Source organism: Muscardinus avellanarius (assembly GCF_963383645.1).
Source record: "Muscardinus avellanarius genome assembly, chromosome: 11".
Taxonomy (NCBI): Eukaryota; Metazoa; Chordata; class Mammalia; order Rodentia; family Gliridae; genus Muscardinus; species Muscardinus avellanarius.
In genome coordinates, this window is record NC_137797.1 from 19,055,168 (window position 1) to 19,127,256 (window position 72,089).

A 72,089-nucleotide genomic window follows, 5' to 3' on the forward strand; every position below is an offset into this window, starting at 1 on the left:
GAGGCTGAGAGAGGAGAATCTGGGTTCGCGGACAGCCTCAGCTACTACTTAGTGAGGCCCTTTGCAACTCAGTGAGACCCTTTTTCAAAATAAAGAATAAAAAATAGGGCTGGGGGTATAGCTTGGAGGTAGAATGCTTCTGGGTTCCATCCCCAATACCACCAAAAAAACAAATCTTGAGCCAGCTCATTCCTGTAATCCCAATACTTGAGAGGCTGAGACAGGAGGATCTCAGGTTTGAGATCAGCTTCATCATTAGGGAGCCTCTCAGCAACCTAGCGAGACTGTTTCAAAATTAAAAATGAAAAGGGATAGGGGTGTAGCTAGGAGATGGAACGTCTGTGGCTCACCCCTCCCCCCCAAACCCACACACTCACAAACACATATCCTGGTATTTAAAAAAACCCGATTTTTTATACAGTTATAGATATTAACATGCAGCTCAACTGCTAAGATTTTAAAAGTAGTTTTGTCTTAGGTAGAATGCTCCTGGGTTCCATCCCGGTACCACAAAAAAGTAAAATAAATAAATAAAAGTAAATAAACGAGTTCAGTGTTTGAATGTTAATTATCTATATTGGGTTAACTAAAAAATTCATTTCACTTGTTTTTCTTTCTCTTTTTATTGTGGCTACTAGAAAACTTAGAACTAACACACTTGGGTTGGGTGTGGTGGTACACTCCTGTAATCCCAGTACTTGGGAGGCTGAGACAGGAGGATCACAGGTTCAAGACCAGAGTCTCAGCAATGTGGTGACTCTCAGCAACCTAGCAAGACCCTGTTTCAGAACAAAACGTAAAAGAGGCTGGGGTGTGGGCAGAATGCCCCCATGGCGCACACACAGAGTGAGCGGCCGTAGACTGAAGGGTGATCTGTTTTGTAGGTGTTAAGAAGGGGATGGTTCTATTTACTGCAATGATACCTGTGAATTTCTCCCCCCTTCAGATTGCAAAAGATGCCAAAGAATGTGTTCAAGAATGTGTGAGCGAGTTCATAAGCTTTATAACGTCAGAGGCGAGTGAACGATGCCATCAGGAGAAGCGAAAGACAATCAACGGGGAGGACATTCTCTTCGCCATGTCTACCTTGGGCTTCGACAGCTACGTAGAACCTCTCAAGTTATACCTTCAGAAATTCAGAGAGGTGAGCCGGGCGTGGTGGGCGCGCTTGTCATCCCCGCGCTTGGGAGGCGGAGGCAGGAGGATGGCGCTGGTTCGGAGCCAGCCTCGCTGGCTTAAGAGACTCTGTTTCCACATAAAGTTAAAAAATAGGTCTGGGAGTGTAGACTGTGGGAGTGTAGCCCGGAGGTAGAAGGGCTTCCAGGAACCCCAGTACCACCAAAAAAAATAAAAAGAAATTCAGAGAGGTGAGTGAACTGCTTTTAGGCAATGAGATGCCTTCATTTATTACTCACCACAGCGTCGTTAGTTAGTAACTAAGGGGATTTTTGGATTCAGACTGTCTGAAGGTTACATCCCCGCTCTGCTCCATGTGAACTCTGTGACCTTGGGCAGATTAAGCATTTATGGGCTCTGATTTCTTCATCTGTAAAGTGAGGCTTATCATGCCTTTGTCATGGAATTATTGAGAGGATTAAGTAAATAATCGCTGCTCAACCTTGCTGTTGTTAATTTCAAAGAGGTAGCATTCCTAAGCATGAGGCATTCAAGATAATAAAATTATAACTATGTCCTTTTCTTACTGTTGGCTGAATTCGTCTATACTTCCTATTAGTTCTCTCTTATCCTTGGGTGTATAAATTTTGTGAGAATAAACTGAGGTTACAATATCTTTATTAAGTTGGGTGTCAGATTCACATTGATTTCTAAATATATTCTTAATATTTTTAGTGTTATAATTGCATTAAATCAGTTATATCTGCATGGAATGACTAAAATAGGAAGAGAATGTATACACTATTCACAGTACTTCCCAGATCCTCGGTATCATATAACCTTAGAGTAAATGGGAGTTTTAGGTCCCACACTGTAGGTTGTTTTTTTTTTTTTTTTTGCGGGTCTGGGGATGGAACCCAGGGGCATTTGACCTCTGAGCTACACCCCCTGCCCTATTTTTTATTCTTTAATTTGAAACCGGTCTCACTGAGTTGCAGAGAGCCTCACTAAGTAGCTGAGGCTGTCCGCGAACCGCGATCCTCCTGTCTCAGCCTCCCAAATGCTGGGATTACAAGCGTGCATCACCACGCCCGGCGTCACACTGTAGTTTTTAATTAGTTTTAAACTCTAAACTTGCTGCTTCCTAGTATTTCTCAGTTGGCTGAGAATTTGCGTGTGTCTGATAGTTTGGGTCATTTATAGATTTATAAGCTGATTACTTATGGCATTTTTATGACTTTATATGTAACTAGAATTCTATTAATCCCTTTGATACAGTGTGGAAGTAGAGTATATATATTTCAGATTTTCTACGTCATTATTAATAATACTGTGATGTAATGATAAAAATCAGAAGTATTAGTAACTACTGTTTAACATTTTTAATAACAGAAGCTCTTGATTTCAGGCAATACGTATGCATTCTCACTGGGTAAATGGTTACATTAGCGTGCCAATGACTATTCTCCTTTTTCCTTCCTCAGGCTATGAAAGGAGAGAAGGGAATTGGTGGAGCAGTCACAGCTGCAGACGGACTAAGCGAAGAGCTGACCGAGGAGGCGTTCAGTAAGCAGTGTTGTGCTCCAAGTCATGCCTATCGTTAGCAGCCATTCATGTCTGTAGGGCTGTTTCTGGAATATCAGCACAGGATGTTTTGACATGGCACTGTCTCGCATGATTAGTTCATGCCCTTGTATTTGAAGTCAGTGAGTGCTAAGTGTAGAACATTTTAATTTGGAAGACACTATAACCTTTCACTGATAGTTTTCACTGATTTCCATAGCAACTAGTTTTTGGCAACAATTTACTTGAGCTAAGAATAGTAACTGTAGTTTGTAATATGAAATGTTATTATGTGACTAAATTTGAGTTCAAAGAATGTTTTTTAAAAATTAAGAATAGAGCCGGGCGTGGTGGCGCACGCTTATAATCCCTGTGCTTGGGGGGCGAAGACAGGAAGATTGTGCGGGTTGAAAGCCAACCGTGCTGGCTTAAGAAACCCTGTTTCCATATAAAAAAAATATAAAATAGGGCTGGGAGTGTAGCCCGGAGGTAGAAGGGCTTCCAGGAACCCCAGTACCACCGGGGGGGAAAAAAAATTGAGAATAGTATTGTCATATTGGTGAAATAAGAGGTCTATGGTGATTATATTTTGTCATAAAATATATGTGTATGAAGCTGAGCATAATGGCGCACACTTGTAATCCCCGCGCTTGGGAGGCTGAGACAGGAGGATCGTGCACAGGTTCGAAGCCAGCCTCAGCTACAGAGTGAGGCTCTTAGCAACTTAGTGAGACCCTGTTTCCAGGTAAAATATTAAAAAAAAAGGTCTGGGAGTATAGCCTGAGTTCCATCCCCAGTACCACACACAAAAAGTGTGTGTGTGTGTGTGTGTGTGTGTGTGTGTGTGTGTTACACAAATTTCTCTTCTGTAAGATATATGCCACTTTGTGTGTCTCACCATGAATGAGAAACCCAGGCTTTCAGGAATTCGTTAATGGAATATTTGAGGGTTTATAATTTTTGCCTAACATATCAATAATAAGTGGCAGAATTAGAATATTAATGGCAAAACCTTAAAGTCAGGTAGAAAATAGATGCCCTCAATAACTTTATTTTTTTAATCTTTCAGCTAACCAGTTACCAGCTGGCTTAATAACTGCAGATGGTCAACAACAAAATGTTATGGTTTACACAACATCCTATCAACAGGTATAAGTACCTTCTTTGCTTATTTATTTATTTATTTATTTATTTATTTATTTATTTATTTATTGTGGCACTGAGAATCAAATCCAGGGCCTCACACATGTTGAGCAAGAACTCTGCCACTGAGCTACCCCCACTCCTAAGCTATTTTTAAATTGACTATATCCAAGCTGGGCGTGGTGGCACACGCTTGTAATCCCAGCGCTTGGGAGGCTAAGACAGAAGGATCGCACAGGTTCCAAGCCAGCCTCTGCTACTGAGTGAGGCTCTCAGCAACTTAGTAAGACCCTGTTTCCAAATAAAATATAAAATTAGGTTTGGGAGTATAGCCTGGAGGTAGAAAAGCCCCTGGGTTCTACCCCCAGTACTACCAAAAATAAATTGACTAAATTCATTGGTTTACATTTATCACAGGTAATTTCAACACATTATTGTTGTTGTTGTTATTATTATTACTTTTTTGTGTGTGTGTGTGTGGTCTGGGGATGGAACCCAGGGGCATTCGACCTCTACACCCCCTGCCCTATTTTTTATACTTTTTTTTTTTTTTTTTTTGGTGGTACTGGGGTTCCTGGAAGCCCTTCTACCTCCGGGCTACACTCCCAGACCTCTTTTTACATTTTATATTTGGAAACAGGGTCTCCTAAGCCAGCGCGCGCGGCTGGCTTCGAACCTGCGCAATCCTCCTGTCTCTGCCTCCCAAGCGCGGGGATTACAAGCGTGTGCCACCACGCCCGGCTATTTTTTATTCTTTATTTTGAAACCAGGTATCACTGAGTTGCAGAGGGCCTAAGTAGCTGAAGCGGTCCGCGAACCGCAATCCTCTCTGGTCTCAGCCTCCCGAATGATGGGATTACAAGTGTGCACCACCACCCCCGGCTTGTTATTATTAACCTGATAAAAGTTTATTAAAAATTCTGTTTTCTCAAAGTATATATAACTACATAGCATTCCTTTAATGGTTAAGTAGATATGCTCATGTGTTTGTATTTATGTAGAAGATTTCTAAGAAATATACAAGAAATTATTAAAATATCTCCCACAGAGAGAGTGGAGATTGGAGATCTGGAATGAAGAGACTTATTTTTCATTGCCCATTGATTTTATTCAGTAAATATTTGTAATCAAATTATTTTTAAGCTTTTAAAAAAATCTCACAGCTGGGTATGGTGGTACACGTTTGTAATCACAGCATTTGGGAGACTAAGACCAGAGGATCATGGTTCACGGACAGCCTCAGCTACTGTTTCAAAATAAAGAATAAAAAATATGGCTGGGGGTATAGCTCGGAGGTAGAATGCCCCTGGGTTTCATCCCCAATACCACACACACACACACACAACTCACTCTTCAAATTTTCTAATCTTAGATTTCTGGTGTCCAACAAATTCAGTTTTCATGATGTGAAGAAATGATGGAATGGGAGCATGGAGAAGCAAGAGTGTATGACTCGGGAACAGAGACATCTGAAAGAAGCTTGGTGAAAAGATGTCTCTCTGTATATTAAGTAGCTGTCATGTAGCTTCCGGATGCTTGACTAATTGAGGTGTTAATTCTGACTTGAGAATCTTTTTCATGAATGATTTTAAAGAAAAATTTGGATTTTAAAGGTATTAAAATATTTTTGTTTTGTACAAGAGTTCGTTGCTCTGTATGACGCCTGTATGCATTGTATATTGCAATTTATTACTGTCAGAGATTTGTAGACAGTTTCTTATTTTCATATTGAATCATGTTACTTTTATAATTCAAGTAAGCAGCTGGGTTAATTCATGATGTTTGCCCTTTTAATAAAATATAAGGGTAGAGGTTCATTTTGAATGCAAGTTGCCTTTATTATAGATTTGAGTTTGTCTTGGCTTATATAATACCTTGCATGATAACCTAGCTAGATTTTTTAGCATTTGCTGTATTTATTGAAATTTTTTTTTTTGAAAAACATCCATAGCTTAAGCAGCACCATTTAAAAAAAAAATGTAATTGAATAATTGTGAATGCAGAAGCAAATATTGTCTACCCTGTTAAACTCGGTGCCCATTAACAGTGTTTACACTGTTCACTGTGCCTGTTAACATAGTTTTAGTTACTGGAGCTTTGTTTACACTAGATTTGTTTCGATTTACATTATTACGAGTATTGTAAATTCATTTCAGTTCAACCTAGTTCTAGCACTACTGAAATGGTGCCCCTTTTGTTTGGTATTTGATTTATTCAAAGCATATCTTCAAGTATTACAGTATCCTCTTCCAGAAGAGTTTTATAGTTTGATGGTAAATATCCTTGTTTTACCTTTTTAATTGAAATGTCAGGTTTCCTATTATGCTATGGGAACTAAGAAACATTGGCCATCATTGTGTGAATAGACCTTTTGCACGAATGAGTGAGCAGAAATGGAGAAGAGAGTGCGTGCTCTGACCGCCGTGAAGTAGAAGCCACCACCTTCTAGTGTGCCGTCTTGATCTTTGCAATAAACTGCACTTAGATAATGTAACTTTGTATAATTTAGTAGTATGTACTTGGGTTCTTCTTTTTTAAAGTCAGGATTTGTATTTTTTCATCTGTTCTTTTTGGTGATTATTAACCTGAGGGATTTTTAAATTTTAGTAGCAAAAATGGCTGTTGTACAGTATGCCTAGAAGAAAGCTTGAGTGGGTGTCATATCTGCAGGTCACTCAGATGTATGGGGTAAAAGCAGCTTCCCAGATACAGCCTGAGCAGAAACATTCATTTAGCCAGAAGGAGCCTTTGGAATTACAGGTGGGCACCTGAGGTTAGTAAGTCCCTCACCTCCTACCCCTGTTTAAAAAATAATCCTTATTATAGAAAATTCAAATAGGAAAAAAAGGGAGAGGAGGAGTAAAGCAGAACCAACAATCATCTTACTGTGTTGAAATAACCAATGTTAATATTTTGATAAATATAATTTGTCCTTTTACTTTGCTAAATATGTATATTTTTATAAAAAATGGGCTCATATTGTGCATACTGTTTTGTAAACCTGCTTTTTTCACTTAACAATATATTGTGAACATGTTTCCCAGGTCATGCATAGTCTTCTGCATCATTTTTATTGGCTTATTATTCCTGTTGTATGACTGAATCATAATTTATTTAATCGTCTCTTGGACATTTTGCCTACATCTGTTCACAGTTATAAATAACACTTCACTGAATCTTATGTACATCCATGACTTTTCATGAAATAAATTCTTAGAAATAGAATTACTGGGTTACCAGCTATGAAGAACGTTAAGGCTTTTGATACTTATATATGAATGTATTTTTAAAATATCTTCCAAGTGGTCCAAGTATTATGTCTTTGTATGTAACTGATAAAAACACCTTTTGGTTATCAGATTTATACTCTAAATTAAAGATTGGGTATGTTTGAGTGAAGAATCAAGATTAGAAAGGAATTTTAAATTTTAAGTCATTATATACCAAAACAAACTTTTAAACTTAGTAACTGCTAGTGGTACTAACACTTTAGATAAAATCTGGCCAACTATCAGTTATATGACCTACATATTCACACAGGAGAAGAAAATTGACATTCTGCTTGCGTCAAGTCCGTGATACCTTTATGGACGTGAGCGCTAGTGATGGCTTCTAACTCGGCCTGTATTGCACTTAAATACCTTGTTATTTTCCTTGGAATGTATTCAGTATGTAAACTCCTATGCTACCTTCAAAATGCTTTTTATAATTTTTTAAAATATTGCTTTTTTGAGTATATGAGAAAGAAATGGTTTCAGCTACTAGGTCATAAGTAGAAGGGACTTCAGTATAATCTGTCTGTTCCCTTACTACCTCATTATAATGGTGATGCTTTAGTCCAGAGGTTATTTTATTAAATGCTACCTTCCTAATATATACTTTTGGATAGTGGTAGTATTTCTCCTACAGTATAATATCTATGCAGTTTTTATTCCAAAACATTATTTTGCTTTCCAGATTGCCTTAGTGGGCTAAAGTAATACCAGTTATCTTTATTCTTTTTTTTTTTTTTTTTTTTTTGGTGGTACTAGGGGTGGAACCCAGAGGCTTTCTACCTCCAGGATATACTCCCAGACTTTTTTTTTTTTTAATATATATTTTATTTGGAAACAGGGTCTCACTAAGTTGTGGAAGCCTCACTAAGTAGCTGAGGCTGGCTTCGAACCCATGCAATCCTCCTGTCTCAGCCTCCCAAATGCGGGGATTACAAGCGTGCGCCACCACGCCTGGCTATTATTTCTAATTGAACAAAATTATGACGGTCCAACTAAAAGAATTTTCTATAGCGGTAGTAATTAGGTATGATGAATGAAAAAAATGTTTCTACTATTTGCCAAAAGTGAAATCTTTTTTTTTTTTTTGCGGGTGTGGGGATGGAACCCAGGGGCATTCAACCTTCAGCCTCCAAGCTATAGCCCCTGCCCTATTTTTATTCTTTATTTTTTGAAACAGGGTCTCACTAAGTTATGGAGGGCCTCAATAAGTAGCTGAGGCTGTCCACGAATCGTGATCCTCTGTTTTCAGCCTCCTAAATTCTGGGATTACAAGCGTGCGCCACCATGCCTGGCTAGTGAAATCTTAGAATGCAAGATCTTAAGTGTGTGTGTGTCCTCTTCGAGAAAATGGTCAGCAAGATATTTGCTGCTTTACGTGGTGAAATTATTTTGAGTCACTAAAGTTATATTAGGTAAGGTATATAACAAAAACTAGATTTTTAAACATGTATTGTTAGTCTTCCTGAATTAGGCAACTTGTATTTTATGGTAAGTTAATATAATTTGTATCATTATAGTGTGCTCATGATAAAAAAAAAAACACCCTAATTTTGTTTTTCTGGGAAGTGTACTACAGTGTCAGTAAGATAATGTTTTAATTTGTGTTTTCTTTTAGAGCGAGAAGTGTTAGCTTACTTCAGCCCCCTCGTGCTTGCTTTGTCCCTCCACCTCTGCCCCTCTGGGCTCCAAGTATTTTTGGTCTCTCCCTGTCTTCTTGCTATGGCCTTCAACACATACTCTTTTTTTTTTTTTTTTTTTAATTGAACCCAGAGGCAAGGAATTTACTGAACTCTAAAAGTGAAGTGAAAATAGGACACCTATGAGGTAAACCAGAACTGAAGCCTGCTCTTGCCCCCAGAGTTCTCTGGAACGCTGGAGACCTTGAACTAGGAGCAGTAGACAGGCTGTTCCTAGGCCAGACTCAAAAAAGCCATCTGGAGAAGTGGGCAGCGAGGAACATTCCTGTTGTGACTCTGGTGCTGGGTGGAGGGGCATGCATCACAACCACCCAGGCCATTCCTCAAAGAACTACCATGATAGCCCTGGGTATCTGGCAGAGCAAATAAATTCTCTCAATCTCTATTTCAGCCTATGCATTTATTTTTTATTTTTTGCCTTCTTGAAGTGCTGGAAATTGAACACAGGGCCTTGTGTGTGCTAGGCAAGCGCTCTACCCCTGAGCTATATATCCAGTCTCCAGACCATTCTTACTTGCTGAAGAAAATAAATTTAAGATGCCTAGTACTAGCCAGGTGTGGTGGCGCACGCTTGTAACCCCAGCATTTGGGAGGCTGAGACCGGAGGACTGCGGTTTGCAAGCAGCCTCAGCTACTTAGTGAGGCCCTCTGCAACTTAGTGAGGCCTGGTTTCAAAATAAAGAATAAAAATAGGGCAGGGGGTGTAGCTCGGAGGTATATTACCCCTGGGCTCCATCCCCAGACCCACAGGAAAGAAAAAGATACCAAGTACTAAAGGGGAAATGGATGGTGGCATGAGTAAGAGAGAAATACAATAGGCATCTGAATCACCCACAAAGACCAATAATGAAATTCACAGGAAAAATTAATCATGTTGAGAGAAACAGAAGCATGGAAGAAGGAACAAAGATTGCACATGAAACAAGATTTATAAGCAAAAATAAGGGGCAAAAAGTATAAGAAAATGAAAAAGGTCAGAGTGGAACAAACAATGTGACAAGAAACAGGGCAGATATTTATGATGAAGACCTAGAAGCAAATCCAAGTATATTTGTAGTAATAATAGACATAAATGGACCAAATTATTCAGTTAAAAGGCAGATACTCCTTGGCTTTGTCTGTTAGGTATGTCTACTGCAAACTCAAAACAAGGCCAAAGAAAGACCCAAGACAAAGACTAACCAGAACACATGGAGGATCGAAAACGATGGAGGCAACAAACTTACATAACAAGTCACCTCAGAATTATAAAAGGTTAGGTTCACCAGAGAAGATAGAACAATTCTAAATTAATATGTATCCAATAACAAAGCCAAAGGAAAGCAGATAACTAACAACTTCATGAAAAAAATATCACAGTGATCATTTTCTCTGGCATCATGATAAATACAAATCAAGACTTTTAAAAAGTCCTAAAGATATTGGCAAATCAAGTCCAGCAATGTGTTAAAATACACACACGTATCATGACCAAGTTAGATTTATACTAGGAAATAAAGATATTTAATATGAAAAAGTTGAATACCATAACTTTAAAGGAGAAAAGATTTAAATTATGTGTAAAAAATTATAATTAACATCCGTTCACAATAAGACTATTAGCAGACTAGAAATAGAAGAAAACTAATTTGGTAAAGACCATTTATGAAAAAAAATATTCAACAGTGAAATGGTAAAAGCATTTTCTTTAAATTGGGGTTAAGACAGGATATTCACTATCAATTCTTTCAACATGTGCACTACAGGTCCTAGCTAGTGCAGAAAGGGAAGAAAACTTTCAAAGCTATAAAAATCAAACAGGAAGAAAATTACTATTGTGTCCTCAAAAGGGCATTATTAGCACTGGTGAACTGATCACCGTTGCTGGTTCTAAAATCTATATACAGCGACAACAGCTAATTCTGTTAGGACAAAAAAGTACAGTTTAAAAAACTTAATATACCATAGCATTAAAAATATAAATTGTAAAGAAATCCAAGAAAAGACATGAAGCCCTTTGTGGGGAGAAATTATTGTTTATTGAGAGGCATTGACAAAGACCCGATAAACAGATGCATAATGTTTTTGACTTTGAAGACTCATTACTGGAAAGATGCTAATTTTCTCCAAGTTGATTAACATATTCAATATACACAAGAAAATACATACACTGGAGTGGGAGGAAATATGTACAGCAGATTTAACTGACAAAGAACTGGTGTCCAGAATATATAAAGAAACCTATTGATGAAAAAAAGGACACACAACCTAGAGAAAAATGGGCAAAAGCCATGAGTAGGTGTTTCACAGAAGACATACTATATATGAAAAAACAGTAACCAGGGAAATGTGAATTAAGCCAACTGTGGGAAACCATGTAATAGCCACCCACCTGGCAAATACTAGAGAGCCAAGACTTAAGTGTGTGCCACAGTAGAATCACGGGAAGTCGGAACCTCTGACAGTGGGAACATAAACTGGAACAAATGCTTTAGAAAATAGTTTGGCATTAAACCGAGAAAAAACCCACTCCTGAGAGCAGCAATTCTCAAATTTTTGGTCTCATAACTTCTATGTTCTTAAAAATAATCAGGAACTCAAAGACCTGTTGTTCATGTGGGTTATATCTTTAAGTAGCATGTTAGAAATTAGCATGTTAGACTTTTTTGTAGTACTGGGATGGGACTCCGGGGCATACTACCTCTAAGCTACACCCCCAGCCCTATTTTTTTATTATTCTTTATTTTGAAACGGGGTCTGAGTTGCAAAGGGCCTCACCAAGTAGCTGAGGCTGGCCACAAAACGCAATCCTCCTGTCTCAGCCTCCCAAATGCTGGGATTACAAGTGTGCGCTACCATGCCTGGCTTAAAATGGGGACTACTTAAAACATTTACAAATAAACACTTGACTTGCTATTAGAGTGATATTATCTATATCTGGAAAACATTTAATCTTGGGGGGAAATGAGAGCAAAAAGGATAATACCTTAGGATTATCAAAAGATAGTTTTGCCCTTCAAGGCCCCTGAAAGGGTCTTAAGGACCCCAGAACAATTCTTGCACATGAGACAGAAGTTATTCACTCCTCAAATATTTACAGAGCATCTGCTCTGGGCCAGCATTGTTCCAGACACTGAATACAGCAGAGAACAAAACAGATGTGACCACCTGCCCACATAAAGCTTACATTATTATTGGGCAGAATGTTCATAGCAGCATTGTCTGAAGAACAAATAACTAGAAACAATTTAAACCTCATAAATAGAAGAGCAGATAAAATGTGAAAACGTTTTGTGGAATACTATGCAGTAGCGAAACCGTGAAATACAGTTACATGCAATAAACATGAAAGGAAATCACAAAAACAATGTGGGAAAGGAAGTCACAGAAGCATACATACAGCATGATTCCATTTACATACAATGTAAAAACAGGTAAATCTAAACAACATTTTACTGGAGTTACATGCATAAATGGTAGAGCCACAAATAAAAATGTGGGAGTTGTTCACAAGAAAATCCAGAAGACTGTCACCTCGTATGGTGTTTATAGAGAAGACAAATGGGGGAGGGGCTTCTAGGCAGCTGTTCTAGTTCTTAAGACAGAGGTTGATACATGTATGATTATCTTTAAACCAAATACACACAGTTATATGCTTTGGTATGAATTATTTCACAACAAATATCTTAAAGAAAAGGTTAAAAGCAAGGTTAAAGAAATAAAAGTTATGCGATACACACGTTCATTGGCATAGATGAAACATCTTCTGATACTTCAGTCCTGCTTTGCTACGCAACCAACCAAGGGTAGTAACGGGGAGGAAGCACTTGATCACATGAAACAGAACAGTACGGGCCTTTCCTCACTGAAGCAAGCTAGAGCCACACGGGCAAGATCCAGTGAGGCTGCAGTACTGCAGTATTGTTCTTCCAGACTGGCTTGCAGTCACTGACAGGGCTATTACACTTTGTTCACTGGGTATAGTTATTTGTATCAAGCAGGTAATAAAATTGTGATGCAAATCCCAAAAGAAACTGTCAAGACACCAACTCCTTACTAAATTCGTGTGTGTGTGTGTGTGTGTGTGTCTGTGTGTTACTAAAGATAGAACCCAGGGGCATTCTACATCTGAGACACACCCCCAGCCCTTTTTATTTTTGTTACATTTGTACTGGAGGTTGAGCCGGGGCATTCTGCCTCTGAATTATACCCCCAGCCCTATTTTCTCTGGGCCAGGCAGCGTGAGCTTCAGAACTCTGCCCGCTCTCGCCTGCTGTGTGCTGTTGTAGTGGGTGCTCAGTTTTACACTTGCAGCCTTTGTCCTCTTCTTGATATAACAAGAGAAATAGGAGGGACCACTTAACTTCTCAGAGTCTAGCTCCTCAGAAGAAGGAGGAATGGATAATCCTTTTGGTCAGAGATGAAAATTTATTGGACCACAATTTGCTAGGGGACAGGGTAAAAATAAATACCAAGCCAGGTATGACAAGCACACCCTGTAATCCCAGTACTAGGAGGGCTGAGACAGAGGAATCGCAGGTTCGAGGCCTGCTCTAGCCACTCAGCAAGGCCCTCAGCGTCTTGGTGAGACCCTGTTTCAAAATAAAAAAAACTAAGTATGGCCGGGGATGTGCCTTGGAGGTAGTGTCCCTGGGTTCAATCCTCAACACCACAGAAACCAAACAAAAACAATACAAAGCCCAGCTGCCACCTTTTATTTTTAACCTGCAGGATCTCTTCTTGTGCCTTCCTTAATTCTCATACTCAGGAACAATGTGCGTTTAGCTTCCTGTCTCTAGGTGATAAAGAGGCCATGATGGTGTGGGCAGGATGGAGGTCCATTTCCTTCTCTGTTATAGCTGATACACCACCAATTCATAATTTCGGTACTTTTATCTTAGGTTACATGTAAACACCCCTGACATCTCTAGGCACTTTTAAAACACAACTGAACCAGCAAAATGAAATCAGTAAATAAGGAATACTTCTAGAAGCCCTCAAACCTCATACCTATGACCTCCTAGCCTTCTCTCTATTCAAAGCCAAGGGCTTCACAACTGATTTAGATCTGAGGTACTGGCAAGAGTGGTAGCCACACTTTGAATGTGACCACCTTTCGGCAGCACAGCCATGCTCAATTCAATTTATCTAAGATATCAAAATAACCTCATGCAGCTAGGCGTGGTGGCTCAGACTTGTAATCCCTGCGCTTGGGAGGCTGAGACAGGAGGATTGCACAAGTTTAAAGCCAGCCTCAACTACTTAGGCTCTCAGCAACTTTGTGAGACCCTGTTTCCAAATAAAAAATATTAAAATAGGTCTGGGAGTATAGCCCAGAGATAGAAAGCCTCTGGGTTCCACCCCCAGTACCACCAAAACAAAACAAAACAAAAAACCTCATGCTTAGTTTCAGAGAACTGATCCTGAAATTAGCAGGCCCACAAGTGAACAACTTGTGTCTAGTTCTATAGAGAAGAAAACTGACACTAATGAGATATGGAAATCTGTTTTGAACAAGGAGACTGGGTTCCTGGGATTTCATAGCCCTGTCTTCATTTAGCCTGTAGTATCTACTGCTTCTTCCCCAGAATGTTGTCATTTATGTTTTCCAGGCCTGTGGAATAAGGAAGCACACAGGGACAGAGCTCACAACTGTGCCTGGGAGACCTGGAAGGGCGGTAGGCCGATATCATCTTGTGTTCTTGAGAGTAAGACTCTTGCCCTGGAGGCTTCTAGCTGACAGCAGTGACCTGACTTTGATATGTAACAGAATCATGTGCAGCTGTAAACCTGGTGTCTGTATCCTCCAGCATTTCCCTGGGTTTAAACAGCTGGTTGTGTCTAGTGTCGGAAAAGAGACCCAACTTTTGACCGGTTTTTACCTCATTTTGATCATCCAATATAAAAAAATATATCTGGTAATGTTAATAAAGCTCACTAAATGTTATTTTCTGAGCAACATTCTCCCCAGGAGGTCTATATACCTCTATATTAAATTCCTTATTCATCCCAGAACTTCTGTTGGGCACTGAAGGAGGCTGAAGAGTTTGTGTTTCCTCTAGAGGCTTATTAAATCTGCTAAGTCTCTCTCCCTTCAAAGCCCTCCTCTCATTCTGGCCCTGACGTGAGAATGGGGAGTGGGAGTATAAAGAAGTATAACAGGGAGGTTTTTGTTTTTTTTTTTGTTTTTTGCTTACTTGTTAAGATATGGAGGTACCAGCTACGTGGCCAATGTGGAAGAGAGAAAAAGACCCAGTCTCTGCCTCAAAGCCCTACCATCCAGCATAAGGAGAGGAATGATGGTAACAAATAAGGGCACATGGTGTCTGACTGCCAACACAGAACCCAGCGAAGGACAGTGGGGCACAGGAAGAAATGGTCAAACTTACTTGGAGATGGAGTAAGTCAGGAAAGGCTTCATCAGGCTGGCAACACACACAGACAAGTGGGTGTGGAAACTCGGACTGTGGACAAGAGGCAGTGCAGAAGAGAGAGAACATGGCATCACAGACACCGGAAAATGTGGCAGTGCCAAGGGACCCAGATTAAGGATGGAGAGAGACATCACCGAATTTGGGAATGGGAGGTTATCCTCTCGTTTGTTAGAACCAGTTTGGTGTTGCAGCAGGTCAGAAGTCTGGCTACTGTGCACTAAAAAGGGTGAAAAGCATAAATGAAAGAATTTTCAAGAGTAAGTAAAGCCAGGCATGGTGCCGCAGGCTTGTAATCCTAATACTTGGGAGGCTGAGACAAGCGGGATCAAGCAACCAAGCAAGTCCCTGTTCCAAAACAAAAAATAAAGAAAGGGCTGGAGGTGCAGCTCGCAGGTAGAATGCTCCTGGGTTCAATTCATAGCACCACACATAAAAATTTAAGAAAAAGAGTAAATAGGAGACAAAAAGGTGAAAATTAACTTAAGTAATTTCTTGGACTCATTTGCCTTTTTACTTCTAAGCATGTTAATGCAGCGAAGAGGGTTAAACAAGCTTTTTATTTCTATGAGGAAAATGACTCCCAGCCACAATCTACTAACCTAAAAACGAGTTTTAGACTGCCTATATTAATTCAAAGGAATGATATGAAATCAACATTTCTACAGGTTTATTCTGTCATCACTAATTTTTCTTTTATGTAGTTAAATAACATTTCTAATTGGTTATAGTAGAAAAAGTGCTTTATTTTACATATCATTGGTATACGATACATAAAACTGCCTAAAATCAATCTAAGAAAACACAACGATTACTCCTTAAGTGGACAAAAACCAAGTCCACTTTGCAATATATTTCATTGATAATCAGATGACTATAATTATTTTAAATACTAATAATTTCGTCAAAGCCAATGTTACAAGTGGTTTTTATAAGTGCTGTATTTTTCTTTTTTTTTTTTTGCAGGTCTGGGGGTGGAACCCAGGGGCATTTGACCTCTGAGCTACACCCCCTGCCCTATTTTTTATTCTTTATTTTGAAACCGGGTCTCACTGAGTTGCAGAGGGCCTAAGTAGCTGGGGCTGTCCGCGAACCGCGATCCTCCAGGTCTCAGCCTCCCAAATGCTGGGATTACAAGCATGCGCCACCACGCCCGGCTTGTAATTTTTAAAATAAAAAACAGCAGTATAATCAGATGACTATAATAATTTTAAATACTAATAATCTCGTCATAGCCAATGTTACAAGTGGTTTTTATAAGTGCTGTAATTTTTAAAATAAAAAACAGCAGACCATATCTCTAATCAGAATGAATCTTTGTCCACAAGTCTTTGAAATAATGAATCCATAGTTCCATCTTCCTATAGATGATATTTGTGTATTTAGGCTATGGGGCAGTTTCCCTTTAAATGCAACAATTTTAAATGCATATAAAATTGAGTTTATATATATCCTATTTTTGTTAAACTGCCAGAATACTTTACTAAACTAAAATAAAGCCAATGCAGTATTTGAGAAAACAATTCTAAGATCATGCAATATCAAACATTTTATTTATGTGAACCAACATTGCAGAGCACAGAACAGGACTATGACACAAAGTCTTGTTATATCTGAATTGTTCGCTTGATTGGGAAGAGTAAATAAAGTAATTTAACTCAGTGTAAATCCTCTTATGAAAAATATCTGCCTGTTTGGAGGTATAGCTCAGTGGAAGAGCACTTGCCCAGCAAGCTTAAGGTCCTGGGTTCCATTACCAGTACCACAAAAATAAAATAAAATAAATGCATGATACAGCCCACTGTTACACAAAAGGATCTGCATTTAGAAAATGTGCAAATCATAGGAAGCTAAATGTACTTTTCCTCTTACTTACCCAATTCACCCTATGCATGAACATATAGCTATAAGATCTCTAATAAACAGTTAATGTCAAAGCCGCAGAGATTCCTTAATGGCACTCTCCAGTCACCAACCCCTTATCAGAGACAAAAGCATGACTGGCACTTAATATGCTAATTCCAAATTTAAAAAAAAAGAGGCTGGGCTAATTCTCAAAGTAAGAGGATTTATTATTTTAACAAATCCTCTGCCCTTCTCTCTAAGAAGTAAGTCCTATGTTGGACCACAGTTCATATTCACCTCCTGGTCTAAAATAGTACAGGTATATAAACAAAGTACACTAAGTCAAGCACTAAATAGGTATTAATGTGTATACTCAAGACACATTTTCTACTCTTTGCTTTAAATCAACTTATTATCCTTGTTATTAAGAGAAGTATTTTGGATGCAGCCTGTTAATGCAGAGGACAAGGGTTGTTAAAAGCCAGAATTTTTCTACTAGTAAAGCAAACAGACCATTAAAATACTTGGTCTGGAAACATACACTTACTATAACTTCCCATTCTTATCCTTTTTATAACTAAGCACACACACATATACACACGACAAAGCCTAGGATTTAATATGTGCAAAACTGCTTACCATTTATTTTAACTTTGGTTAAGTATTTGTTTAGCCTATATCAGACACATTATGGAAGCTATACAAATGATTACAAACATAATAATGAGGTAAGTTAAAATTCTACTAGTGCAAAAAGCAAGCATATGCCAAAAGCGAAGCATATGAATTAAACAAATGCAGAATGAAGCTCTCACCAGGGAAGCTGCTGGGATAACAAACCAGAGAAGCTCCTTGTAAACATTGTAAGATACACATTTAAAGATCAAGGATTCCTACAGCCACAAAAGGTAACTAACAACGCCATCGTAGTGCACTGATTTCATCTTTAGAGTTCGGAAACTACTCGTTATGTGTCTAACAATTTGCATATTTTCTTCAAAAGAAAATTAGTGAGACACATTAATTACAAATACTGTAGTATAAAATCCCAGTTCTTTACAAAAATTATATATTAAAATATTCTATACACTTTAAATTAGTAACTGGAACACGCATATATATATCAATTCCGCACAATTAAATTCATCTTTGCTGGGGATATCACACGTGAAGTTTGAGGACACAGCTACTCAGTCAACCTAAACTGGCATGAGGTTACATGGGACTTAAAAAGATAGACCTGGACCCTTGCAGTTAGTGCAGCTCTTAGTTCGAAATATCTTTTCAGCAATTATTGCTCTGTCTGTTTTCATTCCAGATTTTAATAGGTAATGCAACCATGAAATTCCTACAAGGTTTAAGACAAGTTACCTGTAGCAGTGTTTTTAATCTTTATTAGCATCTTTAAGGTTGTAAGAAACCTGAGTTAGCTGTCTAATGCTTATATTTCTGTTGTAAAAATGTTTATACAATTTTGAGGTAAAAACAATGCAAAAATAAAACATCTAGAGCATTTACAAAAATCTTACAAATGTTTTAAAACACTATTTCAAAACTTGTGTCCTGTCAAGGTGCTTCTTTCTTTCTGCAGTAAGACTTATACTTTAATTTTGAATTTTAAATTATGAAGGTTTTAATTTCGGCAAAAGCAAAGTTAGAGCCACCAAGACACATGAAAATATTCAGGGTTATACTCCATGTCTGATGAAAATACAAAATTTGAGTGCTGAAGGGGACCTTAAAGGTAAACTCTGAACTCCCTCCTTTGTTAGTGAGGAAACTGAGGGCCAGATAAATTAAGGATGTTCGCCAAAAATATATTAAAATACAATGGTCTAGTACAAATCAAGAATACCCATCATTCTTTTTGTATCTTACCATGATTCTTGAAAAATAATATAATTCAAGAGCAGGTTTTCTGAACTTGTCATTCTTTCTTTTTACATTTATAAGAAATCATATGGCTACTAAAATTAGTATCACAAATAATATCCAATAAAAGATAGTTGTTAAAGGACCACTGCTCATGTAGAATAAAGTGAGAGGGAGTACTCAAAGACAGGCATTTACAACATAGAGAGCATTTACTATCTAAGACAGCAAAGTGTACAGCAGCCAGTTACTAGAATCATCTCAATAACTCGGGGATGACTGAGTTACATAGCCTTTATAAAAGATACTGGGGTAATGAAGACTTCTAACTTTTACCTTAATTTTACTATTTTTTAAATAAAAGAGCTATATGTGTAAGGAAGAATCCATATACTAATTTTCAGAGTCTTTGCTTCTTTTCTATCTTTATTTGGATCTAGAATTGAGCAAATACATTTTAAGAACAACTTACAAACTTAAATTCATAACTGCTAGAAATACAGTCAGAGAATACTCTTTAAATGACAAATCTTCATAACCAGTTACTAATAAATAATCATCATCACAACAGCCTCAGTAAAAAAAAAAAAAAAAAAAAATCAATTTAAAGGTGCTTTTCTATTGTTACCTTGAAGCCACCGAACTTGTGTAGCTGGTCCATATCCCTTTTCATTCTTTGCTGATATCCTGAACACAATGGCAGGCCTGGATGTATAATCAATGTGTGCATTTGCAAGTTGCCCAGCAGTTACTATACACGATGTTTTAAGACCACAATAAATCCTCATGAACACAAGCTGACTTGGATTATCTTGTATCTGTGCTGTGCGGATAGCCAAGTAGGCTGAATATTCCAAAATGTTTCCTGAAGGTGAAGTTGGAGGCTCCCAGGAAAGGTGGATACCTTCAACATTCTAGAAAAAAGGCCAAACAGGTAAATGTTCTCCAGTTTTCTCTGTTATTATGCATTATATAAGTAGTCTATCTTTATAACACAAAATACTTCTTTTTGTTAATGTAATTGCATTAGATGTTAAATCTGTGGATTTTTAAAATACATTCCTTAGTTGAATCTACAATGTTGGTTTGTTTGTTTGTTTGTTTGATTATTGTGGTGCTGGGGTTCCTGGAAACCCTTCTACCTCCAGGCTACATTCCCAGATACACACACACACACACACGCGCGCGCGCACACACACACACACACACACACACACACACACACATTTTTTTTAAATTTGGAAACAGGGTCTCCTAAGCCAGAAAGGCTGGCTTTGAACCTGCACGATCCTCCTGTCTCCACCTCCCAAGCATGGGGCTTACAATGTTTAACTCATGTCCACTTTTCACAAATATAATGAAGCCTAAATATCAGCTTATAAAATCCTAAAAGATATTTTTCTTCCCCAAATGTAAACCTTTGATTACCTAAAAAAAAAAGGATTTAGAATAAAATATAATCCAAATTCCTATGTTCTATTAAAATTCTCTGGCAAAGCTGGGCATGGTGGCGCATGCTTGTAATCCCTGTGCTTGGGAGGCTGAGACAGGAGGATGACACAGGTTCGAAGCCAACCTCGGCTACTTAGTGAGACCCTGTTTCCAAATAAAATATAAAATAGGTCTGGGAGTATAGCCCAGAGGTAGAAAGCCTCTGGATTCCACCCCTAGTACCACAGGGGGGAAAAAAATTATCTGGCATAAAGCCAGGTGTGATAGCCACATTTGTAATCCTAGTACTTGGGAGGCTGAGACAGAAGGATTGCAGTTTTGCAGCCAGCCCCAGCTATTTAGTGAGGCCCTCCACAACTTAGTGAAACCCTGTTTCACAATAAAGAATAAAAACTAGGACTGGGGGTATACCTTGGAGGAGGTAGAATGACCTTGAGTTCAATGCCTAGTTCTGAAAAAAATTGGGAGCCGGGTTCGAAGCCAGCCTCAGCTACTTAGTGAGGATCTCAGTAACTTAGTGAGACCCTGTTTCCAAATAAATTATAAAAATAGGGCTAGGAGTGTAGCCCGGAGGTAGAAAGCCCCTGGGTTCCACTCCCCAGTACCACCAAAAAAAAAAAAAAAAAAAAAAAAAAAATTGGCATAAACTTGACAGATTTCCCAGACTTTCTTTAATTTGGTGCTATAATTTTGCCTGAAATTTGATACTTAAAAAAGCAATGTGTTATTACCAGAAGATATATTTAAACTTTTAATCCACTTGTTTTAGCTATCTCTCATTTCATTAGATGCTAACAAGAATTTCTAGCCGGGCGTGGTAGCACACGCTTGTACTGCCAGCATTAGAGAGGCTGAGACCAGAGGATTGTAGACAGCTTCAGCTACTTGGTGAAGCTCTCCACACCTTAGTGAGACCCTGTTACAAAACAAAGAATAAAAAACAGGGCAGGGGGTGTAGCTCTGAGGTAGAATGCCTCTGGGTTCCACCCCCAGTACTGCAAAAAAAAAAAAAAAAAAAAAAAAAACGATTTTCTAAACATAACTTACCCCATCAAAAAAGTTTCAAATAATTTAAAGCACCAACAAAGTTTTGACATCTCACCTTTGAAATTCTGACTGCAGAAGGGGCTCCAGGAAAACCAGGAATACATGTTTTAAATTCACTAATTTTGCTGAAAGGGCCTATTCCACAACCATTGATTGCAGCAACCCTGAACCTGTACCCCGTGCCTGGAACAAGATCTTGTTTCTTGAGTAAACTATAGTCAGGTACGTCTGCATTTCCTACCTAAAATGTAATATAAGCAAAAGGCAAAAAATTAAATGATTAATTATCTGAATTTTTATTTTCATTAAGCAATAAAACATTTAAGGTTCCAGTTCACATTTATTTATTTTCTTCTTTTCACACAAGGAATTAACCCTCCCATATAGAAGCAATTAAATCATAAATCAATGGTTTCTATTCAGAGGAAAAGTGCCTTTTCCAGTTGAGAATCACTGATTAAAAAGAAAAGGTAGCCGGGCGTGGTGGCGCACGCTTGTAAATCCCAGAATTCGGTAGGCTGAGACTGGGGGATTGTGGTTCGCGGACAGCCTCAGCTACTTACTGAGGACCTTTGCAACGCAGTGAGACCCGGTTTCAAAATAAAGAATAAAAAATAGGGCAGGGGATCTAATTTGGAGGTCAAATGCCCCTGGGTTCCATCCCCAGACCCGCAAAAAAAAAAAGAAAAAAAAAGAAAAAAAAAGAAAAAAGAAAAGGTAAAGCTGGGCATGGTGGTACACACCTGAAATCCTAGTACTTGAGAGGCTGAGACAGGAGGATTGCAGGTTCAAGGCAGCCTCTGCAACCTAAAGAGACCTTGTTTAAAACTAAAAATTAAAACAGGGTTGGGGTATAGCTCAGAGATAGAATGCCTACCACTATATATATATTTTTTCAGGATACTAATTATATAACATACTCAGAGAACAATATCATAACATATACAACTTTCAATTTTTTTGCTTATTATTCCTAATCTCAAAATAGTGTTGTAACACAAGGAAGGCCAGTGTACCATTCTAGTTTCTTTGCCACTTTACAGATGAGAAAACTGAGTGTAAGACAGGTTAAACAGGTGGTTTGTCCCAGTTCACATGGCCAAGAGCTAGAGATAGCCAGGTTTACTGGCTCTAGATTTTTTATTCTTTTTTCTTTTAAGGTAGCAGCCGGGCATGGTGGCGCACGCTTGTAATTCCCGTGCTTGAGAGGCTGAGACAGGAGGATCGCACAGGTTCGAAGCCAGCCTCAGCTGGCTTAAGAGACCCTGTTTCCAAATAAAATATAAAATTGGTCTGGGAGTGTAGCCCGGAGGTAGAAGGCCCCTGGGTTCCATTCCTAGTACCACCAAAAAAAAAATAAAAGAAAGAAAAGAAGATCCAGGTAGCTAACAGACCCTTAGATATGGATAAGTCCTTACATATAACATCTAACCACAGTCAGAAATTTCCTTAGCCAGGCATGGTGGTGCACGCTTTTAATAACCGCACTTGGGAGGCAGAGACAGGAGGATCACACAGGTTTGAAGCCAGCCTCAGCTACTTAGTGAGGCTCTCAGCAACTTAGTGAGACCCTGTTTCCAAATAAAGTATAAAATAGGTCTGGGAGTATAGCCCAGAAGTAGAAAGTCCCTGAGTTACACCCCCAGTACCACACACACATACAAAAAAGAAATTTCCTTAGGCTGGCCAAGCATGGTTGCAGCATGTGCTTGGAATCCCAGCATTTGGGAGGCAGAGACTGGAAGATTGTGGTTTGCAGACAGCCTTAGCTACTCATCGAGGCCCTTTGCAACTCAGTGAGACCCTGTTTCAAAAATAAAAAGACAAGCTGGGCGTGGTGGTGCACGCTTGCAATCCCAGCATTTGGGAGACTGAGACAGGAGGATCTCGGCTCGCAGATAGCCTCAGCTACTTAGTGAGGCCCTCTGCAACTCAGTGAGACCCTATTTCAAAATAAAGAATAAAGCCGGGCGTGGTGGCGCACGCTTGTAATCCCCGCGCTTGGGAGGCTGAGACAGGAGGATCACACAGGTTCGAAGCCAGCCTCAGCTACTTAGTGAGGCTTCCAGCAACTTAGTGAGACCCTGTTTCCAAATAAAATATATATTTAAAAAAAAAAAAAGGTCTGCGAGTATAGCCTGGAGGTAGAAAGCCTCTGGGTTCCACCCCCAGTACCACCAAAAAAAAAAAAAAAAAAAGAATAAAAAATAGGGCTGGGGGTGTTGTTCGGAGATAGAATGAATGCCCCTGGGGTTCCATCCCCAGTAACGCAATAAATAAACAAACAAACAAACAAACAAACAAACAATAAATAAATAAATAAATAAATAAATATAAAAAGACTAAAAATATAGGGCTGGGGGTGTAGCTCAGAGGTAGAATGCCCCTGAGTTATCTTTATCTTTATCACATATATCTTTAAGACGCTTGAGAATCAAAAGAAAATTATTAGCATGCAGGGGCTTTTAAATTTTTTATTTATTTTTATTTTTGTAGTACTGGGGTTCCTGGAAGCCCTTCTACCTCCGGGCTACACTCCCAGACCTATTTTTCATATTTTTATTTGGAAACAGGGTCTCTTAAGCCAGCACGCTGGCTTCGAACCTGCGCGATCCTCCTGTCTCTGCCTCCCAAGTGCAGAGATTACAAGCGTGCGCCACCACGCCCGGCTTAAATTTTTTAAATTGCAAAATCAGGAATAAAAGTATTTCTCAGTAAGAAACAATGTTCCGTTCTCTAAACACACTGGGTAAAAAAAAACTGAAGACATTTCCAAAAATTCCTCATTTTGGCTGGTCAGACATTCTGTGCTACATTCCATTAAAAAAGCCTTAACAAAGAATACAAGATAAGTAAGTATACAGAACGCAGAATTATAGATTGTAGACATACCCTAATTTCACTCATCTAGTGACCTGAATCAGGGTTAAACAAATAATCTCACTCTCAAGATTTATAAGAAAAGACAGAGCCGGGCGTGGTGGTACACACTTGTGATCCCAGCATTCAGGAGGCTGACACCGGAGGATGGCGGTTCATGGACAGCCTCAGCTACTTAGTGAGGCCCTCTGCAACTTAGTGAGACTCTGTTTCAAAATAAAGAAGAAAAAAAAATAGGGCTGGGGGTGTAGCTTAGAGGTGGAATGCCCCTGGATTCCATCCCTAGACCCACATAAATAAATAAATAAATAAATAAATCGCTAGATAAATAAATAAATAAATAAATAATTAAAAAAAGAAAATACATCAACAGTTACCTTTGAGGTGCTTTGCTTCCCTTTTGGCAGCAGATAAAACTGGTTCACTAGTGCTGTGTTGTTTTTAAAAATTCCCACATCGCACCACTGCCGTTCTCCTGCTTTCACTGTGGCCACTGGACTCGAAGGAATCTCTTTCTAATTTCAGAGAAAAGGAAAGTTTATGAAGACTCTTACTGAGCCCATGAGAAATTTCAAGAAATCTCAAGGTTCACTAAATCCATGCAGTGGTCTACAGGTAAACACCACAACACTACTAGCTCATGAGTAAATGAAGTCTTAACAGCTTGGGTCAACTGACAGTGCAAGGGGCTGCCAAGTCAAACACAGGAGCGACAGGCATTCTCCTAGTCAGTGGCTCTGGACTTGCAACCGGTTGGATAGCATGCTTTCCAATCGGTGACGTTACAATGCAGCTGTTTTATGGAACACTGTCATTCAGAGGTCCTCAGAAAATGTAATCCCTTTAGGGAAACATTACAACTTGCTCCGAAAGGAGCAAAGAAAAACTCATTCCAAGCTGGCTTTTTTTCTAGATTCAAAAACAACTAGCAAAAATTCAGTGATCTTTGCACTTGAAATACCTGAGATTCTCCAAACCTAAAAGGAGAAAAAATGTTCAAAACTAAAATGCAATTGGAATATACTTTAGTATTTATTAAGAGTAGATTAAACAGTTTTTTTACCCTGCTTTAAAAACAAATTAACTTCCTCTACCTTAAGCTACTTTTAGTGATAAGTGAATTATACTTATCCCTGGAACTAACCTTTTTAAGCCATCTTCTTATAAATGAGACACTGTTTCCAGAAGCTCAAAACAAATGTGCACTTCAGTTATTTATTTCTGTCTTAAATATATAACAGCAGAGGTACATGCTTATCATTCACATTTTTGTTAAGCTATCACACATGACAACGTGAACTAACTAGAAGAATCTTTAAGGTTAGAAAAAGGAATAGCTTTAAACCTGTTTCCACTTTTTAAAAACTCCCTTCAACAACTTTAATAAAACAACTAGCTCCAACTGAAAGAACCAATACAATTCTGGCTGGTGCATTGTAAAACAGATTCATGAAAAGAAAAGGTTCATTTTAGTAATCCTTCCCTGAGAAGAATCTAAGAATTCTAGGACTTAGCTTCCTGGAATGGTGGAAGCCGGTAAAAGTAAATACATGAGTACAATCCAAAAGTTTTAGAGAAAACTAAACTATAGATAATTCTTAAGGATTCTAAAAGAAAAACATTAGGTCAAATACTGACTCTTGCTCACACAATAAAGTTGAAATTACTGATAATTTTTTAAAAACTAAAAAAATACACATATACATGTATGTATTGTCCTTGTATTTATCTACTTAAGACAACCAGTGTATCTGTGGGGCACTGTCCTAGTATTGAAGTTCAGCAGCAGCAGATCAATTCTGGCTTTCCACACAACAACCCAATGTCAGAAATTACTAGGCTAGCCTACATGTATGCCAATCCAGTATTTTAATATTCTGTTGTGCCAGAACAGAGCCCAAATAGGATTTTTCTGTTCAATAACACATCTTATCTTTTAGCCATTAATGTAGTTTATGTATTACATATACACACACACACATATATATTTCTGATTAGAAAAGTAATGCATTTCCATATAGAAAAACACAGAAAGCAAAAGGAAGAAAATCAGAATTATCTGTGGGCTCCCAAGTGGAAAGAATCATCTATTACTTTAGTGTGTATGTGTGGGTAACTGAGTGTGTAAACATATGTATTATGTGTGTTTTCTATCAAAATTGGAGCTGAGCATATAATTATTTTATCAAGCTTTTCCCATTAAACATATTATGAACATTTTCCTATTCAACCACTTATTTCCAAATGTATATAAATGCACTACTAAGTGAGACCTGAGAACCTCTTTATGAATTTGTTTAGAAGCTGCTCATCATTTAGAGGCACAAGCCCATCTGTAAACATGCATCACCACCAGGCCGGTACTTACAGCAAATGGCACTGCGGCAGCATGCGTCTCTACACGGCTGATCTTACTGGCAGGCAGAGCACATGTTTCATCAACTAAAAATCAGACAATTAATCAGTTAAGGAGTATACAATTACTTAGACACAGAAAATATAACTATTGATTACATATGCAAGTACTAAACTATATACTTAAAACTTATAAAAATGGTTGTCTCATCTTAGGTGCATTTTACTACAATGGAAAAAAGAGCCAGGGAAAGAAAAATCACAATCGTTAGAAATAGGATCCCTTTCATTCAAATGAATTCATAAAGGTCACTCTCAGAAGGGTTGATAACTAGCTGGACTGCAGAGAGTGCTTACCAAAGATGAAACACAATTCCTACTGTAAAAGTATAAGAATTTACAAAATCAGAAATCAATCAAGCTGGAAGAGTTGTTAATCCAGTCTAGATCTAACCTTTTCTAAGGAAAAATAAGTTGCTAAATTTATTCACAATAGGGGAGATATACTCTTATATCTCAGTGTGTGTTAAATATTAAATTCAAATATTTAGTGTAAAGCAGCAGAGAATATATTACATAGTGATTTTAAGTGAAATGCTTTATCTGCTTACATATTTTTCAATTGGAGATGAAATGCAATTCCCATATAAGACAAATACTGTGATGAATTTATATACATAAATGGTTCAAAATACAGTATGTGAAACACATTTCAAACCTTCAGATTTGGTACTGAATGTTGTTAGTGAAGTTTCATCTTTAACAACTGCCCCATTTGTACTGGATGATTCAGTTTTAATGGTCTGCTGGGTTACCATAGTTTGTGCGCTGGACACAGTACTGGACACCGAGGTTTCAGGGGTTACTGTTCTTAAATCCAGGCAACTACTTAGTACACCTACATTTGCTGAAGTGTGAGGACCTAAGTTTAAAGGGAAAAAGTCAATTATTAGTATAACTCCTAGAGGTAATTATTGGGTCTTATTGTTTTTGTCATACACTCTCAGTACTTTCAGTTTCAAAATCATAAACATGAGCTTGCAAATAGCAGCTGTATGAATAAACTTTTAAGCATAAAATGTTCAGAAAAAAAGTACAGTATGTCCATAGTGGATGTTCAACTTCTCGGGTTTCTTTTCCATTCTAAACACTGAACTATTGTTCCTGACCTTTCTACTAATCATGAATCAAATGGCTTTGCCTTGTATTTTACAAAAAAAAATTTTTTTAAATAAAAATAAGCCTCAGGCCTGGATTCCTTTTGTTTTCTGCCTTCTTCTGTCCCAAACTAAAAATATACTTAGAAATTGAGCATGGTGGCACATGCCTGTAATCCCAGTACTTGGGAGGCTGAGACAGGAGGATCATGCAGTTCCGAAGACAGCCTCAGCTACTGAGCGAGGCTCTCAGCAACTTAGTGAGACCCTGTTTCCAAATAAAGTATAAAACAGGTGTGGGAGTATAGCCCAGAGGTAGAAGGTGCCTGGGTTCCATTTCAAGTAACACACACACACACGAAATATACTACCAGATATTGAACCTAGAGGCACTCTACCTCTAAGCTACATCTCTAGCCCTATTTTATCTTTTCATTTGGAAACAGGGTCTCACTAAGTTGCTGAAGCTGGCCTCAAACTTGTGATCTTCCTGTTGTAGCCTCCCAAGTATTACAGGCATGCACCACCATGCCCGGCAAACATCCATTATTTCTATAGGATACTTTTAAATTTTCATTTACTTCACCTTTCTGCAATGTTAATAGTGCTGACTACATGTTCTTTTTTGAAGCTATTTCTTACCATGGCTTATCCTCATTGAATATTAAAAGATCTACTATCTGTCAGACAGTATGCTTGTTTCTGTGCTGGTGAAGCAAAGTAGACAGGGTTCAGGCCCCATAAACTCTCATGTGATAGAGACACACAAACTCAAACTGCGATACCCACTCTATAGAGAAACAAACACGCCAGTGTTCTGTCTTTCCCCAATCCTCGAAGGGCCCCCTTTCTCAATCTCTTCGGTTGATTTCTCCTCTGCAGACGACAGCTTATATTCCTGTGTTCCTGAGCTGCCTTCCTTTTCTCCTTTTGCGTGTTCTCCCTGTGCTTTACGCACCATCATGAACCACTCGTCTCTCAAATGCATGTCCTAGGCACTGCACCAGGTGCTGAGAACCGCGTGCTGAAGAAGTCAGCGAGGTCCCTGCTCTTGTGGAATGTATGTTTTAGATACTCCTAATTTCTAAATTTTTATTTCCAGCTAAGGACGGCCTCCTAGAATCCAGACCTAAGCACACGACTGCTCATTAGAAATTCTTTACCAGTACCCCCTCTTGTACCTCAAAGCTGAACCTTCCCCAATTCTGAACTGCATAAATTCAAAGCTGAGCTTTTCTCAAATCTGTTCTTGCTCTTCTTTTATCTGTCTTGATGGAGAGTAGTATTATCCATTTCAATATTCAATTTAAAAAACTGGGAATCGTGTTCAACTCACTTTTCTTTCTCTGCCACGTTTAATAAATGTAACTTTCTAAAAGTCTTTTCAATGACATATTTTCTCTAATCCACTCCCTAGTTTAGTCTCTATGTAAGTCCGAAAAGAAGCCTTAACAAGTCTTTCAATTATTTCTTACTACATTTCTTCCTGAGGGTGAGGTTAGAGAGCTCTTTCAAGAGATTAATCTAGCTGGGTGTGATGGTGCACGCTTGTAATCCCCGCACTTGGGAGGCTGAGACAGGAGGATTGCACAGGGTCAAAGCCAGCCTCAGCTACTGAGTGAGGACCTTTGCAACTCAGTGAGACCCTGTTGCCAAATAAAATATAAAAAAGGTCTGGGAGTATAGCCCGGAGGTAGAAAAGCCCCTGGATTCCATCCCCAGTAACACACACACACACACACACACACACACACACACACACACACACACACAGAATGTCTAATTATATTATCCCTTCACTTTCTTTTTTTTTTTTTTGGTGGCACTGGGGTTCCTGGAAGCCCTTCTACTTCCGGGTTACACTCCCACATCTATTTTTATATTTTTATTTGGAAACAGGGTCTCTTAAGCCAGCGCACCGCTGGCTTTGAACCTGCGCAATCCTTTTGTCTCTGCCTCCCAAGTGCGGGGATTGCAAGGGTGCGCCACCACACCCATCTATCCCTTCACTTTCTGAAGTACTCTTCAGCAGCTATTCCAAACTGCAGGGGGAAAAAAAAAAATCAAACTCCTGTTAACCTGAAACTGTGTAGCTGTTTCATGATACTCTGAATGTCCACAATGTGTCAGGCATGGTGCTACATCAAGTGGTTTGCCACTTGCCTAGGATTAATCTTATTCAAACTGCTTTACAATCTAGGATTAAGAATTCATTCACCGTTTCCAAATAAAATATAAAATAGGTCTGGGAGGATAGCTCGGAGGTAGAAAGCCCCTGGGTTCCACCCCCAGTACCACCAAAAAAATAAATTAAAAAAAAAAAGATTCTAAAGTCTCAAAGTTCGTATTTGTTTTCAAAGTATACATTTCTTTGTAAAAGAAACATAGAAAATCACTATAAGAAGTTTAAATTGAAATGCAGGATCCAGCTTTTATTAATATGGTTAGATAATTTCTTTCTTTCTTTCTTTCTTTCTTTCTTTTTTTTTTTTTTTTTTTTTTTGGTGGTACTGGGGTTCCTGTATACCCTTCTCCCTCTGGGCTATACTCCCAGACCTATTTTATATATATTTTTGGAAACAGGGTTTCTTAAGCCAGCAAGGCTGGCTTTGAACCAGCTCAATTCTACTGTGTCTGCCTCCCAAGTGTGGGGATTACAAGCGTGAGCCACCACGCCCAGCAGGACAATTTCTTTAAATCGAGAAAGTTAATAAAACAAAAGAACTTTCTCTTCTTTCACGGGAAATGCAATGAGAAAAATTATTTTAAATAATCTTCCTGGAATGCTATTATCTAGCACAAACTGATAAAGAAAAATTAAAATAAAAGAAATATTCATTTTGTTAAATTTGAACCATTGAAAAGAATTTAATTTATATCAACTATCGTGAGTGTTTCAAATTGAAGTTATATGTTCCTACATCAGGGATATATCAGAATGAGGTTTATAAAATAGTTTCAGATACTGACTCAGAGGTAATGCTTAATATTTCAAATAGCATCAAAATATTCACATATATATATCACCAAATCATGAAGAGACTCATGGATGTGACAGGTTAATCAGTAGTTCTTGTAACTGAGCTTTCTTTCTAAGAACGATCTAGTTACTTGCTAAATAAATATTTACTAAGTAATTGCTATTTACCAAGCACAAATCTGGGTGCTGGGAAAATAGAAGTGAAGAAGACAGACAAAATTGCTGCCAAAATAAATAATTTCACATAGCTAAAAGTGCTAAAAATAATACGTAAAGGGATAATGACACTGAACACACTGGCCAACTGCAGTGTCCACTAAGAATGCTTTTCATTTAAATCCAATACTCATAACTAGTCATTACTATTCAGGTAAGTGGCTACTTGATATTCTGACATTCTAACTAGGTTCAATATGGTATATATGTTATTTCTGGAAAAGAAGATCAAAACCTTATAACATTGACTTCTTCAATAACTCGAAATTGCCTATCAATGTTAACAAGAAGTGTAAGTTTTATTTTAAATGTCATCCTTATACCTTCATTTTTCCTCAGCATATCCACCATGCAACTGTTATGATCAGAAGCCTTTGATGCCAAGGATGAATGTAAAATGGCATTAGAACCTGTCACTCGGAGATCTGGTCTGTTTTTCACTGAAGTTCCTTTCATGGCTGTATGTTCAGTTTTTGCACTGTTTGCAGTATCACTGACCTACAAGAAATAAAATAGTTTACTGCAGCAGGTAATGTTCAATGAAAATAAATATATGTAAAAAGCGAGCAAAAACTTAACAAGTAATTGAAAATGTTTATCAAAATATAAAATATCTAAAAATTATATTCTTAATTTCTATAGAATTATTCTTCTTAGGAAAAAAAATTTATTTTCACTTAATCTCTATGCTCAAAAGACCAACTAGTTTTAAAATAGAAAAGGAAGGAGAGTATATTTTGTTTAAAAATTCTATTTAATTTTTGAAGACAGAGTCTCATTATGTTGCTCAGAGTGGCCACAAACTCCTGGGCTCAAATGAACCTCCCAATTTTGCTTCCTGAGTAGCTGGGACAACAAGCATGTGCTAATATGACTCAGCTTAAAATTTGAGATGGAGCCAGGCATGGTGGCGCACACTTGTAATCCCAGCACTTGGGAGGCTGAGACAGGAGGATCACACAGGTTTGAAGCCAGCCTCAGCTACTTAGACTCTCAGCAACTTAGTGAGACCCTGTTTCCAAATAAAATATAAAATAAGTCTGGGAGTATAGCCCGGAGGTAGAACACCCCTGGGTTCTACCCCCAGTACCACCACCAAACAAACAAACAAGTAAAATTTGAGATGGGTGTGGTGGCTCACATTTACAATCCCAGTACTTGGGAGGCTGAGACAGGAGAATTGCAGGTTCAAGGCCAGGCCTCAACAATTTGGCTAGACCCTCAGCAATTTAGCAAGCTCCTGTTTCAAAATAAGAAGTAAAAAAAAAAAAAAAAAAAAAAAAGGAATAGGGATAGCCAGGCATGGTGGTGCCCACACGCTTGCAATCCCAGGGCTTGGGAGGCTGAGACAGGAGGATAGCACAGGTTCAAAGCCAGCCTCAGCTACTTAGTGAGGCTCTCAGCAACTTAGTGAGATCCTGTTTCCAAATAAGATATAAAATAGGTCTGGGAGTATAGCCCAGAGGTAGAAAAGCCCCTGGGTTCCATTCCCAGTACCACACCTACACAAAAAAAGGACTATAAGAGGTGGCTAGTATTACAAGCAAATACTTATATAACACAGGAGAGAAAATAAAAGTTACTTAGTTTAATATTCTGGTCAAATTTTTTAATAAGGTCAGACATGTAGGCTTAAATTCTGATGACTCCTAAAATTAAAATATCAGTTATAAAACCTTCATGTAAATGGAACTATTCTGTATTCCTGAGTTTTCCATATAAAGCATTAATACAGCTGTACATGGAGGCACGTGCTTGTAATCCCAGTACCTGGGAGGGTTAGATAGGAGGATATCCAGTTTGAAGCCAGCCTCAGCAACTTAGCAAGACCCTGTTTCAAAATAAAAAATAAAAAGAGATGGGGTTGTAGTTCATAGGTAGAATGCCACTGGGTTCAATCCCCAGTACCACCTCTGCCCACAAAATGTGTGTGTGTGTGTGTGTTTCTTTTTGTTTGTTTGTTAGTTTGTTTGGTATTGGGGATGGAACCCAGGGGCATTCTACCACTGAGCTACACCCCCAGCCCTATTTTTTATTCTTTATTTTTTGAAACAGGGTCTCACTGAGTTGTAAAGGGCCTCACTAAGTAGCTGAGGCTGACTTCGAACCTGGGCAATCCTCCTGTGTCAGCCTCCCAAATGCTGGGAGTATGTGTATTTCTCCCCCACCCCCATACACACACACACACACATACACACACATACATACATATTAGTAAAACATTTATAAACACCAGTAATTACACAGCAATACCTAGTGGCCAACTGAACCATAAAAATGACCTAGTTTCATTCAAAAACTCAAATATTATTGTCAACTCTAATCATTTTTTATGGCTCTAAGATGCCTAGAATTGTCCTCGGCATGGGAGAGGCTTTAGGTTAAACCCCCAGTACTAAACACACACACACACACACACACACACACACACACACACACACACACAAATGTACACAGCACCATCACCACCAACTGAGGACAAGCCTCCCAAGTACTTCGATTACAGGCACGTGCCACCACATTCAAGATGATTCTGATGTGCAGTCAGTCAGCATTGCATAATATACTAAAAATCCTAATAAAAATTGAAATCATACTATAAACACTCCCCTGCATCATAGATGTGTTAACTTACACTGTTAGGAAGGATGCCATTGCCACTGCCACTTTGTCTGTGAGAATCCATCCTGCCTCCTGTGAGAATGAGAAAGTTCAGACTGGCATGTTCTTCATTAGCATCAACAAAATATAACCCAATTTTTTAAAGTTATATACTAAAGCCGGGCGTGGTGGCGCATGCTTGTAATCCCCAGGCTTGGGAGGCTGAGACAGGAGGACTGCACAGGTTCAAAGCCAGCCTCAGCTACTTAGTGAGGCCCTCAGCAACTTAGTGTCTTGCTAAATTGTTAAGGCTGGTCTCCACCCTTCAATCTTTCTGTCTCAGCCTCTCAATACTGGGATTACAGGTGCGCACCACCACGACTGGATTGCACTATACTTCTTAAAAAGCATATAAGCATACATGATTTCTGTAAGTATGACTATTATTTACCTGGAACATTTGCTGTTGCTGGAGACTCTAAGGATGCAGCTTGGTATGGCAAGTCCGTATTCAACTGCAAAAGATAGCCCTCAACTGTAGGCACTTCATCCCATTTTACATGAAAAGAATTGGTAGTGGCTTTGATCAACTGTACTTGTGATGGTGCCAGTGGTTTCTCTGAAAAACAATATTGATATTAGGCATTTAATTTTTAAATGTCAATATTTTGTCTATATAGTTTCTGTAGACTGTAGCTTTGAAAATACTTGGTAAGCAGATGAGTATTTGTTCTCTTACCAAGAGAACAAAAATTTACTCAACTAAACAGAGCTGTATGTTTACATATATATATATGCATGCTTTTATAAATCTAAATGAAAATAGAGGTTTGGATTCTATTTACTTATTTCATTAAACAAATATATCTTTAAATGAACAATCCAGCACCAAAATAATTGAGTCATCAGATTCAGGGGAAAAAAAGTTAAATCCTAGAAGAGGAGTGGAGAGACCAAGTATTATAAAATTATAACAGTTAAGATTATTATAGCTAAATTATTTTAAATTCTTTATAAGTTCTAATATTTTTGTTTTGCAACTAATTTTAAGCCAACAGCATACAGGCTAGAAACACTGTTAATGTTGAAGAGACAGCTTAGACATGATATTTTGGAAAAACTTAACTTCTCTGAAGTTAATATCCTCTTATGAAGACTTATACCACCCAAAACATGTAATCTGGATATAAAATATTACTAAAAAATTTCAAAACAAATATTAGCAGACTCTTAGAGTTGGAAAAAATGGCCTGAGATTACTTCTACAATAACCTTGGTCTTCTTTTTCTTGGTATATGTAACACATCAGGGAACTGACAATTCAGAGGCAGTGCTTTCCATCTTTGGATAATTATATCGGAAAATTTATTCTTCTAATGAGTTGCCATCTGTGTCTGTAATTTATCCTTACAGAACAAGTCTAATATCCATCTCAGTTTTTAATATGTATCTTTAGAGTAGGTATCAGCAAACTACAGTCCATGGGCCAGTTCTAGCCTATGCCTGTTTTGTAAATAAAGTTTTACTAAAACACAGTTATGCTCATTTGTTTATATAGTTTTGTCTAAAGCTTTTTTCATGCTACAACAGAGTTGAGTAGTTATAACAAAGACCACATGCCCTACAAAGCCTAAAGTATTTACTATCTGACCCTTTAGAGAAAAAAACTTGATAGCCCTGTTTTAGAGCATAATTAAACCTGGTTCCTTTTAACTATTTCCATGTAAATTCCTCCATAGTCCTAAGTTTCTTAAAGTAAAGCAACCCATACTTGAACAAAAGCAGACATTAAGAAAATTCCAGGAAGTACACCACTCACAGAATATAAGTTACATATAAAGAAAATAAAAAAACAAAAGGTACAAATCAAATAAAGAAAATTCCCCAGAACCAAAGAATATGAGTCTCTAGACTAAAAGGGCCCACTGAGTATTCAGCACAACAGATTAAAAATAGACATACAAAAGCATCCTGAAATTAAAAGCCAGTGGGGAGAGAAAAAAAATACCAAAAGTTTCTGGAGAGAGGAGGGTAAAAGGTCACATTAAAAACGACTAGGCTGGGGTATGTAGCTCCGAAGTAGAGCACTTGCCTCGCATGCACACAGCCCTGGGTTCAATCCCCAATAATACAAAAATAAAAATAAGATCGTAAATAGGACCAGCCCAGCATGACGGCGGTGAGCACCTACAATCTTAGCTACTTAAGAGGTTGAGGTGGAAGACCAGATTGGGCAAAGTAACAAGATAGTAAAACCCAAAAACAAATGAAACAAAACAACCAAAACAAATCTTATCAGACGTGGGGCATGCTGAGCAGCAGAACAGGCCTAGAATGTGTGAGGTCCTGGGTTCCATCCCAAGCACTCAAGAAAAATAAATAAATAAAACAAAGATACTAAACATCAGGAAGTGTTGGGATTTCTCAAAAGACATGAAGCTTGAAATAATAGAATAATGCTTTCAAAATTCTGAAGGATAGAGCCAAGCATGGTGGTGCACACCTGTAATCCCCATGCTTGGGAGGCTGAGACAGGAGGATCGCACAGGTTCGAAGCCAGTATGTGTATATGAATATGTATATGTATATGTACACACACATACATACATACATGTATACATGTATATATGTGTATATATGAAAGATAGCTGTGTGTAGTGGTAGAGTCCTGTAATCCCAGTAACTCAAAATTAGCTGGGCTTAGTGGCACACATTCATAGTCCCAATACTTGGAAGGCGAGATGGGAGGATAGAGGTTTGTGGTCAGCCTCAGCTACTTAGTGAGGCCCTCCGCAACTTAGTGAAACCCGATTTCAAAATAAAAAATAAAAATCTGGGCGTGGTGGCATACACTTGTAATCCCAGTGCTTGGGAGGCTGAGACAGGAGGATCGCAAGGATTTGAAGCCAGCCTCAGCTACTTAGTGAGGCTCTCAGCAACTTAGTGAGACCCTGTTTCCAAATAAAGTATGAAAAAGGTCTGGGAGTATAGCCCGTAGGTATAAAAGCCCCAGGGTTCCACCCCTAGTACCACACACACACACACACAAAAAAAATAAAAATAAAAAATAGGGCTGGGGGTATAGTTCAGAAGTAGAATGCCCCTGGGTTCCATCCCAGTACCACAAAAAGAAGAAAAAAAAAACCCTCAAAATTAAATGTATCACCTACATACCCTTTTCCTGAGATGTGCACAAAAAATGAGAAAGTAAACTAAGAAAAGGAAAAATATGGGATCCAGGAAACAGAGATCGTAGCACAGGTATGAGAAAAATAGATCCCCAGATGATGAAGACTCCAGGATGATAGCTGCAAAAGGCCTCACTAAGTAGCTGAGGCTGGCTTCGAACCCAAGCAATCCTCCCGTCTCAGCCTCCCAAATGCTGGGATTACAAGTGTGGGCCACCATGCCCAGCTGTTTTTAACACTTTTTTAAAAATAAACTTTTTGATAATTTTAGATTTATAGAAAAGTTACAAAGATGGTACAGTGTTGCCTTTTCTCCAGCTTCCCTTAAAGTTAACACTTGTTAAAACTAAAAAATTACCTTTAAATTATTAACTACAGACTACTCAAATTTTACCATTTTTTCAATTAACTCATTAGTCCCAAGTTTTCAATTCTGTATTCCAACAAAATTGAAACAGGTACATTAAAATAGGTTTTGGAATTCATAATGTAGAACTTACATACATTATCATATTAGCATTATTGTATAATTATAGTCTATCTAAATTTAAGTTTTTACAGGTGCTTCACATCTGGGGCAAGGGGACAAAATAGGCCACTATCTTCTTTGGTTCTGGGGTCCAATCCAGACCCTGACACCGCCTTTAGTCACAGTGTCTTCTTAGTCGCCTCCAATTTGTACTTCTTACTCTTTCTTTTTTTTTTTTATCACTTTGAAACTTTTATTTATTTATTTTTTATTTTTGGTGGTACTGAGGGTGGAACCCAGGGCTTTCTACCTCCGGGCTATACTCCCAGACCTATTTTCTATTTTATTTGGAAACAGGGTCTCACTAAGTTGCTGAGAGCCTCACTACATACCCGAGGCTGGCTTCGAAACTGTGTGATCCTCCTGTCTCAGCCTCCCAAGTGCGGGGATGACAAGCGTGCGCCACCACGCCCGGCTTTCAATTTCAAACTTTTAAAGACTACTATTCACATATTTGGTACAGTGTCTAGAACGTCCCTCAATTTGGGTTTGTCTGATATTTTTTCATGATTAGATTAGGGTTATAGATTTTAGGGAACAGAACCTCAGAGGTGAAGTACTTTATTATCACATGATTCTCAGGATGGTAAAGGATATATTTATAAGCCATATGTATACATGAATTATCACTAGTGATATTAACTTTGATCATTTGATTAAGGGATGCTTGCCAGGTTTCCTATAAGGCTACTATCTTTCACCTTTCATATTCTATTCTTTGGAAATCCCATCCTCAATAACAGGGGATTGATATACTCCTCTGAAGTGGGAAGTATCGACATATTACTTCTTTCATTTATTTTAACTATAGGGAAAAATATAGTGGTATTTACATTAAGTCTTAAAAGATAGACATTATTTGAGTATTTACCTAAGGAAAAAATTTCATTTGCTAAATACTCTTACCTACCAGTATCAAGATACCAAAGATCCTTGCAGCAAACTTGACTATTGAGTGCTTTTTTGTAGCCATCTCTTCCACTCCAAAAATACAACCGAGTGCCAATCGCAACAGCACAGTGTCCAGCTCTTGGTCTTGGTCTTGAATTTTTTTTATCTTCCTGAGAATCAGATACTAGGGTGGTCCACTCTGCTGTATCTAAAAAGACAGAAGTATCCAAGAACAAAAATGTTATTGTTCTAAAAAAACAAAATTTCAAGTTCTTTTTAAAATAAATTTTATTTTAATGATAATCCTTAAAAGACTCACCTAGATTTAGGTAAGAAAATGAACTGGTACATCTCCATTCACAATCATGAGATGAAGTCTCAATATTTTCCCCCTTGTGTGGAACCCATCCACCAAAAATGTACATCCTGAACAACAAAAAAAACAGACAGTAGCTGACTTAATTTTACTTTGGGGATATAAAATGCTACGAATAAACTTAAATTTATTTGTTGACTCAAAGCTTCAATACTGCTGGGCTTGGGGGCACACACCTATAATCACAGTTACTTGGGAGGATGAAGCAGGAAGATTGCAAGTTCAAGTCCAGCCTGGGCAATTTAGCAAGACCACAGCTCAAAAATAAACCAAAACTTTAAACTATGTTCCTCAGAGTTCTTATAGGTTCTTGAGACAAGCCTATTGGCTGCTAAAGAAGATAGGTTCATCAGGGAAGCCTCAGCCCTTGCGAGTTCATAACAACCAGAGAAGATCAGTTGCTTAATCTTATTAATTGGGATTCTAGTGGAAATTTGCATTTTATTAAAGAGCTCTGCTGTTTAAAATATGTATTTTTAAGAATTATCTTAAAACATAAAGACAGTTCTGTTTGGTTTTGAGACTATTTTAAAATAAGAACTACTGAGGTTCTAAGTTACAATTAGTAGTTTCCTAAAACATTACATTCAAAGTTAAATCCCTATATTACTAAATACTTCATTAAAGTTCCATTTAAACAGTATTCCTTATCATGGTCCGGCGTTTCATAAACATGGAAACTTGGTGGTGGTGGTAAGAGCTAATCTTGACGTAGTACTCTGAATGTACTGAACATTATTCAAAGCCTTTTTTTTAGTATGACACTGGGGGTTAAACTTGGGCATTCTACCTTTGAGCTACACCCCAAGAACTTTTTAATTTTTGAAACAGAGTCTCACTAGGTTGCTGAGACTCTTGCTAAGTTGCTGAGACTAGTCTCAATCCTGTGATCCTCCTGTCTCAGCCTTCCAAGCACTAAGATTACAGGTATGTGCCACCATGTCCAGCTTCAAAACATTTTTTGTGTGTGGTGCTAGGGACAGAACCAAGGGACATTCTACCTCTGAGCTACACCCTGCCCTATTTTTTATTCTTTATTATTCAGGGTTTCCCTGAATTGCAAAGAGCCTCACTAAGTAGCTGAGGCTGTCCATGAACTGTGATCCTCTGGTCTCAGCCTCCTGAATGCTGAGATTACAAGTATGTGCCACTATGCCTAGCTTTTTTATTCTTTATTTGAAGACAGGGTCTCACTAAGTTGTGGAGGGCCTCACTAAGTATGAGGTTGTCTGCATACCATGATCCTCCTGTCTCAGCCTCCCAAGTACTGGGGTTACAAGTGTGTGCCTCCACGCTGGGCTCAAAGCATTTTGAATGTATTAATCTATTTCATCCTCGTTACAATTTTATGAAGTTTTACTTTAATCTTCATTGTATGTTTGAAGAAACAGAGGTACAAACAGACTAAATTTTCTTGCCCCATATCATTCATACAAGACCAGTACCAAACCTACACCTTAAATTCAGGTAATCTAGTTACAGAATTTGTATTCTAACCATAAGTATATTGCCATCCAAATATAATAATTGAATCTATGTTTCTGAGTATAAATCAAGCAACACTAAAAATATTTGAAAAGAAACCAGGAGATGGGTGTGCCAAACTTGACAACAGTGGGCAAATCAGTTTGACAATACCCTGCTTACACTTACGTAATGCTTACTATGAGCAAGGCATTGTGGGGAAGGTCAAGTATAAAAGCTGGCACAAGCCAGGCATGGTGGCGCACGCTTGTGATCCCAGCATTTGGGAGGCTGAGACCTGGAGGATCACGATTCGCAGACAGCCTCAGCTACTTAGTGAGGCCCTCTGCAACTCAGTGAGACCCGGTTTCAAAAGAAAGAATAAGAAATAGGGCAGGGGGTGTAGCTCGGAGATCAAATGCCCCTGGGTTCCATCCCCAGACCCGCAAAAAAAAAAAAAAAAAAAAAAAAAAAAGCTGGCACAATAAGAAAATGGCACGTAAGTATTTTAGCTTCTATAGACAAATTATTCTAGCTTCAGAAAACACGATCCAACATTGTTGAGTTCAATAATCTATTCCCCAGAAACAGGCAACATCGTTTTTCTTTGCATACATCTTTCTTAAGTTGTTTTTTAAAAACACAAAAGCAAAAAACAAAAAAATGCCATACTTGTTTCCTATAACACTGGCTGTGTGAAGGCTTCGTGGAAGTGGCACTGTTCCTTTAGTTTCTGGTTTTGACCATGACATAGTTTCTAAAAGCGAAATTAGTGCATTAGTAACTTGACCTAATAATAGCAAATTAACCTTCACTTGCATACTTTCAAAAGATAAAAGATCCTTATCAAGATGAAACAAAAATGTTTCAAAACAGTTCTCTGAACTCTATCCCAAGCATTTCTTAAATTTCAGAAATTTATTTATACTTGAATGCTGGCATTTCTAATGGAGTGCCACCCAATTTTGAATTAAGAACAATACTAATGATTCTGACATTTTAAATAAGAACACACTCTATGGAACGTAGTCAAAGGTGACTGACACACCTACCCTCCAATTATTCACTTCTAGAATCAATTTATAGAAAGCCATCTAAAGGTTTTTCACTGGGTATCAATAATATTTCTAATGCTGTATTTCCCATACATGGGGTAATGGGTAACCACATAGAATCATCATCCCCAAGGACACACTTTTCAGTTTAAAAGGGAGTATGACTGATAATTACATAGGAAAATAAGCATAAAGGAAGCCCATCCCAGGCAAACAGGACCTATGGTGACACTACTTATAGCAAGTACAGGAGAGTTACTCTAAATCAAACATCCATTTGTTCAACCTGATCGATCACATCTCAGGCATCCTTGAGATAATAAGCTATCATTTTAGTGCAACTCAACAAATACAATCAAAAATATTTTCAAGGCATTTTCAAATGCACCCTTATTGATCATAAATAATTCCTGATTCTGAATCAAGTTAAACTCACCTAAGTCGAGCTGCCATAAGTCATCTAGGCGAGCACCACACATTCCACCAAAAACATACATTTTAGGACTTCCAGAATCTTTTTTGCAATATATAACCGCTGTGTGGGATTCTCTTGGAGAAGGAACAATCCCTTTAGTGACTGGAATGCTCCAACCCACAACACCAGAACCATGCTGCAGCTCCAACTCATAGAAATCATTTAAATATCTGAATAGCATGAAAGAAATTAAAACATTCAGGTAATACATAAGTGTTACTTGCTTTTCATCTCAATTCACAAAGATAAGATGCTTACTGTGAGAATTTCATATGCAGAAATACATTAGGAGAGAAGAAACCACAGGCCATCCATTCAGTACACATTTATGTACTAGGCACTCCTCTAGGGCTCAGTAATGAAGAGAGAGAAAATTCCTGCCTCATTCAGCCAACACTCTCAGTGATGATAATGGTGGTGGCTTTAAAACACAACCTAAATCCTCTGATAACTTTTCCTATCAGGAGGTAGAGGTCTATGCTTCTTCCCCTTGATTTTTCTGAGGCCAGACCATAGAAAGACAATATAGCTTTACTAGAACAGTGCTCTTGGAACCCTGAACCACCATGTAAGAAATCTAGCTACCATAAAATCACCATCTGAAGAGGACATGTGTAGGTACGCAGGGTGACAGTTTCAACTAAGCTTTTTTATATTTATTTATTTATTTATTTATTTATTTAATTTATTTATTTTTGGTACTGAGGATTGAACCCAGAGGCATTCTACCTCCAAGATATACCCCTAGCCCAATTTTTTATTTCTTATTTGGAAACAGGGTCTCATTAAGTTGCGGAGAGCCTCATGAGTTGCTGAGGCTAGCTTTGAACCTGTGATCCTCCTGTCTCAGCCTCCCAAGTACTGGGATTACAGGAATACACCACCCCACCCAGCCTGGCTAAATTCTTGATCCAAAGAATTCATGAGCATAATTAATATTAGCTTGCATAACTAAATTTTGGGCAGTTTATCATATAGCAATAGGTAACCAGAACAATCAATATTGAAAATATTTGGGCAAACACATTTACGACACCACTCTCTCTGAATACCTACATATGGATAATGGAGGTCTACAACAAATGCAGGCTTGCAACTTTTCCCCCACAATAATATCACAGCAATGTCTTAAGTACCTTCTTTGCCTTAGAAATGTGCATTAAACTTATCTGTACTATAGATTTTTTTCAAAGTTTTCAGCAAAATGACTCCTGCAGAGATCTATTCCCTACCAAATTTTTACTCAAATATAAGGGCAAAGATAAAAAACTTTATTTTATTTATTTTTTTTGGTGGTACTGGGGTTCCTGGAAGCCCTTCTTCCTCCGGGCTACACTCCCAGACCTATTTTATATTTTTGAAACAGGGTCTCTTACGCCAGCACGGCTGGCTTCGAACCTGCGTGATCCTCCTGTCTCCGCCTCCCAAGCGCAGGGATTACAAGCGTGCACCACCACGCCCGGCAAAAAAACTTTAGGACATACAAAATTTCCAAGTTTAGACATATAATTTGGGAAAAAATGATTTAGGATGCTATCTAGGAAAAAGAAATCTGAGAAAAAAATACATAGGATTAAAAAAATGGTAGAACAAAGAAACACCAGTAATTTATGGTTATATTTAAAATTCAAAATTGTGGTTGTAAGCCGGGTGTGGTGACCCACGCTTGTAATCCTAGCATTTGGAAGGCTAAGACAAGAGGATCACGGTTGGCATCAGCTACTACTTAGGGAGGTCCTTTGAAACTTAGTAAGACCCTGTTTCAAAATAAAGAATAAAAAATAGGGCTGGGGGTGTAGCTTGAAGGTAGAATGCCCCTGGGTTCTATCACCAGTACTGAAAAAAAAAAAAATTGTGGTTGTGAGGCCTAAATAGTCACTAAGAAGAATTTACTGAAAAGGTTAATTTCTTATCATAATCTCAATTAGTTTTTTTTTTTTTTTTTTTTTTGGTGGTACTGGGGTTCCTGGAAGCCCTTCTACCTCCGGGCTATACTCCCAGACCTATTTTTTACATTTTCATTTTGGAAACGGGGTCTCCTAAGCCAGTGCGCGCGGCTGGCTTCGAACCTGCGTGATCCTCCTGTCTCTGCCTCCCAAGCGCGGGGATTACAAGCGTGCGCCACCACGCCCGGCTCTCAATTAGTTTTAAGAATATATGAAACAAACAGCAAAAGGAGTTAAGTGAAAAAATGCTAATAGTAAGAACAATTTCTTCCCAAGACAAGCAGACATTTTCAGTTGAAGTTTCTGTGTAATAATTTCTGAGTAAGAGAATCACAGAAATAGCAATATAATTTTTTTTGTGTGTGTGGTACTGGTGATGGAAACCAGGGGCATTCTACCTCTGAGTGACACCCCCAGCCCTACTTACTTTTTTATTCTTTATTTTGAAACAGGGTCTCAATGAGTTGAAAAGGGCCTCACTAAGCAACTGAGGCTGGCTGCCAACAGTGATCCTCCTGTCTCAGCCTCCCAAATGCTGGGATTACAAGTGTGCACCACCATGCCTGGATAGTTAAGTCACTAGAGTGAGCCAGGCATGTTGGCGCACTCTTATAATCCCAATACTTGGGAGGCTGAGACAGAAGGATCATAGGTTCTTGGCTAGACTCAGTTACTTAGGGAAGCCCTCCACAACTTCGTGAGACCCTGCTTCAAAATAAAAAGTAAAAATAAATAAGGAAATAAATAAGGAAAAGAGTCAAAGAAAAATAATAAATCAAGAGAAAGGGAAAATAAGCAAAGCATAGTATATGGAAAACATCTCATAAAACAGGCTTTTTTTTAAAAGAACCACCATAAACTATGTCAAAAGCAAAAAATCAAACTAAAAAAAAACATAAGCATTAGTACATATTAAGCAAAAATATTTTCTTAAAGAATTCCTAAAAACCAAGATAATGGCCAATGACAAAACAGACATGGCTAGCATTAACTTCCCAAGATAAAAACAGCATAAGCAAAATCACTAATGAATATGTATATTTTATATAAGTTAATGTTTACAATGTGAACTCAGCAAAGTATGAAACAAATTCTGCAACACAGTGAAATAAGATTTAACTAGGAATAAAATGTGGTTCCTACTTCAGAACTTAATCATTCACAAAATTCAGTGGATTAAAAGAAATAGTAAACTCATCACCATGAATGCAATTAATTTAAACTATCTTAATATCCATTTCTGGTTAAAAAGAGGGGAAACAACTAGTACCAAAAATATAAGAAAATATCCTTAATCTGACCAAAGGCATACACCAGAATCCTGCAATAAACAGTACAATAAAAAGGTAAATAGATTTATAAAATAGAATAAAGTCAAAAGCAGGAGTCAACAAATTTTCTCTGTAGAGGGCTAGATAGTATTTACTTATATGGTAAGACTTTGTGGGCCATAAAGTCAATTGAAATTACTCAACTCTGCTATTTTAACACAAAGCAGCCAAAGATAATAAGCAAATGTAGGAGCACAACAGTGTTCCAATAAAACTTTATTAATAGAAACAGGTCAGCTGGCCAATTTGGACCACAAAGTATAGTCTGCAACCCCTATTCTAGAAGGCCTAGAAAAGATCCACTTATATAAGAATTAAGACATGACAGAGATAAAACTTTAAATAAACAGAAAAGAAATGACATGTAGTAAACTTTGTTGGTAGAATTGGAAATCAAACCGGGTATGGTGGTGCACGTTTGTAATCCCCGCACTTGGGAGGTGGAGACAGGAGGATCGCACTGGTTCGGAGCCAGCCTCGCTGGTGTAAGATACCCTGTTTCCAAATAAAAATATAAAAATAAGTCTGGGAGTGTAGCCCAGAGGTAGAAGGGTTTCCAGGAACTCCAGTACCACCACCAAAAAAAAAAAAAAAATTGGAAACCAATTAGGAAAAAGAAAAAAAGCTTCACAGTAGTCACAAAGGTATATTCCACATGTATTTATGGCTTTTTAAAGTGTTCTACCATTGAGATAAATTCCTAGCCAATGTTCTAAACATAAACAACAAAACTGTGAATGTACTAGAAGAAACTGAGAAAAAAGTATTTTTTATAATTTTGGGAAAGGAAAGTCTTCTGAAGATACAAAATAAGAAAACCATAAAAGAGGCTGGGCGTGGTGGTGCACACTTGTAATCCCAGTAGTTCAGAGGCTGAGACAAAAGCATCACAGATTCTCGGCCAACTTCAGGTACTTAGTAAGGCCCTCTACAACCTAGTGAAACCGTTTCAAAATGAAGAACAAAAAATAGGGCTAGTGGTATAACTTGGAGGTAAAATACTCCTGGGTTTAATCCCCAGTAACAAACACACACACAGCAGAAAACTAAGCTTCATCTCTTAACAATAATACAAATGGGGGAAATCAAATATTCCTAATCTAAATCATGAAGTAAGCATTTGGTCTAAAAGAGTGAGCATAGCCGGGCGTGGTGGCACACGCTTGTAATCCCCGCGCTTGGGAGGCAGAGACAGGAGGATCGCGCAGGTTCGAAGCCAGCCGCGCGCACTGGCTTAAGAGACCCTGTTTCCAAATAAAAAATATAAAAAAATAGGTCTGGGAGTGTAGCCCGGAGGTAGAAGGGCTTCCAGGAACCCCAGTACCACCAAAAAATAAAAAATAAAAATAAAAAAATAAAAAAAATAAAAGAGTAAGCATACCTGGGAACATTATTGTTTGAATCTTCACTTTCATTTGCCAGACCACCAAACAAATAGCATTTGTTACCATATAAAGAGAAACTATGTCCAAGACGAGGACAAGGAGGTAAACCAGAAGGAGGAGGATGGGGCTTCACTTTTTTCCATAACCAACGACTTGCCTAAAAGAGACCACAAACACACTTAAATAAAATCAGGAAAGCATTCTTATTTCTATACTTTCAACAATGTACCATCATACCAATATATTTTAATCTTAAATCACATCAGAAGTCTCCAATAAGCTAGTTTGGGGACAAGTGAAAAATAAGCAGCTAACCTTTGGAATTAAGGTGTACTTCCTGGTAAAAATTCAGGCTAATCATCTGTATACACAGATTTTCACAATGGTACACTAAGCTTATTCTAACAATAAACACTAACAATTATGATGGTTTCCAAATGAAAAATTAAGCATTTGTATATATACCTTTAAAATAAAATATAATTTAAAGCCGGGCGTGGTGGCGCACGCTTGTAATCCCAGCATTTGGGAGGCTGAGACCGGAGGATCGCGGTTCACGGACAGCCTCAGCTACTTAGTGAGGCCCTCCGCAACTCAGTGAGACCTGATTCAAAATAAAGAATAAAAAGCCGAGTGTGGTGGCGCACGCTTGTAATCCCCATGCTTGGGAGGCGGAGACAGGAGGATCACGTAGGTTTGAAGCCAGCCTAGCTGGCTTAAGAGACCCTGTTTCCAAATAAAAAATATAAAATAGGTCTGGGAGTGAAGCCCAGAGGTAGAAAGGTTTCCATCCCCAGTACCACCAAAAAAAAAAAAAAAAGAATAAAAAATTGGGCAGGGGGTGTAGCTCAGAGGTCAAATACCTCTGGGTTCCATCCCCAGACCCGCAAAAATAAAATAAAATAAAATAAAATTTATGTGTTTACTTTCAGATATTAGGTAACCCATGAATGCTAAATACTTTGCCCTTTGAATAAATATAAAGTTCATCTAATAAACCAATCTCTAAAAGTTATTCTCTGTTCATAGTTTTCTCTTTCTTTTTTCTTTTTTTGGGGGTATTGGGAATTGAATCCAGGGGCATTCTACCTCCAAGCTACATCCCCAGCCCAGTTTTTTATTCTTGATTTTAAAACATGGTCCCACAAATTTGCGGAGAGCCTCCCTAAGTACCTAGGGTTGGCCATGAACCTGTAATCCTCAGGTCTCAGCCTCCCAAGTACTGTGATTACAGGCATCTGCCACCCGCTGGCTCACAGGTTGCTCCACCTGAAATTATTTTCTAAGTAAGTGGCTTGTAAATAGGTTTAACTTAGCCACACCTGCCAACAGCATATGCACAGATCAAGAAAAAGAGTCAACGAGGAATGTGAGTCTGGTTCAATAAAAGAGTCAAATTTAGAACTATTATATGAACCTATATCCCCTCTTTTCCATGGACTGCCAGAGTGGGGGTGGGGAGGTAACAATTCCTGTAACACCAAAGCAGTGTTTTTCAAAGTATGTTCTGGGAACCCACAGAATCAGCTGAGAACTAGGTAAAAATATAAATGCTTAGGTCCACTTTAGACAACACTGACTCAGAAAATCTGGGGGTAGGGCCCAGCAATCTGTTTTCACAAACCCTTTAGGTGATTCTGTTGCAAGCTAAAGTTGAAAAACTATTGCACTAAGATTCAAAAACCTAACTCTGTAATACATACAAGTAATGGTGAATAGCACACAACTTGATGTTACAATTTCACACTGGGCATGGGAAAATACATTATAACTTTGGCATTTAAGTGAAGTGGAAACATTTTCTTTAACACTATACAATGTGAGGCTCCTGCTAATTGTCAGCATGTTAATGAAATAGGTTGCATTCTTTTAAAGACTTGGGAGCAATCATTAAAGCTTCAGGCTGAAATAGTAAGTTTTAAATACACTTACTTGCAACTCATATAACTCATTGCTGTATCTTCCATATTCAACCATTCCCCCAAATACTAATATTCTGGTACCATCACAGACAAATCCATGGGCAGCACAGCCTGGAGGGATGTCTCCTCTCACAGCTGGTAGAAACCACTGATTCGTAACTAGTTGCCAAAATAAAATTAAAATCAATTAAACAGTTATCACATTCTACCAGTAGTTTATATATACCATCTGTATCAGTCCTTCTCAACTGGGCACAATTTTGCTCACCCCCACATCTCTAGGAGCTATTCATTTGGCAACATCTGGAAACATTATTAGTTGTCACAACTGGAAGTGGAAGTGCTACTGGCAATAGTGGGTAGAAGCCAGGGGTGCTACCAAACATCTTACAAAGTAGAGGGCAGTCCTATACAGCAAAGAATTGTCTGGCCCTAAATGTTAATAGTGCCACTGTTGAAAAGCTATAATCTATATCATTTAATCCTTATTAAAACCCTCCTGGGTGAGTATCATCTTCATCTTATTTTTTTATTTTTATTTTTTTGGTAGCTGGGCATGGTGGCTCACACTTGTAATACCCATGCTTGGGAGGTTGAGACAGGAGGACTGCACAGGTTCAAAGCCAGCCTCAGCTACTTAGTGAGGCTCTCAGCAACTTAGTGAGACCCTGTTTCTAAATAAAATATAAAATAGGTCTGGGAGTATAGCTCGGAGGTAGAACCTCTGGGTTCCACCCCAGTACCACCAAAAAAAAAAAAAAATTATTGGTGCACTGTAGTCATACATCTTAATGGGGTACAAGATGGCAGAGGCATACATGCACACATCACTCATTTAGCCCTTCATTTCATAAATGAAAACCCTGAGATTTACAAAGTTTGTCCGGGCATGGTGGTGTATGTCTGCAATCCTAGTACTTGGAAGGTTTAGACAGGAAGATCATACGTTGAAGACCAGCTTGGGCAAAAGACCCTCAGCACAAGCCGGTGGCGCAATCCCAGCATTCAGAAGGCTGAGACCAGAGGATCACAATTCCTGGACAGCCTCAGTTACTTAGTAAGGCCCTCTACAACTTAGTGAGACCCTGTTTCAAAATAAAGAATAAAAAATAGGGCAGGGGGTGTAGTTTGGATGTAGAATGCTCCTGGGTTCCATCCCCAGACCCGCAAAAATAAATACCCTCAGCAACCTAGTAAGACCATTTCAAAAGAAAAAATAAAGGAGGGGGCGGTGCTAACGGTGTAGCTCCGAGGTAGAATTCCCTGGGTTCAATCCCCGGTACTAAATAAATAAATAAATACATAAAAGTTTGTTCAATTTAATGCTGATCCGGGGCAACTGGCAGAACAAGATTCAAAGGTAGGTCTAATTCGTTCCACAGGCAGGGTTTTCACAACATACCACATCCAATAACTTTTTAACCTTATATGCTGTGGTGTCGGGACGAGGAAAAAAATTTATTCTATGGTGGTGCGACCCTTTAAATGAAAACTGCGATTGAGCCAAAGGAAAGTTGTGTATCCATGAAATAACCCCCAAATTCAGTAATCAGCCTTAGCGCAAGGTAAAAAAAAAAAAAAAAAAAAAAATCTCCCACTAGCTGGAGTAGTGACAAGTGGGAAACATAAGATTCCAACGTCCTCTGGGCTCCCCGGGGGCTCAGGGGCAGCCCCCAGCCGCGCTCGTGCTCTCGGCAGCGAGCTCGAGCGGCGACCGTCCGCTCACCGGGACCCACCCAGAGGAACGGGGAGAGGCCGGTCTCACCCCAACCACTTCCCCGCTAGCTGAGAGGGCTCCATCCAGGAAGCCCCGATCGCTGCTGCCAGGGCGGGGGCTGGGGCCGGGGCTGCCGTCCCCGGACGCCTCGCTTCCCCTCCGCGCCCCCTCCCCAAGCCCTTGCTCCTAAGGGGAGCGCGGAGGAGCTGGGGCTGCAGCGGGTTTGCGCTTTGACAGCGGAGGGACCTCGGCCGCGGCGGGCCCGGGCCGGGGAGGCCGGGCGGCGGAGCCGGCTCGCGGGGCCGCCCGCCCGGAGGCCGCCGAGCGGGGCCGGGCGCGGCGGCGGTGACCGGGCGGTGACAGCTGTCAGGCCGCGGCCGCCGCGCTCCCCTCCCCCTCCGCGGTCCGAGGCGGGGCCGCCGCCGCCGCCGCGCTTACCCGTGTTGTAGACGTGCAGCTCGTCCGCGATGCCCTCGTTGCCGCCGCCAAAGATGATCATCAGCTCCCGGATGGCCACGGCTCGGTGTCCGTGCCGGGCGCGGGGCACCGGCCCCGTGAAGGAGGAAACCCGCCTCCAGTTGAGGAGGCTGGGAGCCGCCATCTTCCCAACCCCCGCCCCTCTGCCCACAATGCACCGCGCCGCCCCGCGCCGGGAGGGGCCGCCAGCTGTGCGCGGGAGGGCGTCACGTGACGCGGCGCCGCGGGGGCGGGGCGGGGCGAGGCGGAGGAGGCGGGGCCGGCGGACGTGGCTGCGGGCTGGGGGGTCGCGGTCCTCGGAGGGCCGGGCAGTTCCCAAGGCCTCGTCTCCCCTCCGCCAGAGCCTGTCGTTGGGTTTGGGATTTGGTCCTGGGGATGGACTCAGAAGCCTTCTACCCCCGAGCTACACCCCGGCCCTGTTTTATTACTTTCTTTTGAGACAGGGTCGTGCTACATTGCTGCGCTAAATCATGAGGATGTCCTCGAACCTGTGATCTTCCTTTCTCAAGGACTAGGATTACGAGCGAGCGTGTACCTCCACGCCCGGCCTCACTTACAGGGTTTTCCCCTGCAGGGAATCGGGGTTTGAGGGGTGTCATGGCAGGAAATAGAGGAAAGGTGAACCACAAAAGTTATTTGGGGTTTGTTTGGCTTAAGTAGGTGGGAAATTAGGTGTAGACGTCTTTCTTTCCTGTTTTTGTTTTGTTTTGCTTTTGGTACTGGAGGTTGAGTCCAGGGGCATTCTGCCGCCAAGCTACACTCTCAGTCTGATTTTTTATTTATTTGGAAACAGGGTCTCACTAGGTTGGTAAGAGCCTCAAATTGCCAAGACTGGCTTTGAACCTGGGATCTTCCTTTCTCAGCCTCCCAAATACTGGGATTACAAAAGTGTGCTACCACATGGGGCTCCCAGTCTTTTTTAAAAATTTGAAACAGGGCTGCGCTAGGCTGCTAAGCATCTCGCTAAATTGTTGAAGCCAGTCTTGTGATCCTCCTGCCTCAGTCTCTCAGGTACTGGAGTTAATAGGTGTGAGCCACCACTCCACCAATTAGATTTCTTTTTTTATTATAGCTGATGGGGCACGGCCCTTAGTTATTTCTTAAGTACTGACTCATCTTTCCAACGGTCTAGTGAGATGGGTACTGTCGGACCCTTTCGCGAATGGGTAAACGAGGCGTAGGGCAGTAAAGAAATACTCTTGGGTACATATGAAAGAGAATTGGGCCAGAATTCAAACACAGGGCTTCAGATTTCAGAGCTCCCAGTCCTGACCACTATATCTACTGCCTCTGATAGCAGTCCTGTGCAACTCTTTGCATACCCCCTCTTCGGGTACTGGGGATTGAAACTAGGATCATTCTACTACTGAGCTAGACCACGGCTGGTTATATTTATTTATTTACTTACTTATTTACTTACTTTTTATTTTTAGTTTGAAACAAGACTTCCCCAAGCTGCTGAAAGAAAAATGATTGAGGTTATTGCTAAGTTGCTGAGGCTGGCCTGGAATCTGCTGTCCTCTTGCTGCATCCTGTCTCTGCCTCCCAAGTACTAGGATTACAGGTGTGTACCACTGCCCCCAGGTCATCATGTTGTATACCTAAAATGCACACACACACACACACACCCCTCTGCGTTGTATTGGGGATTGAACCCAGGGGTGATCTACCTCTGAGCTACACCCTCAGCACTTTTTTTTTTTTAAATTTTTGAAACAAGACCTTGCTAGGTTGCTGAAGAGTCTCACTAAATTGTGGAAGTTGACCTCAAACCCACAATCCTTCTGTCTCTGCCTCCCAAGTACTGGGATTACAAGTGTACCCCACCACCCCTGGCTTAACAAAATTTATTTTTAAAAGTAAAATGAAAAAAAAAGTAAAATGAAAGAAATACAAGTTCAGCTGGAAAAAAAATAAAGATTTAAATCGCTTCCTGAAATTCTCAAAGATGCACTGAACAGAACTTACATACAATGTACAGCAAATTTACTAAAATTTATTTTTCTTCATCTCTTAACATTTTCAATTTCTCTCACATACCTAGCTCACATTCCCCTAATTTCTTCAAAACTAGACATGGCCCTCTAAGTTCTTATTCACCTGAGCTTTCTTTTGAGAAATAATTCTCCACTTCTTTTGTGTGTTTGTTTGTACTGGGAATTGAACCTAGGGACATTCTACCTATGAGATACACCCCCAGGCTTTTATTTTTTATTTTGAAACAGGGTCTTCCTGAATTGCCAAAGCTGGCTTCAAACCTGGGATCCTCCCATCTCTGCCTCCCTCTTACTAGAATTACAGGTATGTGTAACCACCACACACTACTTAATTATTTATTTACTTATTGAAGTACTGGGGATAGAAAACGGGCATTCTGCCGCCAAGATACACCTCCAGCCCTATTTTTTATTCTTTATTTTGAAACAGAGTCTCACTGAGTTGCAAAGGGCCTCAGTAAGTAGCTGAGGCTGTCTATGAACCGTGATCCTCCTGTCTCAGCCTCTCAAATGGAATGCTGGGATTACAAGCGTGCACCACTACGTCCAGTTTGTCCAGCTTAATTTTTTGCCCTTTAAAAAGAAATAGAGCTGAACGTAGTGGCACATGCTTGTAATCCCCGCGCTTGGGAGGCGGAGACAGGAGTATTGCGCTGGTTGGAAGCCAGCCTCGCTGGCTTAAGAGACCTGTTTCCAAATAAAAATAATAATAATAATAAATAGGTGTGGGAGTGTAACCCGGAGGTAGAAGGGTTTCCAGGAACCCCAGTACCGCCCAAGAGAGAGAGAGAGGGAGAGGGAGAGGGAGTACCGCCCAAGAGAGAGAGAGAGAGGGAGAGGGAGAGGGAGAGGGAGAGGGAGAGGGAGGGAGGAACTTTTTTGAGTCAGGTGTGCTGGTACAAGCTCATAATCCCAGTACTTGGGAGGCTTGAGACAGGAATATCAAAGGTTTGCAGCTAGCCTCAACTACATGGTGAGGCCCTCCACAACTTAGATCCTATTTTAAAATAAAGAATAAAAAATAGGGCTGGGAGTGTAGCTTGGAGGTAGAATGCTCCTGGGTTCAATTCCCCATACTGCAAGGGGGAAAAAAAACTTTTGGCTGGACATGGTGGTACATACTTGTAATCCCAGTACTTGGGAGGCTGAAACAAAAGGATTGCAGATTCACATCCAGCCTCAGCAACTTAGTGAGACCTTGTTTCAAAGTAAGAATAACATAGGGATGGAGATATAGCTTAGAGGTAAAATGCTCCTGGGTTCCATCCTCAGTAAAACAGACACACACACACACACACACACACACACACACACACACACACACACACCTTATTTATTTATTTATTTATTTATTTATAAAAAAAGAAGCTGGGCATAGTGGTGCATACTTGTAATCTTAGTACTTAGGAGGCTGAGACAGGAGGATCCTAGGTTTGCTGCCACCCTCAGCAACTTGTGAGGCCCTTCACAACTTAGTAGGACCCTGTTTCAAAGTAAAGAATAATCTTAGAGCTGGGGATATAGCGAGATGATGGAGGAGTGGTGCTGGCTTCCTAGGTCTGCTGTATCAAGCACCACACTCTGTAGTAGGTCAGTAGCAATGTATTGTCTCAGAGCCCTGGAGGACAGAAATCCAAAATCGAGCCGTCTTCAGGGCATGATCCCTCTGACACCTGAAGGAAAGAAAACTGCCTTGTCTCTTCCTCACTTCTGGTGGCGGCCACTCATCCCCAGTGGTTCTTCCGGGCTTGCCACTACATCTCTCTCATCGCTGCCTCTGTCCTCATATGATGCTCTCCCTGTGTGTCTGTGTATTTTCTCCTCTAGCAGTTTCACTAATTATATTGGAGTAAGAGCCCAGTCTGTGACATCATCTTAACTTGATTACATCTGCAAAGATCCCATATCCAAATGAGGTCACAGTCACTCTGTGACTGTGGGGGTTAGGACTGCAACATACCTTTTGGGAGACATGATCCTATTTATTTATTTATTTATTTGCTTATTTGTACTGGAGATTGAGCTCAGAGCATTTTACTTCTGAACTACACCCCCAGACTTTTTTTTTTTTTTTTTGTGTGTGTGTGTGTGTGTGTGTGTGTATGTGTGTGTAGGTCAAGCCCAGGGGCATTCTACCTCCAGGCTACACCCCCAGTTCTTATTTTTATTTATTTTTTTATTTTTTATTTTTTATTTTTGCAGGTTTGGGGATGGAACCCAGGGGCATTTGACCTCCCAACTACACCCCCAACCCTATTTTTTTATTCTTTTGTTTTGAAACAGTGTCTCACTAAGTTGCAGAGGGCCTCACTAAGTAGCTGAGGCTGTCCTTGAAGCACAATCCTCTGGTCTCAGCCTCCTGAATGCTGAGATAACAAGCCTGCACTACCATGCCTGGCTTATTTTTATATTGAAATAAACAACACCAGGTTGTTGAGAGTCTCACAATTTGCTGAGGCTGTCCTTGAACCTATGCTCTTCCTGTCTCAGCCTCCCAAGTACTGGGATTGCAAGTGTGCGCCACCATGCCTGGCTTATATTTTATTTTGAAACAGGGTCTTGCTAAGTTGCCAAGGATCACTTTAACTTGCTGGTGCTGACCTCTAACCTGCAGTCCTCATGTCTCGCCTCCCAAGTACTGGGATTGTAGGCATATGCCACCACACCCAGCTTGGGAAAGATTTCAACAGAGCAACTTTGACTCCTTTCCTTAAGTGAGGAGTCCAAATGGGTCCCTATTTCTCCAAAAAGCCACCTTCAATCTTTGAAACTACAGGAATAGAAGCAGTCACCTCAAAGGAGAGTGTTGTCAGGGAAAAGAAGAGAGAAAATGGTCCCCTGAAGAAGCCAGCACTAGCCGGGCGTGGTGGCACATGCTTGTAATCCCCGCGCTTGGGAGGCAGAGACAGGAGGATCACGCAGGTTCGAAGCCAGCCATGCTGGCTTAAGAGACCCTGTTTCCAAAAATAAAAAATAGGTCTGGGAGTGTGGCCCGGAGGTAGAAGGGCTTCCAGGAACCCCAGTACCACCAAAAATAAATAAATAAATAATATATTTTTTAAAAAATAGGTCTGGGAGTGTGGCCCGAATGTAGAAGGGTTTCCAGGAACCCCAGTACCACCAAAAAAAAAAAAAAAAAGCCAGCACTAAAGAGGTAAAGACAGAAGGAGGCACTCCTGAAAGAAATAGAGGATGAACAGCCAGGAAGGTCGAAAGGGACGTGGGTGAAGGCTGGCATGTCAAAGCAGGTGGATTTCTAAGCCAGAGGCCATAGAGTTCAGGTAAGAAGAAGCATTTGTCGTATTTGCAAATTCGGAGGTTATTATTGGCCTAGAATAAAATACTTTCAGTGGAAGGGGAGATGCCAGAGAGAATCAAAGAATGACTAACAAGGAAGGAAGTGCTGATAACACGTACGATCTACTCTTTACTCTTGTGTTTTTGCCCAGCAGAGGAAGGGCTGCACCTTACTTAAGCAGTGCCTGGCATTAGTTAGCATTAGTAAGAAGACTGTTTTACCTTCATCTTTTTTTTTTTTTTTTTTTTTGGTGCAGTACTGGAGATAGAACTCAGGGCCATTCTACCTCTGAGCTACGGCCCCAGCCCTATTTTTTTATTCTTTATTTTGAAGCAGAGTCTCACTGAGTTGCAAAGAGCTTCACTAAGTAGTAGCTGAGGCTGTCCACAAACTGCAATCCTCCGGTCTCAGCCTCCCAAATGCTGGGATTACAAGCGTGCACCACCACATCCAGCTTATCTTCTTTTTTATATTAGTATTGCTTCTGCTCCTCCTCCTGAGTTAGAAGGCACCAAGGAGTCAGACAAAGAGCAAGGGCTGGGGCCATAAGTGGCACACTGTGCTGTTCTCAGCCGAGTATTTGCAGTGTCCAAGGAACACCCGAATCTCAGTTGAGGACTCAGGCCAAGGGTTTATCAGCAGAGGTCTGAGAAGAGGTTTGAGGGAGTGCTAACAGGTGGGCTCAACTCAAGAGCAACGAGCCTGGGCAGGTACTGTTCTCCAGATGAAGAAAACAGATGGTGTTCGAGAGGTCTCTGCATATTGCAGGGCTCTGGCCTTGGGTCTGGGCTAGAACTGCAGCCAGTGCTGCAGAGGGGACAGCAGCAAGAGCGAGGCAGGTAGAATGTAGCAAGGATGTGGGCACAAAAGGCAGGAGGAAAAGCAGTTGTAGCATGTGAGAGGGAGGAACCCAAGTGCCAAGACTCGGATAGGAGCTATTGTGCAGCTCCAGGGGCAGCAGGCAAGAGCCCAGAGTGCTGGAGCTCGGACCAGCCAAGAGGTGACCTGCAGCTGAAGCCTGCAAGGCAGGAGAGAGGGAACTGAGGCTGCTTTTGTCATTTCTGCCTCCTGTGTGCTGGCTGGGAGCTCAGCCGCTCAGCCTCGGGCGGGCGACAACGGCTATAAAAAGGCTTATTGGCCTGGCCCAGTGCTGCGCTTTATCTACTGCTGTGGAATGCTTCTTCCTTTCCTGCCAGCCACCTTTAGTGGCTTTAGTAGATGTTATCTAGGACCTTATCTAAAAGCAACACACTCAAGGCAGGCCCATTTGGCAAGAAGAAACATGGATGTTTGACTTTCAGCTAATAAGAAGCAATAATGACTCCGAGGCACATTTTGTTGACAAATGTTACCACAGATTTGCAAGATGCTAGCTTAACAGTGAGGAGGTGTTCTGAAGGGTGCATCAGGAGGTGAATTTGTTACTGTGAAAACAGAGTATACTTATGCAAACCTGGGGGAACACACCTAGGCTACACACATAAATGGTGTAGAATAGCACACCTGGGATGTGTGGAATAGCCTATTCATTTTGCTTTTTAAACTTTTTGGTTATACACACACACACACACACACACACACACACACACACACGGCTAGACCTACCCAGGGACAGGATCATCAGTATCACCGTCTGCACCTCCACACCTTCTCCCTTGTCCCACTGAAACGGGGGTTTCTTCTGAGCCCCCCAAGATGAAAAGGGGGGTTTCCTGAGAAGAAACCTGGAGTCTCATCATAGATGAAATGGAGTTTCTTGAGAAGAAACTCAGCATCTCCGTACAGGGTTCTTGTCTACGGTGAGCGAAGAATGACACCCGCAGACCTCAGAAAGGAGAATAAAAGGTTTATTGGAAGCAGCAGGGAATGAGGAAAGGTAGCTGAACACCCCCAAAGGGGCTGGAACTCTGGGGTCCAGCAGCTGCCTTCAGGACAATACTTGAGAGTAGCCCAAGCCGAATTGCCTTCAGGTGCAGGCTGCTTTCTTCCAGAGTCCAAGCGGTCTGCCAGAAGAGAAAAGGGAAAGAGGCAGAACACCACTCGGGCTGGCGGGTCTTCTGGTGTCCAGTAGTTGTCTTTAGGTCACTACCAGAGTGTCTCCCAAGCCAAGTGCCGTCAGTTGCAAACTACTTTCTCCCAGAGTCCACACGATCTGCCAGAAAAGAGGTGCAGGTCACCCCTAGGGGCCCTGGTCAGCCTTGATGTCCAGCAGAGGCCTTCAGGTCACTACTCGAGAGTAGCCCGAGCCATGTGCCCTCAGATGCACTCTGCCTTCTCTCAGGGCCAACACGACCTGCGAGAGAGAGAGAGAGAACAGCTCCCCCAAAGGGGAGGGGGTCCCGAGAGGGAAAAGCCCCAATTTGCCGTCCGGCTAAGGCAAAGGCCTGACCGTTTGCGACCTCTTTGGGTTAGGGTGACTTTGGGAATTCTGGGAAGCAGCTCTCAGGATTTGCATAGGGTATTTGCAAGTCCTTGAAGAATCTCCTTTCAGCAGTGCCAGACTTTTTCAGTGGGTTTGTTGATTAGTAAACAGATGGCTTTTGTGAAGCTCTGATCCTTCTTATCTCTGAGCCTTTGGAATTTCAGGTGTTTGTTGCCCCTCAGGAAACTCAGGAAATTATTTTTTTCTACTGAGGCCTCTTCCCTATCTATTTCCTTTCTATCTCCTCACCACTGTAAGGCCTTTGGGAGCAATACACACAGAGCTGTCACCTCCTAAGATAACAATGTTGTCTTTTGGGACCCTCAGGAAGGATCTGAGGCTTTTTTGTAGTTAACTTTATTTATAATAAGCAAAAGAAATATGTTCTAAAATAACAAAATATATAAGTAACTATGTAAACCAGTCACATAGTTGTTCATTACTATCAGGTATTATGTTCTCCACATAATTGTATCACTCTGCTGATTTTTTTGTGGTTCTTTTTTTTTTTTTTTTTTTTTTTTGCGCTACTGGGGATGGAACCCAGAGACATACTACCTCCGAGCTACACCCCCAGCCCTATTTTTTATTCTTTATTTTGAGACAGGGTCTCACTGAGTTGCAAAGGGCCTTACTAAGTAGCTGAGGCGGTTCTCGAACCGCCATCCTCCTGTCTCAGTCTCCCAAATACTGGGATTACATGTGCCACCATGTCTGGCTATCACTATCCTTTTATATGACAGGCAGCACCACAATCCCATTAATAAGGTACCATGTAACAACTTTCTTTCTTCCTTCCTTCCTTCCTTCCTTCCTTTCTTCTCTCTTTCTCTCTCTTTCTTTCTTTCCTTCCTTCCTTCTTTCCTTCTTTCTTTTTTTTTTTTTTTGTGGTACTGGGGGTGGAACCCAGGGGCTTTTCTACCTCCGGGCTATACTCTGAAACCTATTTTATACTTTATTTGGAAGCAGGGTCTCACTAAGTTGCTGAGAGGAGAGCCTCACTTCGTAGCTGAGGCTGGCTTCGAACCTGTGCAGTCTTCCTGTCTCAACCTCATAAGCGCTGGGATTACAAGCATGCACCACCACACCCGGCATAACAAGTTTCTAAAGGCTATGGCATCACTAGGTGATAGGAACTCTTCAGCTCTATGTAACAGGCTGTTCAATGGCGCTGTGTCGGGACCCCTGTCACAGTGTGTGAGGATATTCCCATTTACAGACCTCCTCCCCATCCTTCTTTGGCCTGTTCGGTATTCTGAGAGGTGGACCTAAATGGATGCTATCACATGAGCTCCCTTTTTCCCTGCCTTATTTCCAGCTGGGTTTGACCAACCAGAGGTACCACTGACAGGAAGGAGAGTGTGAGGTTAGAGAAAATGTCTCCCTGGTCCCATTTGTGTAAAGCACAAGCTCGCTGTATCCCATCCGGAGGGCCGCTCATCTGGGGCAGCCCCGCCATACAGTCTCAGCCCAGGAAACCTCTCTCCTCGCTCTCAGGGCTGGGGGTGGTAATAGCTACTTGATATTGCTCACCCCTAGGTGCTGTGCCGTCCCCTAACCATGTGGCCCTGACGATGGCTCCACACCTTTTCAAACACTGCCTCTTAAATTCACCACCATTGCCCTGTTACAGCCATCTCTCTCCTGCCAGGACTATGATCTGGCTCTGGAGGCTCTTTGCACAGCCTGTGTGACTGAGGCAGCAGTGCAGTGTGGGCCTTTGACTCTCAGGGCCCAACATGGTTTTCTACCTCCAGCATCAAGGCTGGATTTCAGACAGGAAGGACGGGCAAGACACCACATAGCTCTTTTTAGGAAGTCCCAGAGAGCAAGCAAGCTTCTGCTCACAACATACCACCCTAGCTTCTGAGAGAGAGTGAGAGAGCGAGAGAGCGAAAAGGGGGGGGGGGGGAGGATGAGACTGTGTGTGTGTTTACTTGGGATTAAACAACCCAGGGAAGTTCTACCTCTGAACTATACCTCTAACCATATTTTTACCTTTTATTTTGAAACAGGGACTCTAAGTTGCTGAGGCTGGCCTCAAACCTGCAATCTTCCTGTCTCAGCCTCCTAAATACAGGGTTTACAGGCATGTACCACCACACCCAGCTTAAGGAAATATTTTAAACTATGCGTATTACTACCCCAAATAGTGTTTCTATTAGAAGGGAAGAAACAAAGTACTGGGGTTCCTGGAAACCCTTCTACCTCCGGGCTACACCTCCAGACCTAATATATATATATATATGAAACAGGGTCTCAAGCCAGCGAGGCTGGCTTCGGACCAGCGCGATCCTCCTGTCTCCGCCTTCCAAGCATGGGGATTACAAGCATGTGCCACCACACCCAGCAAAACAGAAGAATTTGTATTGGTCACCAAGAGTGTTTCTAACACCATTGATCACATTTGGACTTCTTAATTAAAAATTTATAAACAACTTGCATTACAAATTCTTTTCCCTAGTTCACACTTTGGACCTTCTCTATTTAATAACAATAATGAAATGTATCCAATGGAAATGAAAGTGGTATCTCAAAGAGATGCCTGTTTTGTTTGCAGTGCCAGGAATAGAACCCAGAGCCTTGCACTAAAGTTAGGCTGGCTAGTGCTCTACCACTGAGCCACATCCCCATCTTTTGAAAAGATATCTGCACCCCATGTCCATTGTAGCATTAATAACAATAGCACAGATATGAAAACAACCCGAGTGTCCATCGATGGACGAATGGATAAGGAAATGGTGGTCCATACAGGTACATATATACAATGGACTATTGATGGCCACAAAGAGGAAGTCATGTCTTTTGAAGCAACGTGGGTTAACCTGGATGACATTATAAGTGAAACAAGCCAGGCACAAAATGACAAATTCTTATATGTTGAATTGAAAAATATCAAACTCGTGGAAGCTAAGAATAGAGTAATGGTTATCAGGAGCTGGGGAAGGGGGTGGGGAGGAATGGGTAAATGTTGGTTAAAGGGTATAAACTTATAAGATGAGCATGTTTTGTGGATCTAATGTACAACCTGGCAGGAGATAGATGTGTTAATTTGACCGCTGTAATCATAACACAATGTTTACTTATATTAAGTCATGCTATGCACCTTGAATATATTTAATTTTTATCAATTAAATATTTATATAAAAATTAGCCAGGCATGATGGCACCTCCCTGTAGTCCCAGCCCTTAGGAGTCTGAGTCAGAAGGATTACAGGTTCAAGGCCAACTTCAACAATTTAGTGAAGCTCTCGGAAACCTAGTGGACCTGTTTCAAAATAAAAAGTGCTGGGGCTGTAGCTCAGAGGTAGATAACCCCTGGGTTCAATCCCCAATACCACACAAAAAATTTTGTGTGTGTGTATATTTAAGGTACACAACCTGATGAGCTGGGGACAGTGGTACACATCTGTAATCGCAGTACTTGGGAGGCTGAGACAGGAGGTTCACAGGTTGACGGCCAGCCTCAGCAACTTGTGGTACTGCGGATGGAACCCAGGGGCATTCTACCTCTGAGCTACACTCCCAGCCCTAATCTTTAGTCATTTTGTACTAGTATTGGGAAGAGGTTTCAAACTGTATTAATGTACCAGTATTGGGAAAGATTGCCAATGTTGAAAGTATATCATATGTACTAAAGAAAGCCAGGATTGTCAGGAAGAAGGGCCTTTTTACATTTCTAAAGAGAAGTAAAGAAAGCCAGGAGCCAGGGAAAAGGGTTCTTTACATTTCTAAAGAGAGACAAACTGCCTCAAGGATGGGAGGGAATCCCAGATCCCAGAGAAGCAATTTAACACATCTTGGGAGTGTAACAAAAGGTGTGGAGGTCTGTGCCCTGAAACAGGGCTGACCCCCCTGCCTCCGAAGGGCGATTGGGCTGGGATGGAGACAGCAGAAAACTGGGCTAGAGATAGGGCAGCCTATCTACATATCAAAGGACCTGCCCCAGACTTGGTCAGGATAAGAACACTTAGCATGTGGGGTCTTTTGGTAAATTCACTCGAATTGCCCCCCTGTGCCATTCTCTGGATGGCATAGGGCTGTAACTGTCTTTTGTATTTCTATCCTTTTAATAAACTTCTTTAAATCTTCAGCAACTGTCCAAGCTATGTATATTTATACTTAGCTCAGGACAAGAACCCACGTTTTTTCTGTTTTTCTGTTTGTGTTTTTCTCTTGTGTTGGGGGAATTATTTCTCCCCTCACACACCGAACATATTTCACCATATCAATTTTAGTTTTGAAACAGGGTCTCACTGAGTTGCAAAGGGCCTCACTAGGTAGCTGAGACTGGCTGCAAACCTGCAATCCTCCTGTCTCAGCCTCCCAAGTACTGGGATTACAAGTGTATGCCGCCATGCCTGGCATTTTCTTACTATTTCCTACTGATTTTGTAATAAAGACTTGTTAAAGCTCCGCGAAGCCGCCTGTTAGTTTTTGTTTGTTTGCTTGTATGTTTTCAGATCTGGAGATGGAACCCAGGGGCATTCGACCTCTGAGCTACACCCCTGCCCTATTTTTTATTCTTTATTTTGAAACCGGGTCTCACTGAGTTGCAGAGGACCTCACTAAATAGCTGAGGCTGTCCACGAACCGCGATCCTCCTGTCTCAGCCTCCCGAATGCTGGGTTTACAAGCATGTGCCGCCATGCCCAGCTTACTTATTAGTTTTAATTTCCCTATTCAACAAATTCTAGTTGAATAGAGGAAGAAGAGCCCACAGCACCATTACAACATAACAGTTTATAGCACAGTTTACATTCTATTTCTATAGATGAGCACTTTATTTTCATTTTATCATTATATTATTATTATTATTATTATTATTATTATTATTAATATGGGGGTGGTACTGGAGACTGAACTCAGGGGTACTCTAACACTGAGCTGTAGCCCCAGCCCTTTCTATTTATTTATTTATTCATTTATTTATTTTGTGGTACTGGGGATGGAACCCAGGGACCTTCTATTTCTGAGCTACACTCCTGGACCCATTTTACATTTCATTTGGAAACAGAGTCTTACTAAGTTGCTGAGCGCCTTACTAAGTAGCTAAGTTTGGCTTCGAACCTGCGCAATCCTCCTGTCTCAGCCTCCTAAGTATTGGGATTACAAACGTGCCCTACCACGCCCATCCCTTTTTATTTTTTATTAAGACATGGTGTTGAACATGGAATCCTCCTGCCTCAGTCTCCCAAGTAGCTGTGAGGCAGGGCTGAGGACCTGGGAACAGGAAGAATTAAAGCAGCCATCTGCATCCCCCTTTCTGTGAGGTTGGGGATGTGAGCAAGAAGGTGAGAGGCTGAGGGGCACCAGGAACCAGGCCCTGACCAGCCACAGATAAGCATCGAAATTCAGGCTCGAAACTGTGCAAAAGTCATTGGTCCCCAAAGCTCAATTCTGACCAGTCCTAAAAGAACAGATAAAAACCTTAATAAGGTTTAAAAGCCCATTCCCCAAGGGCGTCAGGGTAACTCTCTTTTCAGGACCCCCCCCCTTTTTTGGGGGGACTGCTTTGTCTTCTATCTTTCCCTAACTTAAAATTAAAGCAGACCCTGTAAAGTAAAGTTAAGGATTATAAAGTTTCTGGATTTTAAAACTATATATTTTTATGGGGAGGGAATGGGGTGGGAATTGAGGAAGAGCTAAATGAATGATGTGTGCATGTATGCCTCGACCACCTTGTACCCCATTAAGATGTAAGACTACAATGTACCGATGGGGGGGAAAAACTATATTTTCCCCTTTTTCCTAATTAGTCTCTTTTCTATCTAATTTTTTATTTCTTCTATCTTACCCCAAGTGTGGTAGAAATGTACTCTCCACGCATTTGCTCAGCTATGGCTTGAATTCTTTTCCTTTAGAACAGGCATGTTTCAGAGATGATTTGCAAGCCGAATGCGGGAGGATGCCGCGAGAGGAAATCTGGCCCTTCTGGGCCGGCCTGCACATCTGGAAGTGATCTCAGGACTGCTTAGCTCTGCCAGCAAAGCCTGGATTCCCAGCTGCTGCGCGCAGGAGTGGAAGAAACCGGAGCCACTCCAAGGCGACGCAAGCAAAGGCGGGCGTGGGCGGGGAGGAATATTCTCTTGGAAACGTAATATAGGCCTGTGGCTCTCTGGCCCTTTGGGGTTTCCAATGGGATCTTAGAAGCCGTGGAAACAGCTTGAAGGGCAGCAGGACTGGGCGGCCACGGTTTGAATATTTGAATGCTCTGCCCAGTGCTCTTCTGGACCAAGGAGCGTAAGGTCCAACGCTCAGCATTCATCAGGTAAATAGAGAAACGTAGGAGCAGTGTTCTCTCTTTCCATCTTACTCTGGCCAGTCTGCAGCAGTCCTTTATTTTGCTACAGACTCAAGGAAGTAAATCAGAGGTGTTAGACTGTCCTGAACAAACTTTGCCTTCAGGACCCTCCAGTTTAGATTTGTCGTGTTTCAACAGATATCTCCCTCCCCATTCTTTTTAATTCTTTTGTTGTTATTTGGTTTGATTTTTTTCTGCCTTCACAGCAAATCCAAGATGTTCAATCTGCAAGGTTTTCACGTCTGGATGACTGCTTTCCAGACTTGGGTTTATCCTTCCTCTCGCCCCAAAATGGTGCGATTTACTGTTTGCATCCAATTTTAAGCATAAAGACTGGCAGTTCGCTGGGCTGTGGATAAATGCTAGCATGTAATGCAGGTATGTTTCTCGCCACAAGTGACTTAATTGAGTTGTGATTCATGTTTCTGGAATCCCTTTTAGGAAACTTTTCTGTGGCTTTCCATACCCAGCCAGAGACCTGGAAGTCGTGAAAATCTATGTGGAGTTTATTGTAAGTATAGTAGTTGCAATGTTTGGGTTCAAAATACTTTATTTATTTTTATATTTATTTATTTATTTATTTATTTATTTATTTGTGGTACTGGGGGTGGAACCCAGAGCTTTCTACCTCCGGGCTATGCTCCCAGACCTATTTTATATTTTATTTGGAAACAGGGTCTCATTAAGTTCCTAAGGGCCTCACTAAGTAGCTGAGGCTGGCTTCGAATCTATGCGATCCTCCTGTCTCAGCCTCCCGAGCATGGGGATTACAAGCGTGTGCCACCATGCCGGGCTCAAAATATATTTATTTATTTATTTATTTATTTATTTATTTTGATAGTGGGGATGGAACCCAAGGGCTTTTTACCTCCAGGCTATACTCCCAGACCCATTTTTTTTTTTTTTTATCATTTATTTGGAAACAGAGTGCCACTAAGTTGCTGAGAGCCTAAGTTGCTGAGGCTATCTTCAAACCTGTGCGATCCTCCTGTCTCAGCCTCCCAAACACTGGGATTACAAGCCTGTGCCACCACGCCTGGCTTCAAAATACTTTTTAACATAGTGTCTTCTGTTCAATTTATCAGCAAGCGTAGCGCATTTTGAATAAGTCCAACAGAGCTGGATACATAATTTGTGGCTTAAGAAGGGATAGGAAACACAAGAGTTAAGAAAAAAAGAGAAAAAGAATCTGATGCTATCTAAACATCTGGATGTGCTGTGGAAAACATCTGTCCTGTAACTGTTTTGCCCTGTGCAGCCAACTAGCCAAAGTGATACTGGTTGGCTGGTTGTTTTTGTCTTTTCCTCTGCCTCCAAATGTTCTGCGTGGCCCTTCTGTACAATATCCTTTTTGTATTACACAATAGAATTCCAGTCCTCCCTCAAATACAGCTAAAAGTGGAGCTGCGCACTGCAGTCATGAGGACGTGGGCTCTGCAGTCAGAATCGGGACTGGGGTGACTGTGGCTGCTTCGAGGCTCTGGAAGCCGGGCTCTGGGCAAGCGAACTTGCATGTGTCTCTAATGTCCTCATCCGTAAGACAGGAGTGAAGTGACACTGATATGAGAGAAACAGGCGAGCTACAAAACAGTGAGGCCTCGGGCAGGTGCGCTTCTCTGGGGACGCTGGAAAGAGCAGTGGTGATGGCAAGGCGACTAAGCCTGCACTGGGCAGCACGCCTGCTTTTGACACAGTGCTTCCCCTGACGGCATGGTTCCCTCGTTTGCCATCTCTCCAGAACCCAGCCCTTCCTCCTCCAAGTACCTCTGTCCCTCCCGTCTTTCCTTTCTTTCTTTCCACCCTGGCTCTCTCCCTCCTCCTCCTCCTCCTCCTCCTCCTCCTCCTCCTCCTCCTGTTACTGAGGATTGAATCCAGGGGCATTCTACTTCTGAGCTACACCCCAGCCCTTTTTGATTTTTGTTTTGAAACCCATGGGTCTTGCTAAATTGCTGAGGGTCACCAGGCGTGGTGGCGCACGCTGAAAATCCTAGCATTCAGAAGGCTGAGACGGGAGGATTGTGGTTTGCGAGTAGCCTCTGCAACTTAGTGAGACCCTGTTTCAAAATAAAGAATAAAAAATAGGGCAGGGAGTGTAGCTTGGATGTCGAATGCCCCTGGATTCCATCCCCAGTACCGCAAATAAATTAATTAAATTTAAAAATTGATGAGGGTCTTGCTAAGCTGCTGAGGCTAGCCTCAATCATGTGACCCTCCTATCTCAACCTCTCAAGTGCTGGGATAACAGGCAGGCACCACAGCACCTGGCTTCTTTCTGTCTTCTTTGTTCTTTCCCTTTCCTTGCTGAGAGAAGATTCTTTCATTAAGCCCCAGCCCTCATAGTTTTAGTTCCGGTCCCCAAGGAACTCGACTCTAAATTCTGCTTTTATTTCAGCATTTATCAAAGAAGTTTCCAAAGAACACCGCCCCACAGGAAAAGTGGTTCTTCAAACTGAGCCACCTCTGAGAGACCCCCAAGGCATAAAACACTTTAAAAGCCCCCAGAAGCCAATGTGGTGGCGCACACCTGTGATCACAGTACTTGGGGGCTGAAACAGGAAGATTGCAGATTCAAGAACAGCCTCAGCAATGCAGTGAGACTTCCAGCAACCAAGAGAGACCCTGCTTCAAAACAAAAGATAAAATAGGGCTGGGGTGTGTTATGAGTCTTACTGACGCAGTGGCGAGAATGACAGGTCACACTTAATGTCTTTCACAAATACTCGGCTTATTTTACAATGCTCATAACACTCCCATCCTTCTCCAACTAAGCCACTGGCCAGATAGCATTGGGTTACCTGAGGCAAACGGGTCTCCGCGGGTAACCTAGTCTCAGGATCGCTGTCACAGCCGTCGTCGATGGCCGAGGTGCAAGTGCTCGAAGTCTGGGGAGTCGGACGGGGATGAGCCCGACTGTCATTTAGAGGAATTGTCCAGCAGCTACCAGAGGAAGGTTTCCTTCTGGCCGGGCTAACTTTCAGCCTCTTAGACAGTTGGGTCAGAGCTGCTGATCTAGCCATTTGCTAGGTCTTATATACCCTAAATTGATGTCATTAATTGCGCAGGCTTATTACTTCGACCGCCATCTTTTCTCAGCTGTTTCATCTTATAGATGTATGTCTGGGGTGTATATCTGTTACTTCATTCTTACCTTGTCATCCAGTTGTCTCATCCTACAGATGTGTGCTGGGGAGTGTGTCCATAAATTTGTCTTGAGCATGTCAGTTACACTCTTCTTCTGCCTCATCTCCTTTGCATATCTGGCCAGTCCACCTTTCCCTATGCTATACCTATATCCTGACAAATATTTCATATACTCACAACATTTTTGACATATATTTTGTATGATCACAACAGGGGTAGCTCAGAGATAGAATGCTCCTGGGTTCAATCCCCAGTAAAACACACACACACACGTACACACACACACACACACACACACACACACACACACATTCTCTCTCTCTCTCTCTCTCTCTCTCTCTCTCTCTCTCTTTCCGTCTCCGTCTCCATCTCCGTCTCCGTCTCCCTCTCCCTCTCCCTCTCCCTCTCCCTCTCCCTCTCCCTCTCTTTCTCCCTCTCCCTCTCCCTCTCCTGGAAGTCCTTCAGGGGAGACTACCCTTGAGAATATTTAACACAATGGTTCTCAAACAGTCAAACCAGTTTATCATGTCATGTCAATGAAAGTTCCTCAGAGAACACGCTGGGAGATCCTATTCTGTCTATTCGTGTTTTCATTTGGGTTCCTCTTATAGACATCCTGCTTTAAGCTTCCACTGGTGAACACCTGTGGGGTGCCTGTTTCTCCCTTCCCTGGTACTATGGTTTGAATGTTGCAGTGTTGGGAGATGGTGCGGAACCTTTAGGAGGTGGTGTCTAGTGAGAGGGAGTGACATCACTGAAGGTGCACCCTCATCTGATGACAGAGCTCACGATATTCCCACTAGAGTGCGCATGTTCAAGCCATTCAGCACCACCTTTCACCTGCCCCCATAGCATCTCTTGATTCTTGGCTTTGTTCTAATTCCTCCCTTCCTGCACCCAAGGCAGACATGATTAATCAATCATAACTTTCTCTCACTCCTTCTTAAATATTTATTTATTTACTTACTTACTTATTTATTTTCGTCATGCAGGAATTGAACCCAGGGGCATTCTACCTCTGAGCTATACTCCCAGCCCTGTTTTTATTATTATTATTATTATTATTATTGTTATTGTTATTGTTGTTGTTGTGGTGGTGGTGGTGGTGGTGGTGGTGGTGCTGGGTATGGAACTCAGAGGCATTCTACCTCCGAGTTACACTCCAGCCCTATTTTTTATTTTTTATTTTGAAACAGGGTCTCACTGAGTTGTACAGGGCCTCACTAAATAGCTGAGACTGTCCAGGAACCATGATTCTTCCATCTCAGCCTCCTAAATGCTGGGATTACAAGCGTGTACCACCACGCCTGGCTTCTTATTATTTTAATTTGAAATAGGGTCTCACTACATTACTGAGGACCTCACTAAGTTGCTGAGGCTGGCCATGAACCTGAAATCCTCTTGTCTCCGCCTCCCAAGTACTAGGATGACAGGTACGTGCAATCACACCCAGCTCTGTTTTTATTTATTATTTATTTATTTGTGGTGCTGGGGATTGAACACAGGGGGGATTGTGCCTCCAAGCTATACCCCCAGTCCTATTTTATTTTTTATTTGGAAATAGGGTCTCTCTAAATTGTGGAGGCTGGCTTTGAACTTGTGATCCTCCTATTTCAGCCCCATAATTACTGGGATTATAGGCTTGTACCACCACTCCTGGCTGCCCTCCCCTTTAAATAGGGTCTGGTGATGGATCTCCTCATTTTAGCAATCCCGATCAAAGTTGGCATATAAAATAAAACTTAAGCCGGGTGTGGTGACACACACTTGTAATCCCAGCATTTGGGAGGCTGAGACTGGAGGATAGTGGTTCATGGCCAGCCTCAGCTACTCAGTGAGACCTGGTTTCAAAATAAAGAATAAAAAATTCTTTTAAAAAATATAATTCATTCTCCCTCTCACCTAAAGCTGTAGAGAGAGGAGGATTCTCTTTTCATAATTTGTTTTTCAGAGAAACTAAGGCTAATAGAATTGAGATTCATTGAAATTTTCTACAGAAAAATCTGCATTTTAAGGGTTTTTATTATAAAGCAATCTAGCGCCTTCATACTTCCTATAAATGTAACTACTGGAAGTCAAGAAAGAGTGTAACATGTGTGATTTGGACAGTTGTAAATAAGATTGTATAAGAAAAAAATTCTCTACCATTATAATGTATGAATACATTGCACCAATAAAAAAATAAATTAAAAAAAAGAAATGTAAATATTATAAAATAAAAAAGAAGATGTTTTTAACCTGATTTTGATATTATGCAATGTATACATGCATAGAATCATTTCATGGTACATAAATTTTATGTTTTTATTAAAATAAGTAAATAAAAATATAAAAACAAGCAAACAAACAAAAAACAAATCCCATTATAAAATTTTGTCTTTATAGCTTTTCCAATTCAGCATTTTTAGTGTCTTGGACACATTTTATTTTTCTGTTCAAGTATGTATGAGAGAATAAATAAAATTACTGAGAAAAAAAAAAAGAAAAAAATTCTCTTTGGTTTGAAAAACAATAGGGCTGGGGGTGTAGCTCAGAGGTAGAATGTCTCTGGGTTCCATCCCCAGTACCACAATAAATAAATAAATAAATAAATAAATAAATAAATAAATAAATAAATAACTTAAAGCTGGGGTGGTGGTGCACCCCCCTTGTAATCTTAGCATTTGGAAGACTGAGACAGGAGGACCATGGTTCGCAGACAGTCTCAGCTACTTAGTGAGGCCCTCTGCAACTCAGTGAGACCCTGTTTCAAAATAAAGAATAAAAAATAGGGCTGGAAATGTAACTCAGAGGTAAAATGCCCCTGAGTTCTGTCCCCAGTACCGGGAAAAAAATAATAATAATAAATAAATAAATACTTAGAGGCTTTGATTTTTAAAAGTATTTTTCTGAAGAACTGTTCCCACGTTTGTCTTTTCTGCCAAGGCAGAGCTAATTTCCTTAGTTGCTGCCAGGTCTCAAAACATTCTTTCCAGGTTTGGCCCCAGGCCCAAGCTCTGTGGCATCTGGTAGAACAGCTCCCTGTGCAAGGTCCTCAGGGACCCTCTTTGAGCCACACCAGCCTCTTCCCTGGGCCAGACCAACACTCTGAGCCCTGTTTCCTTCCTGGTTGCGGACCCGAGGGCCTCCACCTTCTCCCCACACCCCCTCTGAAGCTGTGACTGCCCAGCCTGGCCTCAGGAATTCCTTCCCAGTGCAGGCATCCCAGCTCCGCCTCTATGGCTGTCCTGATGATGGGCCTGCCCACTTTATTGTTTATGGTAAGCGTGCGCCACTGTGCCTGGCATGGAGTGTTTGTTTGTTTGTTTGTTTGTGGTATTGGGGTTCCTGGAAACCCTTATACCTCCGGGCTACACTCCCAGACCTATTTTATATTTTTATAATAACAGGGTCTCTTAAGCCAGCAAGAGATCTGCGCTATCCTCCTGTCTCCGCCTCCCAAGCACGGGGATTACAAGCGTGCGCCACCACGCCCGGCTATGGAGGAGTATTTAAAGGCAAAATTTTAAATTTTTGACCCACAATTGTATATAGCTATGGGGGTACAGTGTGATATCCCAACACCTGTATACAATGTCACATCAGACTAAGTAGCATATCTATGACCTCAAATATTTATCATTTCTTTGTGCTGGGAGCATTCAAAATCCTTTTTCGTTTGTAGTTTTGAAATATTCAATTGCATGCTGTTACTCATAGGTACCCTATTGCTATGGAACGGTAGGAGTTATTTCTCCAGTGCAAACTACACACCTGTCCCCATTATGCTCCCCCGTCCCCTGTGCCTCGTAGGCACCCCCCACCTCCCCACAGCTGTGTTACAAGTCATTTGATACAATTCTACAAAACACCTGGCTAGCATAGAGATAATGACAGGACTAATAGGACAGTAGGGAAGAGTTGATCAAGAGTAAAAGGAACCTTTTATGTTTTTATTTTGAAACAGGGTCTCACTAAGTTGTTGAGAGCCTCACTAAGTGTCCAGACTGGCTTTAAACCTGCGATCCTCCTGTCTCAGGCTCCTATTGGGATTACAGGCCTGTGCCGTCCCACTCAGGAGGATGTCCTTGTTTTAAAGAGGTGTATGCTGAAATGAATGCATGCTACCTGAAACCTGTATCTCAAAATCTTCCACAAAACGTATAAAACTATATCTGAAAAACCTATACCTGAAACTGTATATGTAAGCCTCTTCTCCTCTACCTTTCCTGATCTCCCTACAGGCTTCTTCTGTCTGCTGTTATTCTGTCTGGTGTCTGCAGCCTCCAGTTCAATGTCCAGTTCAGAAGTTCCTCTGAAAGACCATAATTAAAAAGGAACAACTTACTTTTAAATAAACTGAGTTTTTATGACATATTGTGATTTTGATAAATTAACCTTTTTGTTCCCCCTTTGGTACTGGGTATTGAACTCAGAGGCTTTCTACCTTGGAGCGACCTCCTATCCTTTTTTAATTAATTTTTATTTAGAAATAGGGTTTTGCTAAATTGCTGAAGGTCTTGTCAAGTTGCTGAAACTGGCCTCAAACCTGTGATTCTCTTATCTCAGCCTCCTAAGTACTA

General features: G+C 40.6%; 2 protein-coding genes across 3 annotated transcripts in view; one reads left to right on the forward strand and one right to left on the reverse strand.

The window, feature by feature from the left end:
• Nucleotides 1–5,227, forward strand: part of NFYB (nuclear transcription factor Y subunit beta) — a gene marked incomplete at both ends in the record, with an annotated part of 8,095 nt that extends 2,868 nt beyond the window's left edge. Inside the window, 4 exons of one of the 2 annotated variants that reach the window (XM_080706455.1) lie at nt 947–1,144; nt 2,601–2,682; nt 3,749–3,828; nt 5,195–5,227. In XM_080706455.1, coding sequence (XP_080562581.1) covers nt 947–1,144; nt 2,601–2,682; nt 3,749–3,828; nt 5,195–5,227 — 393 coding nt within the window. The remainder of the gene's footprint in view (nt 1–946; nt 1,145–2,600; nt 2,683–3,748; nt 3,829–5,194) is intronic. The other variant, XM_080706456.1, reaches the window with a different exon arrangement.
• Nucleotides 5,228–19,520: 14,293 nt separating this feature from the next.
• Nucleotides 19,521–50,489, reverse strand: HCFC2 (host cell factor C2; the record flags this gene model as incomplete). The annotated part of the gene is made up of 15 exons (XM_080706021.1): nt 19,521–19,835; nt 21,476–21,661; nt 24,678–24,815; nt 26,669–26,742; nt 27,374–27,577; nt 31,332–31,506; nt 33,644–33,702; nt 34,061–34,228; nt 38,237–38,425; nt 38,537–38,643; nt 40,730–40,814; nt 41,549–41,757; nt 46,246–46,406; nt 48,182–48,330; nt 50,327–50,489. The coding sequence occupies 15 exons, from the start codon at nt 50,487–50,489 to the stop codon at nt 19,521–19,523; spliced, it is 2,382 nt and encodes a 793-aa protein (XP_080562147.1).
• Between the last annotated feature and the right edge of the window lie 21,600 nt (nt 50,490–72,089).